Source organism: Lactuca serriola, chromosome 2, assembly GCF_051521515.1.
Source record: "Lactuca serriola cultivar US96UC23 chromosome 2, Lser_US96UC23_V15, whole genome shotgun sequence".
Classification (NCBI taxonomy): Eukaryota; Viridiplantae; Streptophyta; class Magnoliopsida; order Asterales; family Asteraceae; genus Lactuca; species Lactuca serriola.
In genome coordinates, this window is record NC_136409.1 from 132,849,476 (window position 1) to 132,921,564 (window position 72,089).

The window sequence follows — 72,089 nt, forward strand, 5'->3', positions numbered from 1 at the left end:
GGATGCTAAGGAACAAGTAGGGATGGGTGATCAAGTGTGAGTATGATCAAGCGAGTCTCTGATGATTTTTGTGTTGTGTTTCAGAGACATCATGGTGGGTACACGCCACAACCTTGGGAGTAGTGGGACTAGTGATTATGAGATTCGCAGGATGATTCATGAGGAGGGGGCCGCAGCCATTCGAGAGGCGATTCCTAAGATGTTTGGGTCTATTAAGACCATAGAGATTAAGATATTTGATGAGCGATATGCTGTTGTTACTAAGGCGGCTGCTGCTGCTGCCGCCACAGCTGTCCCTGCTGCCAGGGCAGAGGGAGCTGACTCGTTGTTGTGGGAGTTCAGAAACACGAAGCCACTATAGTTTGATGGGGCACAAGATCTGATTATTGCTATGAGATGGATCTTTGATATCGAGGGGTGTTTTTATACGTGTTCATGCCCTGATTATTTGAGGGTTCGGTTTGCGCTGAACCAGCTTCGTGCGGGGGCGAATGATTGGTGGAAGTTTGTAACTACGAGTATTACTCCTTCGGACCATGCTGCAGTGACATGGGAGAGGTTAACTCAGTTGTTCGTAGATAAGTATGTTCCCCCAGTGGAAAGGGAATGTTTGGCCCGTGAGTTTTTGTCACTCAATCAGAAGAAAGAGTGAGTGACTAAGATTACGAGGATGTTCCACGAGAGGGTGTTGTTCTGCCCTTAGCACGTGTCCACCGAGCAGACACATGCGAACCGATATATGAGCATACTGAGGAGGGATATACGAGAGTTAGTGGCGAACTCGTCATACCAAACACTAGCTGAGCTTCAGACCAATGGCAGGCGGATGGAGATTGAGCTAGAGTTACAGACCAAGGAGGAGGAGGAGTCTCGGGGTAGGGACCAGAGACCAGTGCAGTTGCAGCCGGCGACGAAGTGGGCTAAGCCAGCTGATATGAGGACAGGGGGCCAGAAGGGCCACATTTGTGGCAAGTGCATCAAGAGTCACGGGGGATAGTGCTGAGCGGGGATTTGCTACAAATGTGGCAAAGAGGGGCACATGGCGAAGGATTTCCCTATGGGGTGTGCAATTTGCATTCACTACAACCAAACCGGCCATCAGAAGGCCGAGTGCCCCCAGCTCCTTCAGGGATCAGCACAATGATCTACACCTACTACTTTACGTGCTATTGAGAGTCAGCTAGCAAACGTCGAGACACTGACGGTTCGTGGGAGAGTCTTTCAGCTGACAACGGAGGAGGTCCGCGCAGCACCTGACGTCGTTACTGGTACGTATTTCCTTATCTATGTCATTTTGAGATATGTTGTGCTTATATTGTGATGTGTATATGTACTTTTCTTGTGAGTTCTGTACCTGCTTTGGTGTTATTCGACTCGGGTGTGAGTCGATCCTTCGTGTTGTTAGCTTTTAGTCGTCACATTAGTATCCGACGTGAGGTGTTGAGACGATCTCTCTGGGTTTCTATAGCCGATAAGCATGTAGTTTTTGCTACTGATGTGATCCGGGTGTGTGTACTAGAGATTTTTGGTGTTGAGTTCCCGATAGACCTGGTACCGATCGTGATGGGTGATGTCTGTGTCATAGCGGGCATGGACTGGTTGACTCAGTTTGGAGCTGTGATTGACTGCGAAAGTCAGATGGTGACCATACGAGACCCTAGTTGGGGAGTGCTTACGTTGTATGGCAAGGGTACCCGATCTGGATCCGCCTTCTGCTCTGCTGCTAGAGCGAGACAGAGTCTACAACAGGGTTGTATGGGATTTTTGGCGTACGTGATGGATACGCGGGTCGCTACAGAGAGGCCGAGTTCTATCGCCGAGGTTCTGATAGTGTGCGAGTATCCGCATGTTTTTCATGAGTAGTTGCCAGGTGTGCCTCCCGAGAGGCAGGTGGAGTTCCGGATTGATTTGGTTCCGGGAGCGGTGCCTATTGCCAAGGCACCTTATCGCCTTGCACCACCAGAGATGCAGGAGTTATCCTCACAGATCCAAGAGCTGTCGGGGAAGGGTTTTATCAGACCGAGTAGCTCACCATGGGGAGCACCGATCCTTTTTGTCAAGAAAAAGGATGGTTCACATTGGATGTGTATTGATAACTGGGAGTTGAACAAGCTAATGGTCAAGAACCGTTATCCATTATCGAGGATTGACGATTTGTTCGATCAGTTGCAGTGGGCGTCTTAGTTTTCCAAGATTGATTTGAGATCTGGATATCGTCAGATGAGAGTCTGCGAGGAGGATATCTAGAAGACAACCTTTAGGACTCATTATGGGCACTATGAGTTTCATGGGCCTCATAAACCGGGTGTGCAGGCTTATGTTGGATCGATCGATGATCGTGTTCATCGACAATATTCTTGTGTATTCGAGATCTAGAGAGCAGCATGAGGAGCATCTTAGAGAGATTCTTGGAGTACTGAGGACGGAGAGGCTTTATGCAAAATTCTCCAAGTGTGATTTCTGGTTATGAGAGGTCCAGTTCCAGGGACACCTCGTTTATCAGAATAGGATATTGGTCGACTCGGCCAAGATTGAGGCAGTTATGAGGTGGGAGGTGCTTAGATCCCTGTCCGAGATCAGGAGTTTTCTGGGTTTGGCTGGATACTACGAAGGTTTATCATAGATTTCTCCAAGATTGTTGTCCCTCTCACCAGGTTAACCCGGAAGGGTGTTACTTTTGCTTGGGGGCCCGAGCAGCAGGCCTCATTTGAGACCCTTCACCATAGATTGTGTGAAGCACTGGTGTTAGCCCTTCCCAAGGGAGTGGAGGACTTTGTGGTTTATTGTGATGCTTCTATATACGGGATAGGTGTGGTGTTGATGTCGAGGGGGCATGTGATAGCAAATACATCGAGGCAGCTGAAACCTCATGAGATGAGGTATCCCACCCACGACCTGGAGCTGGGGGCATTGGTGTTCTCCCGCAAGATCTGGCACCACTACCTGTATGGAGTCTGGTGTACCATATATACGAACCACAAGAGCATGAAGTACCTTATGGATCAGTGAAACCTGAATATGAGGCAGATGAGGTGGTTAGATGTAGTGAAGGACTATGACTGTGAGATCTTATATCATATGGGCAAGGCTAATGTGGTAGCCGATGCCCTGAGCCATAGAGCAGCAAGTGCTCCGATCTGAGATGTATGCATGAGGATGAAAGTGATGACTCCAGTCTTAGATACCATTCGAGAGGCCCAGTTGGAGGTCGTGAGACTGGAGAACTATAAGAGGGAGCGAGTGATTGGGCAGGTTTCCGAGTTTGAAACGGACAATCGTGGGCTTATGAATTTCCGAGGGCAGATTTGGGTGCCCTATATAGGTGGATCTCATTGTGTATTGATGGATGAGGCACATAGATCGACATTATCGATCCACCTGGGGCCACTAAGATGTATTTTGATTTGAAGAGAGATTACTGGTGGCCCTGTATAAATAAGGACGTGGCATGGGTATTTGAGAGGTGCTTGACCTATCACTAGGTTAAGGTGGAGCACCAGCGTCCACATGGCCCGTTACAGCTCTAGAGATTCCCCAGTGGAAGTGGGAACAAATTTTGATGGATTTTATCACCAAGATACCGAGGACTGCGCGTGGGGTTGACGCGATATGGGTGATTGTAGACCGGTTGATGAAGAGTACTCAGTTCCTCGCCATCAGTGAGAGCTCTTTTGCAAAGAAACTGGCCGAGATTTATGTGAGAGAGGCGGAAGCACGACATAGGGTGCCGACCTCGATAGTGTCAGATCGAGATGTGCGTTTTACTTCCATGTTCTGGAATAAATTTCATGAGGAGTTGGGTACCCAGTTGCATTTCAGTACCGCATACCACCCGTAGACAGATGGGCAGAGTGAACAGATGATTCAGACGCTCGAGGACATGCTACGTGCATGTGTTATGGACTTCGGAGGAAGTTGGGACACCTATGTGCCCTTGGCTGAGTTTTCTTACAACAACAACCACAATTCCAGTATTGGCAAGCCTCCCTTCGAGCTCTTATATGGGAGGACGTATCGGACTCCCATCTATTGGGGAGAGGTAGGGCAACGAGTAAGGGGTGGCACTGAGATAGTGCTAAAGACGACCGATCAGATTCAGCAGGTCAGACAGAGATTATTGACAACCTAGAGTCGCCAGAAGAGTTACGTGGATCGGCGGCGATCAGAGCTAGAGTTCCAGGTTGGAGATTTTTTCCTCCTGAAGGTATTCCCATGGAAAGGGGTGATCCGATTTAGGAAATGGGGCAAGCTAGGGCTTGATAAATCGGTCCTTTCAGAGTGAACGCCAGAGTGGGTAAGGTAGCTTACCGGTTGGAGCTACCTGCAGAGTTGAGTCAGATTCATAACACCTTCCACGTGTCTCAGTTGAGGAAGTGTGTAGCCGATGAGACGGCGGTGGTACCATTAGAGGAAATTTAGGTGGATGCGAGGTTGAATTATATTGAGAGGCCAAAAGCGATCTTGGATCAGAAAGTGATGGTTCTGAGGAATAAAGAGGTGTCCCTAGTCCAGGTTCAATGGCAACATCGAAAGGGATCCGAGTGGACTTGGGAGCCGGAGTCCGAGATACGCGAGCAATATCCAGAGTTATTTCTAAAACATTATTTCGAGGGAGAAGTCTGATTCTAGTGGGGGAGAATTGTAACATCTCAACTCTTAGGTATTATATTTATATATTTATTTTTGGGGTTTAATGAATGACTCGACGAGTTATGTGTCTGACTCGTCGAGTAAAGTTGGATTGGTCATGTGGGTTTAATGACCAACTTGACGAGTCAGAGAGCCGACTCGTCGAGTTGACGCTGTGTGAGGAAACCCCAATCCCCAGGTTTGTGTCTTATTTAAAGGGCCTTAAGCCCTCATTTCCGCCTCCCCCATCACCATTGATCCCTGTGAAGAACCCTAATCAATTTTTAGCTTGTTGTGTGAGAAGGAGAGGTTATCTTGAGCATTTTGGTGCACTTGGAGATAAGACACTTGGATCTAGAGGTTCTGAGTGGATAGCTTCTGTTTGAGGTAAAAAGATGTTATCTTGATCATTTTTCTTATGAGATCTTAGTTTGGGGAATTCGAGGTCTTTTTTCAATCCTTTTTGTGTTATTGAGTCCCTTGAGTAGATTTTGAGGTTGAAACCTCTGATCTGGATTGTAGGAGGTCTTGGGATCCTAAAGACACAAGCTTTATGGAGCTAAAGGCAAGCCTATGAGTACCAAACCCTTGTTCGAGCTTGTATTGGCATTATGGAGCAAATATGACATGCATAAACATAAAGATCGAAGCTTTACGTGACTCTCGAGCCTTAGGAGACTAGATCTAGAGTTTGGAGTGGTGGATCTACCTTAAAACATCAGAATGAGAATATAGATTGAACGGAGTCGCCGAGTTAAGGAGCTGACTCGACGAGTAGGCTAGGGTTTTCCCCGATGAGTTTGTACATGGGTAACTCAGCGAGTTGATGAGACAACGCAACGAGTTTAGTTGGGTTTTCGCGATGTTCTGAAGGAATAAAGGGGACTCGGCGAGTCACATAGATGCACTCGGCGAGTCAGGTCAACTTGGAGAGTTGACTCGAGTGTTGACTTTAGGGTTTGGTTAAGGCAGGGATTATGGGGACCATGGAGGGGTAAAATGGTCTTGTACCCATTCCAAGAGTTTGAGAGAGAATAACTTAGTTTATTTAGAGTCATGATTTAAATGTTAATTAGAGATAACTATCTTATGTGTTAGGCGGAAGCTAGTTCGAGATTCGTGTACGAGATTATTTACTTGCTTGCTTACGAGCTGAGTCTTCTCACTATACTTACCTATAGTGGTAATCTTTGTGTGAGCAAAGGGTCTTATGTGCTTATATTTAGTATTGTGATATCCTACATTATGTCTTTTTGATTTATGTTGTGTGTTATTCTGAGCTTATTGAGTTAGGACCAGAGGGTCCACCCGAGTTGTGGGACTAGAGGATCCCACTGAGACACATCGACCAGAAGGACTTATTTGAGCGTAGCCATGAGCGGCTAAAGAGATATGTGTGGTATTTTGAGGAACTCACTAAGCTTCGTGCTTACCCTGTTATGTGTTATGTGTTTCAGGTACTTCTCAGGATCACGGGAAGGCACCGGCTTGATTGTACACACCGATACAAGACTATGAGGATGATTCTGGGATAGTGACATTATTATGTGGGTTTGTGTTGACACTTGAAACAGTTATGTTTTTTGAGAATTATATTATGAGTTTCTATGTGTTTTAAAAAATGAAAATTTTGTTTGAAAATTTACGGTGTTACAGTCACCGCCGTGAGGTGGTGGTTGCTACCTCACGCCGCCATTCTGCCGCCACCCCCACCACATTGGGTGGCAGTGTGCTTTGTTTGTGTGATTTTTATTTTGGGATGCTTGGAAATTTTCTATTCAAAAATCATAACCACCACCACGAGGTGGTGGCCGCCGCCATGAGCCTCCATTTACCACCACTACCCGAGGTGGACAGGTGGTAGTGGGTGGTGCCCGACTTGTTTAAACCTAATGGGCCTCACAAAACCCTGATTTTGGGAATTTGATCGGGACCCGCACTGGAATTATTTATTAGACTGAAAATTTTAATTAATAATCATTTTCAATTAACCTAAGTCAATATTGGACTTAATGGATTAATTCCTTAATGGGTTAAGTAGGAACACTTAACCCTAATCGTCATTTCATGTGAAAACCCTATTTTCACTTGGGCCTTGAGTTGGGCCTTTCTTTTGGGATTTTGTGATTGGTTTATTGATAGTCCATCCAAAAACAAGCATATGGATTAGAATATTTAGATGGGCTTTAGGGTAAGGCCCATTGGAAATGCTTGGGCCCAATTTGGAAAATTGGGCCATAGGTGGGCCATAACTGGTCCTTGATGATTATGTGATATTGGGCCATTGGAGTACCAAGAGTTTGGACTAGAATAAATGGATGGGCCTTAAGGAAAGACCATGTAGAGGTCCGGGCCCAATTTGGAAAATTGGGCCATATGTTGGGCTTTGGCCCATTACTTGAATTTCGGGCCTTTGGAGTGTGAGTTGGGCCTTGGACTTGAATCAAGCTAGGTTGGGGGTACAGTAGTCTTTTACCCCAAGCATGGACTTGTCGTTATGTATTGGAACCTAATTATTAATTGGTTGTTGTTTTGTACTGATAGTTTGAGAATCTATTATCCAGCAGCCGCAGTTTTATCCGCGAGACTTCAGTAGTGTGAGGTGAGTTATCCTCACTATACTAAGGGGTCGAAGGCACCAATGCCGGCCCATCGGATCTGATATCCTAGTAGTTGGTGTTATGTTGAGTATGAATTAGTTATGCATGCTAGTTGTTATGCCAGTTGATAGATCTATAGGGCTACCTGGGTTACTATCTAATTATCTGTATGTGCATTAGTTATGTTATATGGCGACATGTTATTTGGGATGGGTCGAGGTTGTACTGCTTCATGCGGTAGCCAACAAACCCTAGAGTATTCCAGATATGATCTGAGGGCAAGGAAAGGCATGTCGGACTCATACGGAGGACTTAGGTGCATTCTAGATACGAGTTGTGGGTCGGACAGGGCATGCCAGACTCGTACTGTGGGCTCAGGAGCATTCTAGATACGGACTGAGGGTCGACCAAGGCATACCAGACTCGTACTGTGGGCTCAGTGGCAAGTCAGATGCGAGTTGTGGGCCCAGAAGGCATGCCAGACTCACACGGTGGGCCTAGGGGTAATCCAGTCTATAAATTTGTGGACCCATTACATGTTGTTATTTGTATATGTGCTATTTGTTGTATATCGGTATTTTGGGGGGAACTCACTAAGCTTTGAGCTTACGATTTCAGTTTTGGTTTCAAGTACCTCAAATGATCGTGGGAAGGCAACGCATGATCGTACAACTCCTCACATTTTATGACTATGTTTCTGGGATACTATGATATAGAACTATTTTGAAAAAAAATTGTAATAACTGTTGGTTTCTAAATGTTTTTAAAAGTTTAAATTTGGTATGATTTTTAATAGATGTTACTGACCTGGACCGCAACAATCTTTGAATGCCTTGAGCCTCTCCTCCATGATCTCCATCATACCCTCCTTGACCGTCCCAAACATAACTGGGGTAGCGTCAATGATGCCCCTCGTAACCTCGACTGCGATGAGCTCTCGCAGCCTCTCGTCAATGGGCTCGGTACCATCACCCGACCTAGATCCAGATCCCCCAGCTCCGTGTTGTGTCACCACCATACTGTACTTCAATACCATAAAACATAATGATCAAGATGTCTATAGAGGGAATCCTCCCACACCGGTCCTCTTTAGAACTTCCAGGTCTAACATTGGTTCGGGTACAGGTCCTTTGCTTTCAGTAGTACGAGCCCAATACTACCTTCAACACCTACATGTACCTTCCCCATGTTCCTACGTGATAACTCTAATTAGTCCCAAAAAAAATTATATCTCATAAATATCGCATAGCTCGAAGCCTAGGCTAACCTAAGATTTCCTCCATCCATATCAAACCAGAACTCAATGATAACAGGTTGCCTTATGCATGTAAATTATACACGGAACAGGATCAAATATACTTTCGAATAATAGACTCTACCCTAGGACCATAACCAGACAAGGAACAGGAAATAAGGATAAATCCATCATTCTGAGGCTATAAGACCCAAACCGTATACAATTTTGAAAGCATACACAAAACAAGATTTATACGATTATCATAACTCACATATCAATATAACATGGCTAACATATTAGGGAACTACTTACTTGGCTCGGCCGATCACACACCTTGCACTCTCCTCTTTTCCAATTTAAGAAGTTTTTAACTTTTCTATAAACAATTTTACCATTTCCTTAGTTTGAGTCCTGATACACCTAAGAGTGAGCCTGAATCCCTCAAACCCAGGCTCTGATACCAATTTGTGATGACCCAAATTTTCACAAGAAATCTTTCATTTTTAAATAGTCAAACACTTTCCATAAACCATAAAATCCCAATACATTTGTTTTCGAATTCATAATAATAACAATATTATTCCGATCATCAGAGTGTCCCAAAAAATGCCTGAGAGAGAGAGAGAGAGTGCATACCGCGCCATTCAGCCTTGCCCTTGCACTTGGGCGTAGATGTACCTGAAACAAATCCACAAACTGTAAGCTAATGCTTAGTGAGTTCCCCAGAGCATACCCCAGACACAATCCACATAAACACATATCATATTAGCTATAACAGCTACATACACCATGCAAGCCATGCATACAAACATATAAGGAAGCCATGGAAACCCTCCAGGGTCTTACACCTAATGCTACTGGAACCCCCACGTGGTCTTAACTAACTGTCATGGGAACCCCTACATGGTCTTCCTGCCATGGCAACCCCCACATGGTCTTCCTGTCGTGGGAACCCCACATGGTCTTTACAATCAAGAGATGACATACAAACTACACAAGCAAATGTACTAGAATGTCATGGAAACCCTCCAAAGTCTTACATATAAGTGCCTCTAGAACCCCCCGAGGTCTTTCATACGTGTATCACACATAACTAGCATATCACATATCCCATAGCCAACTAATCATAACTCATAAAAAAATGGGTCGTCCTTGGTGCCTTAGACCTATTGGTATGGTGAGAAGAGACACCTCTTGTGAATGCTGAATTGAGAAGCTAATATCAGATAAATCCCACCTGCTGCTCCAACTCAACAACCTATAATCATCATGTGATTAACTTGTCATAATCCCGAATTACCATTAATATCCTCAAAGTCAACCCTGGTCAAAGTCAAGGTTAACATTCAAGGTCAACAGTCCGTGTTGACCTCAACTCGTCGAGTGCATCCAACAACTCGTCGAGTTACCCGACTAACTTTTCAACTCGCCGAGTTACCTATGTACTTCGTCAAGTTCCTCAATGTCCAGAAGATCAAAAACCCATGCAGACCAAAAACCCCAATCCTTCATAAAAATCACTCGAAGTCTCGAAAATGGGTAAACCTTACTCGACTCGTCGAGTTGGCTAAGGGAATCGACGAGTTCCTTCAGTCCTTTTTGTGTTCAGACGTTTTTAAGCTACTCCAAAGCTCCAGATTGCAGATCTAACCTCCTAAGGCATGGTTTCCATGTAAAGCTACAAATTTTATGTGCATGCAAGCTCTTAGTTGCCAACACCAAGCTAGAGGGGTTAGCCAAAGAGAAGGACCAAGCTTGATAAATTCAGCAACTTTATAACTCTAAGGACTTAGAGGAGTCCATATCTAAAGTTGCAACTATAAATCTTACTAAACACCCGAAATGCTTCACAAATGTACTAGAAATGGCCTACAACCAAGAAGAAGAAGATCTAATGCTAGAATGATCAAGGTAACAACTTGTTACCTTCAAATGTGTGTCTAAACGTTGTAGATGCTGGATCCACAGTTTCCTTCCTGCTCCAAGCTCCTCAATCTTCAAACTCCTTCAACTAAAGCATCAAACACTCTCTCTTAGCCTCTTAATCACAAGGAAACAGCAAGGAACGACTTAGCGTTTCTCCTTTGAGCAGTGAAGTGATAAGGGATTCCACAAGAGGCAGATTAAGTCCATTAAATAGGGTGCAAACCCTAAAAATTAGGGTTTGTCTTTACAGCGCCTACTCGTCGATTCAGGGCCTTTCGGCTCGTCGAGTAGGATCTAAATCTCGCATCCCCATAAATGATCTCTACTTGACGAGTTGGAGCTCCCCAACTCGCCAAGTCCAAGCACAAAACCCTAAAATTAGATAAATTAAATGATATATTCAATCATACAAATGATGCCCTTTTGGCTTTTAGAATTTTATTGCAACAAATTACATTGTGAAATCACTTGTAAAATGTTATAATTTAGACCTTGTTTGACTCAAAATTTTCCAATTGTCCCATTGATCAATGATCCTCAACCAAGATTCTTCTTCTTCTTCAAGATACACCAACATACACCAAAACACACACAAATATCAACTCTCTTTAGAAATAGGTTGGGGTTCAAGATAGTGCTCGAAAGAGGGAAAAAAGTTAATAAGGATAAAGCCTTGGGACATAAGGTGTTTAAATACGATGCAAACCCTAAAAATTAGGGTTGCCCCTAACTCATGTACGCCCATCGTACCAAGGGATTAACCTCGTGTCAAGCACTCTTCGAGGTATGCCCAACGTACCTTATGTACGCCCAATGTATGACGTCCTTAAGCCAAAATAAAAGAGATATAAATATCTAAAGAACTTTTGTGACATATCGGGTGTTAGAACGACCCATTCTTAGGGTCCTCTACTTTGTGGTGTGTGGTTGACATTTTGTTAATATAAACAGCATGTGTCACCACCTATTCTGATAATTGTTGCTACAAAGGGTTCCAAAAGAACTAACACCTAAGACATCTCTCATCTATCTTTTCCTTCTTGTACTAATAATTTGATTCTTTCTCCTGGGAGGTTGACATATGCCCATGCTACAACAACTGGCTGAATGGTCATATTCTAATGATCTCTAATTGTGTGTCGCAAAGGATTTATAATGAACTAGAATCTTATCTCTATGAGTCAAACACTTAAAATAAAAGACACCTTCTTTCGTGTTCTCATGTGGTATAACCACATCATTGTAGGTAGTAATTCTAGCTATTGGTCACTTAACTTCAGTGAAGACTGTAATTCTTTTGTCGATCATATTGATTACTTTCTTCTTAAATATTATGATTAAAGTCAACACTATGTCGAACAAGGTTCTCAGACCCAACTCTTTTACATAAATCTACTTTATTCGGAATCGATCTTTTAGAGTCACTCTTCTAGACATCATCATACGGCAGTCAATGATGGAAATGAAACGAATTCATAGTGTTAACCACACTATCTACTAAATACTAGTGACTTAGCAACTTTGTGACTCTTCCTGATCCAAGTGCGAGTCTTGTGCTTCAGGTAGTAGAGGCATCTACTACCTTTCACACCTACTCATACTTGTCCCAAAAATTATCTCATAGTTTCCAAGTCACTTCTGACACTACAAATGATAACCACTAACCATATATATGTATGTGTCCCATGAGCAAATACAAGTGGTTTTCCTATACTCCACTAGGACTTTGCATCCTTACCGATGCCCCACCTTATTAATATATGCCATATCAAGCATATATTAAACTTCCTAGACTATCCTTGTAGGATTCCTTTCCAATTATCTCTATTATTCGTTGAAGGAGAACTTCTACCCATTTTAACTAATTATTGGACGAATACAATTACATGCTTCTAAAATCAAACAGTCTAACGACTGAAAGATCCGACCTTACGACGGTTAGACTCAAACGAGAGTTGTGCAGTAGCACCAAATCAAGCAATCTAAAACTATTTAATTATGGGAGCATGTAACCTAACATACTTCTTAAATAACTAATTAATATCAATATTGGTTCTAAGCAACAATTAACAAGCAAATCTCTAAGCTATAAGGCATCTTAATTATCAGGCAATTTTATTTAGCAATTCCTAAAAAGATCCTTAGCCTACATACTAGCATGCATTTCTAATATTTCGCATATCAATATCATAACAATATGGATATTTTGGGAATCACTTTCCTTTTTGAGCTTTGGCTAACTGTACGCATCACATTCTCTCCTTTTTGTATTATTCTTTTTACAAAAATATTTATTAATTTTCAAATCCTTAGTTTGAGTCTGGAATCACATGAGTGTTCATCCAGTTCGCTCAAACAATGGCTCTGATACCAACTTGTAACGCCCCAAATTTTTAAGGAAAATTTTTCATTTTTATAATGTATCAAAGTATGATTACATTGTGTGGAAACATGTTGCGAATATGCATGTGTACAACCAAGTCTTGCCTTTTTTATGAAACATTTGAAGTTCTTGAAAAAAAAAATTATATTCAACTAGATAAGCACGAAGCATAGTGAGTTCCTCAAAAATACCATATCGCAAAATATATATACAATGCATACACATAATGACCTTCAACATAAAGTTGGTCTGCCTTTGGCCTTTGGCATGAAGCCGATCTGTCCTTTTTTCCTACAACATATAGTTCGTCCATACTTTGGCCTTTAGCATAATGCTAGTCCACCCGAGTCTATTGGCCTTTAGCACGAGACTAGTCCGCCCTCAACTTGGCACATAATATATTAACACATATATGGCATATCGACAGTTCAACATACACACAAACTAACTAAACTAGCCTAATTACATGCTACATGGAAATTATATCCAATCATATAGAGGATATATTATAGAGCACATAATATGGTGAGAAAACTCATTTTGACAATGACTCAGGAGATTAACAGTTTCCTGGAGATTCTGTTGACGATCCGACTGACGAATAGTGCGTCGGATAAGTATTCACCTATAATACTTTAACCTATTAATATTTATACCAATTTGGTAATGAAAACTAGAGCTTTCACTAATCACAGTGAATACTAAGAGTTCTATCATATAAGGATCAGGCAGGTCGAACAGTTGGGAGGAAGGACCATTTCGACATATAATATTTCTGAAATCCAACAACCTAACCAATGTGACCATTCTGGACGCGTCTCTTGTAAGTTGATCAATCAGTATAACGACTTGGAAGTACTGATAAATCTTATTTATAGGTTCATAATAATGACTTGTGACTATAAATATAACTTACACTAATAGCAAAAGTGTAGTTTAGCTTACAAATATTTTAGTGAAAATCGGGAAATTATACTAACAGAATTTCGAAACCGAAAACTTCTATTTTACGGACTCCTAAAGCTCCCAGGATTTTACTAAATATCCTAAAAGCTTAATAAAATTAAAATAATAAAGAATAATATCAGCTCTAAAGGTTTGCTTGAGAGGAAATGAAGGTTTGTAAGAAAATGAGGCCAATTTCGTAGCTATTTATAGGAATTCGGGAGGGGTTACGCCCTGCGTATCAAGGTGCTATACAAGTAGCAAGGATTCATCTGGTGCTAACACATGTTGAAAAAGTTGTGTTCTACGCCCTACCTTCTAGAAACCTACGCGTCGTGCCTTTTTGCGAGACGTGCACTCAGGAAACTTAAAAATATTGTTTTCTTCATACTAACTCTGTTTTTGATGTTCTTTATATCCACATGTAGCTATCGACGATATATAAGACTTTCGTTAAGACCCCCTAGGCTAACTCTCACTTCATTTATTTATTTATTATTTTTAGAAGGCTTAAACTGCTACCGAGATCTTTGACTCTCGTTTAGATCGTTTTAGCTAGAAATCAACCGATTTAAATTTCAATTTTCGTGTCCGCACTGCTGCGCTGAAACTTCAAAAAATCAAAACTTCCTCTCATGAAGTTAGATTTAGACGTTCTTTATATGCATGCTCTCAGTTTAACGACAACTACAACTTTAGTTTAGATTGATTAGGCTAATGGGCAGCTTATCTAAAATTCACTTTTTACGATACACGGGGTCGTGTCGGTTTAATCCTGAAACTTCGAAGAAGCATAACTTCTTCATACGAAGTCGGATTCAGACATTCTATATATCTATGAAAATCGTATTGATGGTTGCTACATTTTAATGACGATTACTTTGAATAAAAAACAATATATATATATATATATATATATATATATATATATATACACACACACACACACTTCAGTTTTTATAAATGATGGTTTATATTGCATTCTATTAGAAATGCGAAAATGGGGTGTTACAACCTTCTTGGTCCCATCCATCTTGCGCATAATCTATTAGGGTTTACGAATTTCTTCAAATAATTACAACAAACAAACTAGCATCATAGCACTAACTACTACTACATTCAAAATTTTCAAGAAAAAAAAAACGAAAATCCAAGTACTTATGCATAATAATTTATAGCTTCTAACTTCTAATACAGAATGTTGAAGACCTTCTTTAAGCATGTTTCTTTCCCGTAACAACCCTTGAATGATTTCCATGGATCTAGATCAAAGTCGTGGGTCAACCCATCTAATGAATGAGCAATTCGATCTAGATTTTAAACAGACCCGAAACCTTTGACCTGGGTTGTTGTAATGGGTTTTATAGGTTATAAAATCAATGTGCTTGCGGAATTTCACTTAACACCTAATGGCACATGCAACCTAAATGATCTATGTCGTAACACTTTGAAGGCAACATTCAACGAACAACAAAAACAAACATGGATCCTAATGTAATTGAAAACATAGAATTTGGATTACATACCTTTGATTTTTTGTAGTAAACAAATCACTTCAACCCCTTGTAATTATTGGTCTTGGAAAGCTTAGCATCGAAAGGATTATGCCTCTAATAACACACACCTAAACCCTAGAACTAGAAGACAAGTGAGGAGAGAAGAGGAGCAATGATAAATTGGACTTCTCTAGTTGAGGAAGATCACAAAAATAGCTGACCCAAGGGTCCTATCTATAGCTGTCATCAAATCCTAGAAACCCTAAATTTGAACATTTAATAATAATATTTCAAATCAGACAATTATTTAGCTTCATGATTATCATTTGCAGGCTTATAGAAACCCTAATAGGGTCCTCTAAATTGTTCTTATGATAGAGGTTTCTAGATCATCTCATTTGTTCAACAATTAAACAATTACAACTCAGTCCCTACACCTTTAATTAATTCCGATTAATCCTGAAATAATGTCAGGTTAATTTTGATTAATAATCAATCAATTCTAATTGATTTCACATTAATTTATTAATCATATAAATTAATAAATCAATTATTTAATAGTTAATCTCGCATTAATTTGTTAATCACATAATAAATTAACAAGTCAACTATCTATTTTCAATTAATATATTAATCATATAATATATTAACAAATCATTTATTAAGATTTATTAATCATATAATAAACAAAAAAATTATCATCTATTTACAAATATCATTTTAATCAAGTTCTAGTTATGAGGACAACTTAAAAAAACACTTTTCTTCTAATTACAAGAATATACACCTTAATCAAACATGTTGTTAGTCCACAATATAAAAATTATAATGCCCCGACCACATAAGCAAACATACGTTATCATCTTTTTGTGTTCTTGAAAAGGAGAATTTTTCAATACTGTTGGGGAAGAGAGATGAAAGAGAGAGTACGATATGGTATAGACCTTAAATAAGTGAAATGGAACCAACCTCATTAATAGACGATATTACCCTCACATGTTGTCAACGTGAGAGACTTTTAACAACAATTTATTGACGCCGTCTAACAAAGCGGCCTTTTATGTAATATCAACAAAACATAAGAACCGAGTCACTCGTTTTTCTTAAAGTTGGACTATATATGCCCATTTCGCCATACCACACTAAATAACCAAAATTAATTTTGCACCTTTGTCTAAACCCTATGATATTTTCTCTAAAAATCATCATACACAAAAGCTTATATAATGAATAATGGGTGAGTTTGACATACATATTTGAAAAAAGAAAAAAAAAAATCCTAGATTTGCCATAAAAAAACAACCTCATAAACTTGGATAGTTTATATATTGGTTTTAACGATCTTAAATAACAGTTTAAAGTATAAACACAAAGAGTTTTTCTAGAAAAAAGGACCTAGTCAAAGGAGATGGAAGTTTACAAGGAAGGTGATGTTAAAACAAACCTAAGTACGTAACTCAAAGTCTCAAACCAAATAGTCGCCGGTGACACTAGGCCGTGTTTTTACTCAACGCGTCATTAAAGAAACCCCATGCTATATAAATACCTTTTACTCCTTCCATTCTTCACAATCAACTCACTCTGCAACTCAATCATGTCCTCTGATTCTCACCTCAACGGAGCTTACTACGGCCCATCAATCCCACCTCCCTCCAAAAAATCCCGATCCTACAACCGCCATGGCCGCGGCGGCGGAAGCTGCAACCCCTTCTCATGGTGCTGCAGTTGTCTCTGCGGTTGCATCTTCAACCTCATCTTCCAAATCCTCATCACCATCCTCGTCCTCCTCGGGATCGCCGTCCTCGTCTTCTGGTTAATCTTCCGTCCCAACGCCCCGAAGTTCCATGTCAACGACGCTACTCTCACCCAGTTCACCCTTTCCTCCGATAACAACACTCTCTACTACAATCTCGCTGTGAATATGACGTTCCGGAACCCTAATAAACGGATTGGAATTTACTACGACAAAATCGAAGCCAACGCTGAGTATTATGATAAGAGGTTTGCTTCCAGGAATTTAGATGGGTTTTATTTGGGGCATAAAAGGGAGAATAACGTTAACACGGAGTTCGTCGGAGAACAAGTGGTGGTGCTCGGAAATGGTGATAGATCTAAATACGATAGGGAGAGAAACGATGGGGTGTACAACATCGATTTGAAGTTGAGGCTTCGGTTGAGGTTGAAAGTTGGGTGGGCGAAACCCAAATTCAAACCGAAGTTTGAATGCGAGTTGAAGATTCCGGTGACGTCCGGCGGCTTGGTTTCTTCTACGGGATTTCAAAGGACGAAGTGTGATTTCGATTGGTAGATATCATCATCATCATCATCCCCATTGATCTTTCTTCCATTGGGTGTTTGGTTCTTCTGATTCATCGAGTATATTCATCTTCTGCACTTTTTTTTGAATTTTTCGGGAATATTGTTGGGTATATGAGCCTTATTCTCTTATATTAGGGAGATTATTTCATTTGTTCACGTATGACATTTGTTTTGAGATTACTTCATTTTCTTTTTCACTTATGACCTTTTTTTTTCATGTGTCTATAACACTGTCTTTTCATTTATTTGTCTAACTAAAACATCTGACTTTCATTTCTACTTCTTAAGCTTCTTTTTCATTTTTTAAACATTATACTCTTGAATTCCAATCGATTAAGATAAAAAAAACATTAATTTTTATACAGCTACATGTATAAAATAAAAAAACATTAATAAAAACATCATGCATGCCAAAAGAGTTAATAAAAGCATCAGATATGACAACGTTCTGCTGGAAAATTGTTAATATCAAGCTTTAAATGGATGATAACTGTATCAAACAATTTTGAATACAAACTAAGTTTCCTTTATCCCATCATGTCACAAACAATATGTAAAAATAAATAACATGCTGTTATTTATCGCAGATAAAAATACGTAACATGTGTGATGTTGCATCAAATATTAAAAAAATAATATACAAGGAGAAGTATGCTTTTTGATAACTCAATATATACAAGGAGAAACGGTGGGTATAACACCAGTTTGATTGGTTTAGAGGCAAAATTTCACTGTTTTAATGCAAAAGTACGTATATGATCTCTTTGTTATTTTTTGCATCAAATGCATTAGAGTTTACTCGATGGAAGTTGACGGAGAATATTATAAAGAGTGCTCATAGTATTTGAATAGGCGATTGTGTTAGGTAACCCAACATTTTATACAACTCTATTTTCCTAAAAATCAAAATTCTTGTAGTTTGTCACTTTTTACATAGAAAACGACACCCCAAACAAATTGATGCAAAACGTTTTCATTCCCATCTTCATCAAGAACCAAATCTTGACTTCATAAAAGTTTAATCTTTATATATATAGAAAATTATAAAAATAGTCCTTGTAGTATGGTGTAATAGGCGTATAAAGTCCAACTTTAAGAATATAGACAGACTCGGTCCTTGTGTTTTGACGAAATTACAAAGATAGTCCCTATGCCATTAAATTTGACTATTGAGCCGCCGCTTATTCCAAAATAACAAGTCTCTCCTTGACCAAACCTGAAAAATATATTATAATCAAAGACAATTTCTGAAACTCTACCACAGCTACCAACCACCACCATCACTTTCAGCTCCACCCTACCACAACTGTCGACCACTACTACCACCTTCAACCACCGCTAGCACCATCGTCAGAGGCTAGGTTTCGTCAGAGCTTGGTAATGTTTCTTCATAAAATAACCACCCAACCCACCTCATCGTTCATCTCCCTGATCACCGACATCTTCAACAATCACTGCCATTATGTCCGGTATTCAACCATTTGCCACCATACCTAAAATCAGAAACCAACCTATTTGAAATGGCTATTACACCCAACATCAAAATCACCATTACATCTAAAATCAAAACCGGAATCATCAATTGTGTCCAGTCATCTAGAATCTGAAAATCAAAACATCAAAAAATCAAAAAACCTAACCCAGGTTGTTAATCTACAATCTGAAAAAATGAATAACTGCTAACAGTCGACGAATCACTACTACGAGTCCACGTTATTGTTGCTCAAAATCGTTGCTAAAAGTTGATGGTAACAAGGTTCATAAAAAATCTTAATCTCTAATTCTTTATAACCGATAATAGCAATAGCAATGCTTCTTTAAATTTCTGAATGTATAAAATCGTTGTGTAACATCCTGTTTCCTGTCATTTTTGGGTCGTGGACCGGAAGTCGATTGTGTAAGGCTTTGTGTAACATCCCCCTCTGGCACGTATCACAATATTGTCTGCTTTGGGCTCTCGACATGAAAACTTTCTAGGGGGTCAAAACTTCCTAGGGGGTCACCCATCCCTGGATTGCTCTCGCCCGGATATGCTTAACTGCAGAGTTCTTATGAGATCTACTGCCATCATGGCTTTCAAGCATGTTGTGATAGGGAAGGTATCCACACCCCTTATAAGGAATGTTTAGTTTTCCTTCCCAACAGATATAGGATCAGGTGTACCCACCTTCACCCCCCATTATAGGGTTCGACGTCCTCATCGAACACATCGACACGTGCCCTAGCTCTGATACCATTTGTAACACCACCTCTGGTACATACCACAATATTATCGGTTTTGGGCTCTCGACATGAAAACTTCCTAAAGGGTCACCCATCCTTGGATCGCTCTCGCCCAGACACACTTAACTGCAAAGCTCTTATGGGTTCTGTTGCCCTCATGACTTTAAAACACGTTGTGATAAGGAAGATATCCACGTCCCTAATAAAAAATGATTAATTCTCCTTCCTTGTCGATGTGGGATTAGGTGTACCCCAACTAATTGTAACACCTACAAATTCAGGCTAGTAAATTATAGATAAGAAGCGTTAAAAATAACTTTTTGATAGAAGATTATTCAGAATAAATAATCTTAACCAAAGTTATAGTATATGTTACAAGGATTTCGCACATATAAAGAACGTTGAAATCCGACTTGTAAAAAAAATTATGACTCATTGAAGTTTCACAAATAAACTGATAGGGCTTTACATATTGTAAAAAGTAAATTTTTGATAAATTAATCTTTAGCCTTATTAATCTAAACAAAACTCATAGTAGTCGTTAAACCGAGAGCGTGCATATAAAGAACATCAGAATCTGACTTCATTTGAGGAAGTTTTGATTTTTCTAAAATTCAGCGTAGCAATGTACAACTCATAAATCGAATTTTAGATAGATCGATTATTAGCCGACACAATCTAAACGATAATTGAAGACCTTGTTAATAGAAGCTCAACAATATAAAGACAGTCGAAAATGGATGCCGGATGACAAAGTTATGAATTTTTAACGGACTTTAACTGTCTAAACCTGTTAAAATATAACTTAAAAAATAAAATCAAAATTAGCTGACAGAATCTAAAGGGAATATGTAGATCTCATCGATAGCTACGCGTAGATATAACGAACATAAAAAATGGAGCTAGTATACAAAAGTTATGGATTTTACAAGATAATTAATTTTTGGATTAATCTCGTTGCGACATGTGTCGCGATCTGGTGCACCCCCTTCCTCGCCACGGCTTGCCACCATATGCTGACACGTGGCCCCTAGTACGCACAACGTAATTTGCGTATGCCATCGAACTGAGTACGCCCAACGTAATTTTAATACGCCCAGCGTACTGGGCCTCCTGGCGGACTATAAGTAGAACATGAATTTCACTCTTTTCTTCACACCTTTCCATTCTATTCTCTCACCCCCCCCCCCTCACCAAGGCCTTAATGCCTTTTAAGTTAATTATCGTTATTATGAACCTATAAACAAGATTTATTAGTGATTACAAGTCATTATACTTATTGATCTACTTATGGGGATGATGTCTAGGCTGGATTTAGTTAGGTGTTTAAAGTGGAATTTCCAAACAGTATACTTTGTATACCAAATGGACCCTACCTCCGATATGATCATACCTGGTTGTTCCTTACCAGCTATATATTAGTAGACTTTGAATTAATGATGTATCTAGACTAATAATTATTCATAATAAATATTAGACTAAGACTTAGTGATAATAATACTAGGTTACGTCAAATGAAAAGATCGTTGCTAGAAGCGAAGCGATGTCTGTGTTTTGAATCGTCACTTTAACAAGTGAATGTATAGTCCCTTTTATGAACATGATTTTAATACAATTATTAATTAAAGTATTAATTAACTCTTAAAAGATTTTATGCGTGAGATATTTTCTATTTCCTAGAATACGTGTTAAGAACATATCTGATAATATATGATGATTTAGGACTTACAAAATAGACCTAAATTAATTAAGATAACTATCAGGTAGTATCTCCTAAAGAGTATGGGTGAGATATACACAGAGGGTAGAACCCTAACATTTTTCTTTGATCCGAGAACATGGATTAGACATAGTCATCTGTCCCTAGTCCGGGAGTATGGTTTGGGCAATAGTCATTTGTCATTGATCTAAGAGCATGGATTAGACATAGTAGTCTATACCTGATCCGGGAGCATGGATTAGGTAAAGCCATTCGTGTTAGATCCAAAAGCATGGAGTGTGTCATTGTGAGGATCGACGGGGTGGGTTAAGTTGCTTATATGAGGTGAAATTGTATATTATGAGTTCTAAAATATATATGTTGTAACATTGTGGGATTGAAATCCCTGTGTACTCACCAGGTTTCCCATCCTGGCCCACTTAGTTTATTGTATCATAGGTAGTGATATTAAAGATACATTCTGTTGAGAGATTCAAGGAGTATTAGGTCACTAGTTTAATTACTGTAAGGCTAGTAATATTTCGTTATGATTATGTTTCTGTATTGACGATGACATCCCAACATTTTAATATAAATAACATACATTTCTTCGGAAATGCTTTGATAATGTCATTATCGTGTTTTTGGGAACAAATTCCGCAATACTATTCTTCAAAAAGGATACTCTGATTTTTAAATAAGCATAAACAAATCGGTCTTTTCTGGACGTGAAATTAGGGATGTCACAGTTGGTATTAGAACATTAGTTTAAGAAATTAGGAATTTGTAGGATTTCTAGACTTAAGGTTAGAATGGTAAGCGGTGATTGTGATATGAGTGTCTGCTATATTTAGGAAGTATGTCTGAGTAGACACGAGCACTAACTTATTTAGGGAAGATGCCTAAAGTGCTTTTATGTGCTAAATGATTTATTTTATAGATATAAAAATGCCTTTTATTCCTTATGATGATATTATTTGATCGGACCTATGGTCTATTGCCGACTGGACCTAAAAATTTTATGTCTTCAGATTTCTAAACGTTTAATTACGGTATTAGAACTGACATGTAACTTTTCAAAGTGATAAGGAGATTTATACGTCTATCATAAATGAAGCTTTCCTATCTTAATTCTTGTCACTGTACACCGAACGTCTGCTTTGGCGTATATATCGGCATGGTGAGAACTCAAAGCGAATTAGGAAACGGTTATCAGCAGCCTGAGCCACTAGAGATTGAGCGTGCACCAGAGGTAGCAGCTTCACCTGAACCTATCACATTAGCAATGATATAGAAAATGTAGGTTCATCAGATAGAAGAGACAAGGCGTCTACTTCAACAGAATAGAGATGAACCTATTGTACCTATTGTGCAGCCCGAACTGAATGAAGCACTGTCGGAGGAGGTAAATTATAGTCATACTGTGAGTCATGTTAAACCTCGAGTGGTAAGGAGGAATGACCTGGACAGAGGGATTGACAAGGATATGTGTATGTATAAGAACTTCTTGGGTGTCAATCCACCAAGTCTTTCTGGAAGCCCAAAGCCAGTGGATATTATGTGTCGGATCTATGAGATGGAGATGATATTGAAAGTTGTAACTGCAACAATAAGCAGAAAACCATCCTTGTAGTCAGAAAACTGAAGACCGGGATTTTAAGTTGGTGGAAGTTGTTGGCAGATACAATGCCATAGGGAGAATCCGCAAGGATGTCTTGGGAAGCACTCCTGGAGCAGTTGAAAATGCAGTATTGCTCGGAGGTAGATCTGATAGACCTAGACTATGAGTTTCAAAACCTGAAGAAATGGAAGATGAATGTTGATGTGTATGTCACCGCATTCACCGAGAAGATGAAGTTATTCCCCTAGTTGGTTCCTACTGAACTCTACAAGGTAGTGACGTTTGCTAATGGATTGCCACTAGACTTTGGTCTAATGGTAAAAATGGCAACTACTTTGAACACGGTCATTAGAGCAGCCAAGAATATGGAGACCCAACTTAGGGAGAAGGGTCTGGAAAGAGCTGAGGTATGAGAAACAACTTAGAAATCGAATTTTAAACCGATCGATTATTAGCCGAAACAATCTAAACAAGAATTGATGATCTAGTTAATAGGAGCTCAACGATATAAACACAATCGAAAAAGGACGTCAGATGACAAAGTTATGAATTTTAGTTGGACCTGTCTATGCCTGTTAAAACATAACTTTAAAAATAAAGTCTAAATTATCTGACGGAGTCTAAGCGAAAGTTTTAGACCTCGTTGATAGCTACACGTAGATATAAAGAACGTCAAAAACCGAGATCTCATGTGAAAGTTGTGAATTTTACAAGATAATTATTTTTTGGATTAACCTCGGTGCGACACGTGTCATGATCTGGTGGACCCCTTCAAGGAGTTTTTAGTCTAAGATATTTAGATAATATTGTGGGTCTCGTTAACAACTTTTTGTGGATATAAATATCGTCGAAAACGGATTTGAAACGAAGAAGTTATAGCAGTTTGAATTTGGTGTTGGAGGTGGTAGTATGTTGGGCGTACTCAATGTACGTTGGGCGTACTCACTGATCAAGAAGTGTATTCAAGAGTGTATGTTAAGCATACCATTTGGTACCCTGTACGTACAGGACCAGAAGCCACAACCCTAATTTGAGGGTTTTGAGTCGTATTTAACCTACTTAACTCCCCAAACCCTTTCGATTCTTAGCCTCCACCCCTTCAATGTCCTCCCTCGAAACCCGAACCCTAGTTTGAGCATTTTCAACAAAAAGAAGGTGTTTTAAGTGCTTTGGAGTGTTGTTGGTGCATCTTGGAGAAGACTGAGCTCATTGGAAAAGTGTTGGTTGCATTGGAACTTCTAGATCCAGACCTTGTTCACCTTGATCTTTCTTCTAGAGGTATACAGTTTGAATCGTGATGAGGCATTTGTTTTTAGCTAGTATTTGGGTGTTCTAAGATTTTGGTCACTTTAAGTGCATAAATTTTAGATCTTGAAAGTTTGTAACCTTGTCATGGATAAATTTGGAAACTTTATCCATCTAAAAATCATATTGATTCAGATCTGGAGGTTGGAGACTTGAACTTAATGGAATAAGTTGAAAAGATGCACTTTTGGTCCCTTGGAGACGTAAATACTATATCTTGGTTGTTTGGACCATCCTAATGGATAAATTTGGAAATTTTATCCATTATGGAGTTATTAGGAATCATAAAAATATGATCTTGGCCCTTCTATCCCTTCCATGCAAGAGTTAGGATGTCTTAATGGGTTAATAAGATAGGGCTTTGGCTTTTGGACCTTTTCTAGCCATGGAATGTCATAAATGTGGAAACTTTATAAAGGAAGTCAATGTTTTGAGTCTAGATCTGAGCTCTGGACAAAAGATCTTAAGTGATAAAGTACTTAATGGAGAAGTAAGGACAGGCCACATACGCTGGGCATACTTAGTTGTCTTAGACTTGACTTTTGTTGACTTCTACTGACCGTTGAATTTTTGAGCAAGTTTGACTTTGATCAAACTTGATGATTTTGGACTTATGATTAAGATTGTATCTGGTTCTGGTGTTAGTGGATTCGCGGGAGCAAGCAATGCAAAAAGGAGTGTATCTCAGTGTTTCAAGGTTCTTCAATTCAGGTGATTTTTCCTCACAGTACTTGTAGGTCAAAGGCACCAATGTCGACCCACTAGGTTATGTAACCCGGTATATAGGATGTTGGTTAGCTATAGTGAGTTGTTAGATTTGTGTCCTGGTATATAGGATGTTGTTATGTTGTAGTGATTTGTTAGATCTTTATCCTGGTATATAGGATGTTGTTAGCTATGCGGTAATGATTTGTAGATCTTCATGTTTGTCTGTTGAATGGTTATGTGTTTATATGTTATGTAGATGTCGACATGTTATCGTTCTGGGTTGGGGCTCTAATCCTATATGCGCGAGCCAATAGACCGGGGGTATTCCATTCTGATAACTGAGTAGACCCGAGGGTATTCCAATCCGGTGATTGAATGGACTTTTTGCATATAGGATCCAGTGTTATGTATTATTAGTATGCACTAGTGGATACATGGTTGGTGGAATTTCATGATAGAATTGACTGATGTATGATGCCTGATAGCCTAGGAGGATTTATTATATTTAAGATGAAATTGACATAACTATTGTAGTTACTTAGTGTGTGCATCATAGTTGTACATAACTAAGATTTTATAGCCTTTGAATGTTTGATTTAGCCTTATTTCCTGTTCTTGTCTGATGAAGGGCTTAGGGAAGAGTCAAATATTCAATTTTCTATAGGATCCAACGTTATGTATGATTAGTAAGCACTAGTGGCTACATGGTTGGCATTCCAGTCCGATGACTGATTGAGCCGGGGGTAATACAACCCAATGGTTGTGGACTCATAGGTATTCCAGTCTGATGACTGAATGGACCCATCATGTTTGTTTGTATATGTTATGTTGTATGGTGGTATTTTGGGAAAACTCACTAAGCTTCATGCTTACGGTTTGGTTTCATGTTTTCAGGCACTTTAGTTGATTGGGGCAAGGCGAACACATGATCGTACAAATCCTTCGAAGATATACTTTGGGACATTTTATGATGTTCTGATCTTGGGATTCATTTGTATTTAACAATTGGTTTGATATGGTTTGGTATTCAAAGCAATTGTTTCTTTTAAATTAAAAAGCAAAAATCTTACCATGATTTTTGAGATGTTACAAGTTGGTAGCAGAGCCCTGGTTTGAGTGAATTAGATGAGCATTTGTGTGAATCCAGTCTCAAGCTAAGGATTTGCAAAAGTTTCCAAAAATTGTTTCAAAATTATTTTCAGAATTGCTTTCTGAATTATTTTCAGAAGTAACCAAGGAAGGATGAGATGTGTAGGATCAGCCGGAGCAAGCAAGTTTACCCCAAGTTACCCATATTGTTATTTTTTATTAATAAGTATGATAGAACTGCATATTAGTGGTAGGCTAGGAATCTTCAGGAATTGAATGATAGAATTGCCTGATATATGATGCATGATAGCCTAGGAGGATTTATTATATTTAAGATGACATTTACATAACTACTGTAGTTGCTTAGTGTGTGCATCATAGTTGTACATAACTAAGATTTTATAGCCTGAGAATGTTTGATTTTGATTTATTTCATGTTCTTGTCTAATGAAGGGCTTAGGGAAGAGTCAAATATTCGATTGTCTATAGGATCCAGCATTATGTATGATTAGTATGCACTAGTGGCTACATGGTTGGTGGAAGTTTCATGAGTAAGTATAGGTATAGTCGGCCAGACAAGAAATGATTAGCCTCTCTTGAGAGAGTAGTTATAGGATGTATGTGTATCCTAGAGGCTTGGGATTAGTGGTCAGGAATTGTTTGGAAGAATCTGCCTGATTTTATGGTGTCATAGTGCCAGTTGGTTTCACTACTCGAATATTGCTTGCTTTGTGCATTATGGTACCTATGTTGATATGAGTTAACTATTAAATGGATATGTTAAGTTACATGCTGTAAAGGTTAAATAATTTTAGAATGATTGATTCGGCCCTATTGTGTAGCTCTTGTCCGAGTCTAATCGGTGTAGGGTGGGGTCTTTTAGTTGAAGAGTTATTTAAGTTTTGTCGCGTGTAATTGTATTCATGAAGTAGTTAGTTGACATCGATAGGGGTTTTTCAGCAACTGATGGCATGGTAAGGTAGGGATCCAAGGAGAGCCTAGGAAGTTCTTTAGTGTGGGTGAAACGCTTTTTAGCAGGTACTGGAAGTATTATTACGAGTAAATGACTTAGAGGACTCGAGATGATTCTTGAGGAAAGTATGGATAGGTGTGGAAGGTAGTATTGGGCTTATACTACAAGAAGCACATGATCTATAATCAAATCGAGGAAAATTTCGGGGATTCTAAGGAGCTGGTCAAGGAAGGTAGCATGGTTTGATACCATGATTCATGGAAATGCTTCTATATTTTTCGATCTTTTGGTTATGGTTGTCGGGCATGAGGATGGATCTGGTGATTTTTGGGCCTTAGTGGCCATGCCATTTTGGGTTTAAATGGTGCGGACTTAGGCGATTTAGTTGATTTTCAGGTCCCGAAAGCCTTGGTCAAAGTAGTGCCAGTTCAGTCGCGGAACTGAAGAAGGAAGTAGTTGTCGTGATCGATCGAGGATTTTGGCCGAAGGATGAGTGATTGGCGGATGGATTGGAATGTCACTATCTGTGAAGAGGGTTATGTCCTACCACTTTTCCAAGTTCAGAGGAAGGAGCGAGCAAGCATGTGACTTTCAGAGTTGGGATGTAAACCCAACATGAGTCTAGTTGGTTGTGGCTTTTGTCAGTAGTATGGCAGTGTGGGAATGTGTTGGATTAGGTGTCTAAGCCCATAACTATAATTGGTATGTACTTGAATTGATTGCAACATAGTCCTTTTGGGTTGCCCTCAAACCTAGCAGCCAGACAAGGAAATTATGAAATGAGAGATATTGATTTATTATAGATTAATAAATTAATATAAATGATTTATTAATATGTTAAAAGATTAATATATTAATTAGAAATCATAATTTTTAATTAATAGTTAGCCAGAAATAAATTAGAATTAATTTTGGGGCTAACTGTATTAATTATAAAGTGTAGGGACTAGTTTGCAATTATCTAATAGTTGAGTGGAAGGTTCCAGAACCTCCTTGGAAGGGGGTGGACGCAATTTATAGGGGAAACCCTAATGATTTCGTCCAAGGGGCTTGGATAAAGCTTTTGGATGAGCTTAGGCCCCAAGCAAAGGAGCATTAGGGTTTTCCCTAAACCCTAGATCCCTCGGCTATATAAGGAGCCTCCTGGCTCTCAAAATTGGTCACTCCTTCTTTGAAGAAGCCCTAGGGCCGATTTTTGCATACCCTAACCTCTTTCCTTCAAGTTTCCTTCTTGCTAGTTTTTGGGTGTGACTGTTGGGAAATACATGCATCGAATACACTCTATAACTAGGCAGCGGAAGAATCAAAACAACAAAACGATTTACCTAAGTGTACATGCACCCTATGGATCTATGGCTTCATACTATTACTTCTACCTTATGAAATCCGAAAATAAAAGGAAGAATACTAACCACTTTAGCAACCAATGATCTTCGAGCTTGACTCCTTGTGCGTGCCACCTTGTTTGGATGATGAGGATCCAAACTAGAATCCCTCTCTTGATTCACACCCAATGAACTCAAAAGATTAGAAGAAAATATTAAACTAGGGGGGTGAACTAAAAGAAATTTCTTCCACAATGAGGGAGAAAGAAGGTGGCGAATACTCAAGCTGGAATGAGCAAGGAGGAATGAATCCCTAAGGCCCTATTTATAGCCTTGGATACCTCCTAGGGTTTTATCCTTCCACTCATGTGGGATGGGATAGGCTATGAACGAAATTCCCTTTATCCAAAGGGAATTTTCGTCCAACCCCCTTCCTTCTAGGGTTCTGGAATGTTCCCTGATTAACCAACTATTGATTAATTCACATTCAACCCTTCTATTAATTAATTCCCAATTTGTTTTCTAATTAATTATTAAACCATAATAATTAATAAACTAATTACTCCTATTATTTATTCTACTCAATTTTGAGTCTTGAGGGCAACCCAAGAGGACCCTGCTATTATTAGAAATATCACCAATTAGTTCATGACCTTTGACACACTTCCAACAGTCTCCCACTTGGACAAGTCATCAACTATATATGTACTTATATCCATCTAATAATCAGCAGAGAGAATGCCATCCAATGCATCTGCCGAACTCTGATCTAATCAGCTTCAGCCCTCAGATATGTGATCAATTATTCCTTCATCCTCATGATATCTGTATGAATTCAAGACATGGATAATGGTCAATCTCGGAATTCAATATTATGTTTCCTGATATAGATTTTTGACGACTACATTTGACTACTGAATCGAACAAATCAATTCTCGTCAGCACTCGGCCAGGCTTTTAAGATGTCTGCACCAAATCATTGAGGGGACAATAGATATCGCTTCTCCTATTAAGGCAAAAGGGATGAATAAACTTTGACTACATAGTATTTGTCTATTTCATCATGTCACACATGAATACACCCGTTATAGCCACCAGTTACGGATAGCGTTGGAGTATACCAATGCATAACAATATCTTAGAGCAAAGCCCCACATGTATCTCGGTTTGAAGAACATAAGACATTATCATCTTAGAATTACTCGTGACTCAATCCATGAAGTAGTCTCTAAGTGCGGGTTGATCCAATAATTAAATCACTATTAAGTACTCATAAGTGTTGACACAATCACTATGTCATGCTCAATCAAAAATGGTCAATCCACTAACACTCATGATAGTTTTGAATCACTACTTACTTCCAAGAGTATGACCGACTGTGGAGGTTTGAGTAAACTAATACTCGGGAAGTGGGTTCTAAACATGCAAAAGTGAAACACAATATTAAATTAATAGAAATGATAGCAACACCAGCACTTTATTAAGTCTCCACAAAATAAACACCAATTCAATTACAAATTCATACTGCTAAATGTTTTAGTATTTTATCAAACAAAACAACTAAACAATTACACCATATCTTCAGCAAATCTAATGCCTATAGATCTAGTATGACTATCATGCTTGATCCTTGATAATGGTTTAGTGAACGGATCGGCTGGATTCTCCTCCGACGATACTCTGCTCAAGACAATATCCCCATCCTCGACTCGATATCTCACATAGTGGAACTTTCTAAGTATATGTCTTGAGTTACCATGCTCTTTGGGTTCTTTAGTCAAAGTGAATGCACCCTCATTGTCACAGAAGCTTTCCAAGGGATCCTTGATGCTCGGAACGACACCAAGATCATCAATGAAATTCTTCAGCCATGTAGCTTCTTTCGCAGCTTCACTAGCCGCTATATACTCTGACTCGCACATAGAGTCTACCATTGTCGACTGCTTGGAACTTTTCCAAGTGACCGCTCCTCCATTGATCAAGAATAGCCATCCCAACTGCGAACATGAGTTGTCCCTATCAGTCTAGAAACTGGCATCTGTATAACCTGTGACTCTCAACTCATCCTTACCCCCATATAACAAGACATATCCTTTGTTCTTCTTAGGTATTTCGAAATGTTCTTTACTGCCGTCCAGTGACTTTCTCCTGGGTTGTCCTGAAAACGACTCACCATGCTCAGAGCAAATGAGACGTTGGGACGAGTACATGTCGTGGCATACATGATTGATCCTATAGCAGAAGCAAACGGGACTCGACTCATTCTTTCTCATTCATCACTAGAACTAGGACATTGAGTCTTACTCAATTTCGTGCCATGTTTCATAGGTAGATAACCTTTCTTGGAGTCCCGCATCTTGAATTTCTTCAAGATCTTATCCAAGTATGCACTTTGGCTCAGTCCTATTAGACGTTTTGATCTATATCTATAGATCCTTATACCAAGTATGTATGCAACTTCTCCTAGAACTTTCCTAGCGAAACAACTCCCAAGCCACGTCTTAACACCTTGCAACGTCGGGATATCATTTCCTATAAGGAGTATGTCATCCACATACATCACTAGGAAGACTACATTACACCCACTAGATTTGATATATACGCAGGACTCTCCTTCACTTCTTGAAAAACCAAACTCCTTGATCTTTTCATGAAAGCAAAGGTTCCAGCTGTGAGATGCTTGTTTTAGTCCATATATGGACCTTTCAAGCTTACATACTCTATTTGGATATTTTGGATCTATGAAACCCTCAGGTTGTGCCATGTACACTTCCTCTGTGAGTTTTCCATTAAGGAAAGCGGTCTTCACATCCATTTGCCATACTTCATAATCATGAAAAGCTGCTATGGTAAGTAATATCCTAATAGACTTGATCTTGGCTACTGGTGAAAAGGTTTCCTCATAATCAATTCCTGGAGTCTGATTGTAACCCTTTGCTACCAACCTAGCCTTGAACGTGTGCACATTCCCATCCATGTATGTCTTCTTCTTGAAGATCCACTTGCACCCAACAATTTTAGTACCAGGTGCAGGATTAACCAAATTCCAAACTTGGTTGTCACGCATAAACTGAATCTCGCTCTCCATGCTTTCCTTCCACTTGGCACCCTCAGTGCCTGCCATCGCTTCCTTATAGTTGGATGGTTCATCCATATCAACTAGTGTACGGTCACTGATCAATACGTCTCCTTCAGTGCTCACATGGAAACCATAGAACTCGGGAGGATAACGAACTCTATTGGATATGTGAAGGGGTGGTGGAGATATATCAATTTGCTCAACAAGTTGCTCAGCCCCGGTTTTAGGTTCCTCAACGGGTTGTTGCACCTCAGGTTGAGTGCTAGTGTCTACTAAAGGTTCTTCTTCATTTGTCTCTTGAATCTCTTCAAGGCCTATGCGGCTCTCACTGTCCTCTTTGGAAATGAGATCCCTCTCAAGGAAGAATCCCCTTCGAGCAACAAACACTTTGTTTTCCGAAGGCTTGTAGAACAAGTATCCAAACGAATTTTGTGGATAACCAATGAAGTAACACTTCTCTGACCGGGGTTCGAGCTTGTCATTCGCCTCGTGAAGAACAAAATCTTCGCATCCCCAAACCTTTATATGTGCTAGATAAGGACTTGTCGCACTCCACATTTCAGAGGGTGTTTTAGCAACCTGCGTAGTAGATACGAGATTTAGGATATGGGCAGTTGTCTCTAAGGCATACCCCCAAAAATATATCGGAAGTGTAGCTCGACTCGTCATATATCGAACCATGTCTAACAAGGTTCGATTTCTCCTTTCAGCCACACCATTCAACTGCGGTGTTCTGGGAGCAGATAATTGTGAAACTATTCCACAATTCTTTAGATGATCGTAGAATTCAAGACTTAAATATTCTCCACCCCTATCGGATCAGAGCATCTTGATCTTTCTGCCCAATTGGTTCTCTACTTCATTTTGAAACTCTTTGAACACCTCAAACGTTTCTGACTTATGTTTGATTAGATAGATATATCCATATCTACTAAAATCATCAGTAAAAGTCACGAAGTATCTTTCTCCATGTCTTGTGGCAGATTTGAAGAGTCCACAAATAGCTGTGTGGATGAGGTCCAACAAATCTTTGCCTCTTTCACAGTGGCCTGTGAATGGCACTTTTGTTATCTTTCCAAGTAAGCAAGATTCACATACATCATCTGATTTGAGGTCGAATGATTCCAAGATTCCATCAGATTGGAGCTTGGCAATGCGTTTCTTGTTTATAGGCTAATTCGACAATGCCACAAACATGATTTATCTAATTCACTATTAGACGAACCAACATTCATTATTAGTTCATCAATATCACCATTACAAACAATACTTTCATACACACCTTTACAAGGACTAGCTTTAAAAATAAAACAATCATTCTTATAAACCAAAATGTCGCCATTATCATTATCAAAAGAAAAACGACAACCATCCTTATAAAGTGCATGAAAGGAAATAACGTTTCGTGCCATATCAGGAGAGTAGCAACAATTTAATAAACTAAGATAAACACCACCACTAAGCATGAGCTCATAATTCCTAATCCTTGTAACAGCTGACTTGTGCCTATTTCCCATGATTAGGTTGAGCTCACCATGCTTCAACTTCTTACTTTGTCTTAGTCCCTGCATATCAGAGCAAATGTGAGTACCACACCCTATATCAAGAATCCAAGAACTAGAAATAGATGTGCTATGGAGTTCTATCATGAACATACCTGAGGTGCTAGCCACCTTGACTTTGCCTTTCTTAAGGTCCTCGATGTATTTAGGGCAGCTATGCTTCCAGTGTCCCTTTTCTTGGCAGTAAAAACAAATGGCTTCACTTGGATTGGCAGAAGGAGCTATTTCAGCTTGAGCCCTTTTCTTGGGAGCAGGTTCAGACTGTCCGACCTTACCCTTACGCTTTCCTTTAGGTTGAGGCGCCCTTTTCCTTTGAGCAGAACCACGATCAATAGCTAGTACGGGAGTAGTAGGGTTAGAGTTGTTGGGCTTCTTCATGCTCGCTTTAGTAGTTTTGAGCATGCCATGCAACTCCATCAAGGTCTTGTCAAGGCCATTCATATTGAAGTTCATGATGAATTGCGAATATGAACTAGTAAGCGAGTTCAAAACCATGTCTATGTCCAACTCCTTAGGCAGCTCGACACCTAGATTCCCAAGTCTGTCTATGTATGACTTCATCTTTTGGACATGCGCACACATAGAAGCTCCCTCTCGTAGTTTACATGCCATGGGGTACTTGACGATCTCGAATCGTTCTTGCCTAGCTTGCTCTTGGAACATCTCCTCGAGTTGCTGGTTTATGTCAAACGCACCCCATGTTTCAAAGTTCATTTGGAGACCAGAAGCCATGGTCGCTAACATAAGGCAAGCCACTTTGGTTGATTCATTGTAATGCTTGTTGTAGGCAGTAACTTCTTCTGGGGCATGATTCTCTCCAAGTATGGGAACATCTTCGTCAAGAACATACTCTTTGTTCTCATATCTTAACGTGATCCTCAAGGTCCTGATCCAATCAAGATAGTTGCATCCATCCTCCTTGAGTTTCTCCCTATTAAGAACCGGCATTAGAGAGAAGTTTAAGTTTTGAGTTAGAGGAGGAGGAGGAGGAAGATTGTTGTTGTTGTTTGCTTGGTTCGACATCTACAAAAGATAAGATTCCAATTAGTTTGATACAAATCCTTAATTAGCAATTACCCTAAAACAAATTACTAGAATAAGGCTAGGATCCATATTTGGCTTCATGATGTGTAAAGGGATGTCGTAAACACACCATGAAGTTATTTACGTAGACAAAGCTCTTTGTCAATTCAATCACTATGAAATTCCTAGATCTTTGAGATTCGTTGACTATCAACAACATGTTAATCTCGGATTATGTTCATCTCAAATTCAATGATGGGTATGTCACGGATCATTGAATAGATGGTGAGTCACCCATACAAAATTGCGTGGTCCCCGGCTCAAGTTATGCTTGAGATTCGCGAGTCCCACATCATTCTTTACCTATACTCTCAAATTGACGTGCTGGTTAACCACACCAGCTCCATCAGCAAGTTATAAAGAGAATGTGCAATTTTTATGGATAACATAAGATTCACTTTTATTCAAATAAAACGGGATTTTGTTTTATACTTGCATTTAGAATACTTTTAGATTGACCATCATCACTATCAAACCTTTTCGGTAACTTCATTCTCAAAATGCAATAGGAATCATAGAGACCTCCTTAAACCCCTACATTAAAACGGGTGCGCCTAGTTGAGGTAAGACCGACAATGTCAATATTTAAAATATGCGAGGACGCATATTGTAATTCTCTTATACATACAATATATGAATCTTACATATATATATATATATATATATATATATATATATATATATATATATATATATATATATATATATATATATAAGGGGTACATTTAAAACACTTTAAATTTAGTTGTCTATTATTAATTAAAATTAATTACAAGGATGCAATATAATAACTAATAAAACATGAGGGGTTGATATTCAAATTTATAAAACTCTTATTATAAATAATATTTAAATCCATTAAATAATAATAAATATTCAAATTTAGATTATGATTAAATAATATTTATCCATAAATATTCAAATTTAAATAAAAAAAACATTTAGATAATATTTAATTTTCCAAATCTAATCCAATTAGGTATTTATCCGTGCAAGATAAAGCTTGAATTCAAAAAATAAGCAAGATTAAAAATGATAATTCTGATATGCCTATGTTCACGTCGTGAACTACTCCTTCACGTCATGAATTAGGGTTTTTAACAAGTTACCAATTTTTCAATCAAACTTTCATCATTCAGTTCCAAAACAATATTTTCAGAAGACATGATGTAGGGTGAAGGACACCATGAACCAATGGCTCTGATACCACTGTTGGGAAATACATGCATCAAATACACTCTATAACTAGGCAGCGGAAGAATCGAAACAACAAAACGATTTACCTAAGTGTATATGCACCCTATGGATCTATGGCTTTATACTATTACTTCTAACCTATGAAATCCGAAAATAAAAGGAAGAATACTAACCTCTTTAGCAACCAATGATCTTCGAGCTTGACTCCTTGTGCGTGCCACCTTGTTTGGATGATGAGGATCCTAACTAGAATCCCTTTCTTGGTTCACACCCAATGAACTCAAAAGAGTATAAGCAAATATTAAACTAGGAGAGATGAACTAAAAGAAAGTTCTTCCACAATGAGGGAGAAAGAAGGTGGCGAATACTCAAGCCAGAATGAGCAAGGAGGAATGAATCCCTAAGGCCCTATTTATAGCCTTGGATACCTCCTAGGGTTTTATCCTTCCACCCATGTGGGATGGGATAGGCTATGAACGAAATTCCCTTTATCCAAAGGGAATTTTCGTCCAACCCCCTTCCTTCTAGGGTTCTGGAATGTTCCCTGATTAACCAACTATTGATTAATTCACATTCAACCCTTCTATCAATTAAACTATTAATTAATTCTCAAATTGTTTTCTAATTAGTTTCTAATTAATTATTAAACCATAATAATTAATAAACTAATTACTCCTATTATTTATTCTACTCAATTTTGAGTCTTGAGGGCAACCCAAGAGGACCCTGCTATTATTAGAAATATCACCAATTAGTTAATGACCATGGACACACTTCCAACAATGACTCCATTAGAGGCATTAGATTTGTGGTGCTAAGCTTCCAAGAAGATCACGATCAAAAGGAATATCAATTGTTTGCTATAACAATTGAAAGGTGTGTAACTCTTAAACCTTAATTGGTTAATTTCAAAAATATCCTCTCTCCTTAGGGTTCATGTTTTGAAATTCAAAGTTATATGTTCAATAGTTAAAACATAAATCCAAAGTAGGTTGCATATGAACTTAGGAATTGTTTTTTTAGTTTATTTGTTTTACCTAAAACCCAACAGTGGTATCAAAGCGATTGGTTTTGTTTTAAATTGAATAGTTATAATAGTTTAATTGTAAATTAGGGTTTATAACTATTAAACCCTAAAAGGCCAATTTTTGTTTTTAGGTTTTTTTGGTTCAAAAGGCTTTTCGAAAAAACCCTAGCCTCCATGAACCCTAATCGAAATTAGGGTTCGGGTTTTGAAAACCCTAGCCTCCTCCCTTGAATTTTGAAATTTACATGGTATTTTTAGGGTTTCTTATTTTTTGGATAATTGTTACCTAATTGGATAATTGAGAAAAACATGGGAATTATCCTATATCCTATATTTCGAAATCTAGAGGGATATGGATTAGGATTAAATTAAATGTTTAATTTGATTAGATAATCCTTACGAGATTTAATAAATTAATTAAAGGTTAATTAATAGATAATTATTAAAACTAGTTAGTTGGTTTATTTTAAATTTAAATTAAAAGTTTAATTTTCGAAAATTTTAAGATAAACCCCAAAGTTTTAAAAGGTTTAAAACACACCTTATATATGTATTATAATTAAAAGTTAAATATTATATATGTATAAGAATATGTTCAGTCAAATCGCTAGTATGCCTCATTCACAAAGCTAATCTATAAGGGAGGTATAAGGAAACTGCCTATAAAATGGTAGTTGAATGGGTGTCCACTCTCACCCACCGCTTACTTGATTAGTGGAGGGTCGTTAGCATAACGGATTTTATAGGACAACTAAATCTCATTAAAAGTATAATATTATTAAAGAAAGTACTAGAACATTATTTTACAAAAATCCCAACTCTAGTTACTTTAGGAAAAACGTGAAAGGTATGCTAATCCATGAAATTGCACATTATGCTTTATTGGTCGTTAGTGGAGCGTGTGTGTTTTACCAACACACTAATAGACACTAATAAAGATTAGTAATGGGTATCTCATAATTATCATTTTGGTGGAGCGTGTGTGGTATACCAATACATTAATAGTTAATGATAAAGCAAACGAGGTTACCAAACACATTTGCATGGTTATTCACATCCTGTTTGTGATCCTCGGTATCCCAGTCATAAATAGAAGAGCATAATCCGAGATTAAAACATGCCACTGAATAGTTTCAGTGTATCTCAAAAGGAATTAGTAATTTCACTTCGCTTATTTTGTCTAATGGTGGAATAGGTGAATCGTCATTCACCTACCTTTATGAAATTTACACTTGGATCTCGGCATCCCATTTCTAAGTTGTAAATCTTCATAGTTGGATCCTAACCTTGATATGATATCTTTGGGTTATTATATTGAGGCGTCTTGAAATCTAACTAAAACTATCTTTCTTTTCAGATGTCTACTCCTGGAAACACTTCTGCTTCATCATCCTCCAACCACAACTTCTCTTTACTCAACATTTGCTCTAAAGTCGTTATGGATGGCTCTAACTATAACGATTGGATGTGTAACATCAAGATGGCGCTTCGATTTGAGGACAAAGAATATGTCCTTGAAAATGAGCTCAAAGAGCTTGATGAATCTAAAGCCACCCCTAAAGAATATGTTGCCTACAAGAAGCACTATGATGATGCTACCAAAGTGGCATGCATCATGGTCGCAACCATGTCCCCGGAACTGCAGAGGTACTATGAGGACTACTGGCCTCTTGAGATGAACAAGGACCTTATGGAAAAGCACCATAAGCGAACTCGTCAAGAAAAGTTTGAAGTAGTCAAGTCACTCATGGCTTGCAAGTTGAAAGAAGAGGAGTCGGTTGTATCTCATGTGCAAAGAATGCAACGCTACATAGAGCGTTTGGTCAAGCTCAACATTCACTTTGATGAGGAATTGGCCATTGACATGGTTTTGAACTCATTACCCGATTGTTATGGTCAGCTTATCCTAACTTACCATTTGAACAACACTGAGCAGACACTGGCCCAATTGCACAACTTGTTGCAAGCATATGAGGCAGGGATGATGGGTAAAAGTATAGCCTTTACTCCTACAAGTGCTCATGTCTTAGCTATTGGACAGGGAGAGGGGAAAAAGAGGAAAGGTCCTCCTAAGCAAAACTGGAAGGGAAAGGTCCAAGTTGGGTCATCTAGCAGTGGCCCAAAGGCTAACCCAGTGCTACCATTCCCCATGTTTCTGATCCAAAGGATGCTATTTGCTTTTATTGCAATGAAAAATGGCATTGGAAGGTAACCTGCCCAAAATATCTGCAAGATATCAAAGATGGCAAAGTGAAGCCATCTTTGGCAGGTATTTACACTATTTCTTCTAATAACTCATTATCTTCTCGTTCATGGGTCCTTGATACAGGATGTGGTTTTCATATCTATTTTGACTTGTAGGGGCTAAAGGAAAGTGAGGAGATAGAGCGAGGAAGGATAAACTTAATCATGGGAAACAAGAAGTCTTCACCAGTGACCAAGATCGGAGTTTATCAACTTTTGCTTAGTAATGATGTTAGATTAGATTTAATGAATTGTTGCTATTCGTCTGAGATGACAAGAAACATTATTTCATTTCATGCATTGTTCTGACAAGCTTTTAAATATTCTTTTAATGATTTGAATGGTTCAATTTCTGTTTATAAGAATGGTGTTTTCATGTTTGAAGCTTTGCCTTGTGATGGTGTGTATGAAACAGTGACTTGTGTTGATAGCTTAGGAAATAGTATGTTTAATATTGAGTTGTCTAATAGTGTAGATAATGCATGCTTGTGGCATTGTCATCTTGGACACATTAACAAGAAACACGTAGCCCAACTTCAGAAAGATGGAGTGTTGGAATCATTTGACCTAAAATCAGATGATAGGTGTGAGTCTTGTCTTTTGGGAAAGATGACAAAATCACCATTCACAGGGTCTTGTGAAAGAGGTGAAGATTTGTTGGACCTCATACATAAAGACGTGTGTGGACCCTTCAGATCTACCACAAGAGATGTTAATCAATTTTATGTGACTTTCACTGATGATTATAGTAGATATGGATATATATACATAATCAAACATAAGTCAGAAACCTTTGAAAAGTTCAAAGAGTTTAAACATGAAGTCGAAAATCAATTGGCCAGAAAAATAAAGATACTTAGATCTGATAGAGGCGGAGAGTATCTTAGTATTGAGTTCAACGACTATCTAAAAGAATGTGGGATAGTCTCACAATTGACTCCTCCTAGGACACCACAGTTAAATGGTGTGGTTGAGAGGCATAATCGAACCTTGTTAGACATGGTTCATTCTATGATGAGTCGTGCTTCACTTCCAATTCATTTCTGGGGCTATGCCTTAGAGACAGCCGCCCACATCCTCAATCTTGTCCCGACAAAGAAGGTTGCCAAAACACCTCACGAGATGTGGACAGGGAAAGTTCCCTCATTATCACATATTAACGTCTGGGGTTGTGAAGCTTTCGTAAGACGAGAGACTTACGAAAAGCTAGCAACAAAAAGTGAGAAATGTGTTTTCATTGGTTACCCAAAACAGTCTTTTGGATATTTGTTCTACAGACCTAGTGAGAACGTGGTTTTTGTAGCATGAAGAGGAGTCTTTCTAGAAAGAGAGCTCATATTCAAAGAGGACAGCGGGAGTACCATTGACCTTAAAGAGATTCAAGAGTCAACTACTGAAGGAACCTTAGATGACACTAGCACTCAACCAGAGGAAACAATTCATGTTGAACCAGTTGATAAATCATTACCTCTTCGAATATCCACTAGGGTGAGTGTGCCACCTGAGTTGTATGGTTTTCGTATTACTTCAGATGGTGAAATTTACATGAACCAGTCTCTTATAAGGAAGCAATGGCAGGCCTAGAGGCTTCCAAGTGGAAAGATGCAATGGAAAGCGAGATAAAGTCCATGTATGAAAACCAAGTTTGGAATTTGGTTGATAATGCACCAGGTTGTAAGACAGTTGGGTGCAAATGGATCTTCAAGACGAAGATAGACATGGATAGGAATGTACACACATTCAAGGCTAGACTGGTTGCGAAAGGTTTCACCAAACCCCAGGGGTTCACTATGATGAAACCTTCTCGCTAGTAGCCAAGATTAAATCTATCAGGATATTGCTCGCTATAGCTGCCTTTCATGACTATCAAATCTGGCAGATGGATGTCAAGACTTCTTTCTTAACGGGAAGTTGGTTGAGGATGTTTACATGAATCAGCCAGGGGGTTTTGTTGATGCAAAGTTTCCCAATAGAGTGTGTAAGCTTGAGAAATCCATTTATGGATTGAAACAAGCATCTCGCAGATGGAATCTTTGCTTCCATGAGAAATTCAAAGAGTTTGGCTTCTCTAGTAGTGAAGATGAGTTTTGTGTGTATATCAAGGCTAGTGGGAGTATATTGACTTTCCTGGTGTTATATGTCGATGACATATTACTCATTGGTAACAACATTCCAACCTTGGATGAAGTTAAGTCTTGGCTTGGAAAGTGTTTTTCCATGAAAGACGTTGCAGAAGCTGCCTATATTCTTGGGATTAGAATATTGATAGATAGAAAGAAGAGACTAATTGGACTTAGTCAGAGAACATACTTGGATAAGGTACTAAAGAGGTTTAGTATAGAAAATTCCAAGAAGGGAGAGCTACCTATCCAGAGAAACACAAAATTGATTAAGACTCAGTTCCCTAGTACAGATGAGGAACTAGCTGACATGAGTCGTGTACCTTATGCTTCCGCTGTCGGATCGATCATGTACGCTATGACATGTACTCGCCCTGATGTAGCCTTTGCTTTGAGCATGGTCAGTCGCTATCAAGGAAACCCGGGTAGAGCTCATTAGATAGCAGTAAAGAATATACTCAAGTATTTGCGAAGAACGAATGATTGGGTCCTTGTACTTGGTAGCAATGATACTTTGAGAGTAGATGGTTACAGTGATGCCAGCTTTCAAACGGATAAAGATAACTTTCGTCCTCAATCTGGCTGGGTATTTCTACTGAATGGAGGATCAGTTACATGGAAAAGTCCCAAGCAAGATACGGTGGCTGATTCTACTTGTGAATGAGAGTACATAGTAGCGAGTGAAGCGTATAAAGAAGCATTTTGGTTAAGGAACTTCATCGGGGATCTCGGAGTTGTTCCAACCATCCAGGACCCTATGGAAATGTTATGCGATAATGAGGGAGCGGTTGCCTTAACTAAGGAACCCATAGATCATGGTAAAACCAGACATATCGACAGAAAGTACCATTTCATTAGACATAGAGTAGAAGAAAGCCATCTTGTTGTAAAGAGGGTGTCATCTGAAGATAACCCAACAGACCCCCTCACAAAGGGTCTAAGTAGGGCTAAGCATATTCAGCATGCTCGGAGCATAGGGATGAAAGATGATATTAGTTTTAGTAGTTAGATTAGTCTGGTTCAGAAACTTGTTACAAAGTAAATGTAATTGACTTTTAGCGATTAAATAATAAAGTATTATTTATGAGTTAGTTTACTGCCTTTTGTCAATTGTTTATTATTGTGTTTCATATTTTGCATGTTTTACTTCCCGAATAATATGATTGTTCAAACTCCACAGTCGCTCGTACTTTTGGGAGTAAGTAGTGAATGAAGACTGTCATGAATTGGATTGCAGATTGTCTAAGGATAGACATAGCAATAGAATTGATGCAATGTTTATGAGTATTCAGAAAGTGAGATTTGAGTATTGGATAAACCCACGCTCAGAGTATTACTTCATGGAATTCATCACAAGTAATACTAAGACGATAATATCTATTATCTTGAAATAGAGATATATGAGTTGTAATTTTCATGTCGGATATACATTGGTGATACGAAAACGCATCAGTAACTTGGTGTTATAAAACGTATTGTCATGTAATGTTTGATGAGTGAAAGATACAAGCATATGAGTCAATATTTATTCGTTCCTTTTGCCCTAACGGGAAAAGCGATATCTATGGGCCCCTCGATGATTTGGTGTTGACTTTTGTGCTGGGCCCAACCAGGACTAAATTGATGTGTTCGATTAGAAGTCTTATATCATCTCAAATCAGAAATCAGGAAACATAGATTCTGGACAAAGAGATTGATTATATTCCATGTCTTATGTCTAGGGATATCTAGTATAACGAAGGGTCATGTGATCACTTATCTTAGGACACGTAACTGACTAGGTCAGAGTTTGGCAGCAGCTTTTGGAAGCTACAATTTGCTGGTCAAATTTAGAAGTCATACTAGCAATTATAGTTATAGACTTATCCAAGTAGGAGACTGTTGGATTAGGTGTCTAAGCCCGTAACTATAATTGGTATTTACTTCAATTGATAGCAACACAGTCCTTTTGGGTTGCCCTCAAACCTAACAACCGGACAAGGAAATTATGAAAGGAGAGATATTGATTTATTATAAGATTAATAAATTAATATAAATGATTTATTAATATGTTAAAAGATTAATATATTAATTAGAAATTATAATGTTTAATTAATAGTTAGCCAGAAATTAATTAGAATTAATTTTAGGGTTAAGTGTATTAACTATAAAGTTCAGGGACTAGTTTGCAATTATCTAATAGTTGAGTGGAAGGTTCCAGAACCTCCTTGGAAGGGGGTGGAAGAAATCTATAGGGGAAACCCTAATGATTTCATCCAAGGGGCTTGGATAAGGCCTTTGGATAAGCTTAGGCCCCAAGCAAAGGAACATTAGGGTTTTCCCTAAACCCTAGATCCTCAGCTATATAAGGAGCCTCCCGGCTCTCAAAATTGGTCACTCCTTCTTTGAAGAAACCCTAAGGCTGATTTTTGTATACCCTAACCTCTCTCCTTCAAGTTTCCTTCTTGCTAGTTTTTGGGAGTGACTCCATTAGAGGCATTACATTTGTGGTGCTAAGTTTCCAAGAATATCAAGATCAAAAGGAATATCAATTGTGTGATATAACAATTGGAAGGTAAGTAACTCTTAAACCCTAATTGGTTAATTTCAAAAATAGCCTCTCTCCTTAGGGTTCTTGTTTTGCAATTCAAAGTTATATGCTCAATAGTTAAAACATAGATCCAGACTAGGTTGCATGTGAGGTTAGGAATTATTTTTATAGTTTATTTGTTTTACCTAAAACCCAAAAGAATGCACTAGAGGATTTTTGTGGTATAGATGCCTTGAGATGAGACGAAGGGTATGCTTCTTTGGATATAGGCAGGTGAGGTGCTAGCCGATGGTTTTAGGTGAATTGGGAGCGACAACTTTTGTTATATCTAATGTATACCGACTATGAGGATAATTCCTTTTGTATGTGTGAATGATTTTTGCGGTGAACTAACGGTTGGGTATTTGTAGACAAGGAGTATGGTAGTCGGTTTGTTCTAGAGAGGGAATTGTTGTTATGAATGAGCTGTCAGAATTATTGCTTGAGCAGTTGCATGGGACTCTTGATATTAGATGCGGTTGTGGTTGCAGAAGTTCCCGAGGTCATATCTGAGATTCAGAATCTCTTGGGGTTTGCTTGGTTTTTATCTGGAAGATCATCTGGTGTTTTGTTGTATATTCAAAGGGTCTAAATTCTATGTACCTGGTTGGGTCGGTCTGAGATATGGTTTGTTTACAATGCTAGTTGGTGGTAGTATAAACTCTAAGTAAGGGAGAACTAGGCATTTTTCTCAAAGGAACATCGATTTGTTCAGTTTAAGGTATCGGAAGAATGGTTTGTAGGGATCTACGGTTCGGGTATGTGGGAATTTGGTTCAAGGTTTAGTCAAGACGGGGGTGCAGAGCAAGTTACAATCAAATATATGTGTTTAGGAATGCAAGAGTCGTCTTCGTGGAAAGAAGCTATCGACCAAGGAACTCGATGTAGCCTGTGGTTCCTTTTTGAAACGTTGAGGAATAGGTCAAGAGGCGTTTTGGTTGCTCAAGTTGGGTATCAATTGCTCAGGGATTTTCTCAGCTTGTTGTCTAAATTGATATCAATAGCCTAGTATGGGCAGTTGCTGATCGGTCAATTAGTTTTAGAGTTTGTATGTTTAGTCCCTCATGGGGTTTGTATTGTAGTGTATTGGATCAATGGATAGGATGTCAATGCATCCTCGATCGTTGGTCATTTCGTTCATCATCAATAGTGGAAATTCTTTGGAATTTTCGGGTTATATCAGTTGAAGTTTAATGGATGTGTCAACCTATCCTCAAGTTCGGCTCGAGTTTAGAAGATGTCCTTGGTTATTGGGAATCTAGAATTTGTGACAATGTTGTTCGGTTTTACAGACGAGACATTAGATTTGCGGAGAATCTAATTTTTGGCATGTTGTGCTAGCAGGGTTGATAATTGGATGGATCCGACCATGGTTTTAGCAACATTTCTAGTTAACTTTAAAAATTTTATCGAGCTAGTTATGTATTGATGGAATCTGTTTCAGTCGTTTATGAGGATGTTTTTGTTAATGATTGAGGGTCATCATTTCATTAGATCTACTAGTACTTCACCCTTTGAATAAAGTTGTGAGGATAACGGGACGACATCAAGATCGATGTAGTATCTTGAGTTTATCGTTTTACTGGTTGTAAGGTGTCACAATTTATTGTGAATGAGTGCCTATATGATTCTTGTGGGTGAGACCCGGTAGTCGCTTGGTTGAGACTCTTAGGTCTCAGATCGTTAGTCTTCTTGGCATGGTTGGATGTTAGTGCGTTGTTTTGGGTAGTCAGGAGTCTCGGTGAAAAGCTGGTTCGGATGATGTGGCCAGAAAAGGTTATTTCAGTTGATATATTATTTATGCACCGGATGTCGCTTAATAAATGTTTGCTATATGGATCTCGTCTTCTCTTGGTCTGTCTATTAGGAGTTTGGTTTCCAGTGTGTGGTGATGGTTTTGAAATCTAGAGTAACGAAGTCGTTGTAGATTTCTCAAGTGATTTGTCAGGTGGATGTACACCTGAGTTGATGAGGGGTTTTGATGCAACATTCGAATTCTTGGACGGACCATCATTATGCTCGTGGGAGCAAAGGGTTGATTTATGTTTCAAAGTTTAGTTGTAATCTTGGATGATTAATTGAATGGAATTATCTTATTTAGCTTTGTTCTAATTGATTTTCATTATGAGTGGATTAATTATCTTTCCTCTCAGATGCATGCATGATGGAGTTTGTGAATGTTGTGTGAATTGAGAGCCTCTTGGTATCTGGTTATCAATGGATTGGGGGTAAGCCTGGGTTCTGTTGTCGATTAGTGGATCAGCGTTAAGCCTGAGTGTTATCAGTAGATAGTTAAGCAGGGCTGACAGAGTCGAGTAGAAGCGTGGTCTAGTTTGGTATGTGATCAGTTGGTTCTCGTTATTATGGTGCACTTATGTGCAGGATTAGCACGAAAGCGATTGGGCAAGGATGTTTATAGTCGATCAATCGGCCGGTTTTCGATTAGTTGGTTGATTTGAGGGGTTGCATAATGAAGTGGAAGTGAGAGTTGATTTCGAGGACAAGATCTAATTTAAGTGGGAGAGAATTGTAACATCATGTTTCCTGCCATTTCTAGGCTGTGGGCCGGAAGTTGATTGTGTAAGGCTTTGGGCCTTAAGGAGGCAAAGTTTAGTCTTTGTAGAAGGATTTAATGATAGTTAAGAGATTTAACCTTTGAATTGTGTTTTGGGCCGAAGGGTCGAAAGGGAAAAGTCATAGGCTGGTTCTTGCATGAAATATGGATTTTTGTTCGAGGAGATTTTACTCCAAGATATTTAGATGATAGCGTGGGACTTTTCAAAACCTTTAGGTGGATCTAAAGATCGTCAAAAACGGAGTTCAAATGAAGAGGCTATAGCAGTTTGAATCTGGTGATGGAGATGGTAGTACGTTGGGCATACTAGCTGATCAAGAGGCGTTATTCAAGAGCGTACGCTGGGTGTACCAATTGGTACGGTGGGCATACGCGATCAGATGCCAAACCATTAATCTGAGGGTTTTGTGCCCTATTTAAGCTCCTTAACTCCCGCAAACCCTTTCTATTCTCAGCCCCCCCCCCCCCTTTCAACGTCATCCCTTGTAACCCTAACCCTAGTTTGAGCCTTGTGAGAAAAAAGAAGGTGTTTTTAAGTTCTTTGGAGTGTTCTTGGTGCATCTTGGAAAAGAAGGAGCCCATTAGAGAAGTGTTGGTTGCATTTAGGGGTGTTGATCAGGTAAAATTTTCGGGTTTCGTGTAGAACAGGTCGGGTAGTTCGGGTATTTCCTTAAAATAATAATACCCGATACCCAACCTATATTGTTATTCGGGTTCTTGGGTTTCGGGTATTCGGGTTTTAGGTCGGGTCAGGTATTTTCGGGTATACCAGAAAATTAAGTAAGTGTCACATATTGATTTTTTTTAATTTTTTTTTGCATTTCGGTTGCTTAATAAAAAAATTGGGTAACAAAATATTTCACACAATTAACAAGTACATATAAGATAACAATACATGTCATTATAATATGTTACGTGATTTTTGTATTCCATTTCAAATTTTGATAAAAAAACAGTTTATGGAGTACATAATCAGTGTTTGATCAAATTTGGATTAGCCAAACATGTTACATGATTTAATGCAAAAGGTGAGTTCATAAAAGTTACAAATAAAAAATTTAGCATGTTATCTAAATTGAAGGGAACAATTATATAGCTATATTTCAATTCACAAAGAAGAAATGACAAAAAAAGAAACATGTGCATAGTTGAAAAAAAACAGATCTGTAGTGCATAAAGAAAGTGAAGGGGAATCTAACATCTCGTTCATTTTCATTATATTTGTTGTAACACTAGGTGTAAACCCGTGTAATACACGGGATGAATAAAACAATTTAAATATCAAAATATAAACATTAAACATTTTTTTAAATAAAATTTGAAATAAGGAATAAAGAATTTTCGTATTTGTTACATTTGATACTTTACATATATAACTATATAAGTATTATATGGTTTTTAAATTTTAAAAATCGAATAAATCCAAAATTGACATGTGGATATTACTTATTTCAAAAATAGTATAAAATGACAAGTGTCAAAACTCATGAGAGATTGACATGTGGCAAAATGGATCTTCATTTATTATAGTTGATTCTGTTCAAAACTTCATCTCATTTTCAATAATTTCTTTTGTATTTACTATATACCGTTCAAATAATGAAGTCATATAACATTTGGTTTAAAATATAAGGAACAATAATTATATAAAATAATGATACAACTTTAATAGTTATTATAACTAGTGTATTAATTAGTTTTTTTTAAAATCGGGTATTCGGGTATATCCAAATTTTTTTAAACCTACCCAATACCCGACCTATTTAAATATTGAGTTACCCGATTACCCGAATGTTCATACCCGAAACCTGATTTACCCGACCCGATCTACCTGAATTCAAAACGGGTCGGGTCGGGTAATCGGGTATTGGGTATTTTCATCAGGCCTAGTTGCATTGGAGCTTGTAGATCCAAACCTTGTTCAACTTCATCTTTCCTCTAGAGGTATAAACTTTGAATCTTGATGTGGCATTTGTTAGATTTAGTTAGTTTTGGGTGTTCTGAGCTTTTGGTCACTGTAAGTGCATAAAGTTTAGATCTTGAAAGTTTTTAACCTTGTCATGGATAAAGTTGAAAACTTTATCCATCTAAACATCATATTGATTCAGATATGAAAGTTGGAGACTTGGACTTAATGGAATAAGTTGAAAAAGATGCATGTTTGGTCCCTTGGAGACGTAAAGACTAGATCTTGGTTGTTTGGACCATCCTAGTGGATAAAGTTGGAAACTTTATCCATTATGGAGTTATTAGGAATCATAAAAATATGATCTTGCCTCTTCTATCCCTCCCATGTAAGAGTTATGATCTCTTACTGGGTTAATAAGTTAGGGCTTTGGATTTTGGACCTTTTCTAGCCATGAAAAGTCATAAAGGTGGAAACTTTATAAATTAAGTCGACGTTTTGATTCTAGATCTGAGCTTTGGACAAAAGGTCTTAAGTGATAAAGTACTTAATGGAGAAGTAAGAACAAGCTGCGTACGCTGGGCGTACTCAGCTGTCCTGGACTTTGACTTTTGTTGACTTCCAGTGACGTTGACTTTTTAACCAAATTTGACTTTGGGTCAAACTTGAGGATTTTGGACCATTGATTAAGATTTTATATGGTTCTAGTGTTAGTGGATTCGCAGGAGCAAGCAGTGCAGAACGGAGCGTATCGCAATGTTTCAAGGTTCTTAGATTTAGGTGAGTTTTACTCATTGTACTTGTCGGTCGAAGGCACCAATGTCGGCCCACTAGGTTATTTATTCTAGTATATAGGATGTTTTATGCTATAGTGAGTTGTTAGATCTGTGTCCTAGTATATAGGATGTTGTTATGCTGTAATGATCTGTATCCTGATATATAAGATGTTGCTATACAGTAGTGATCGGTAGATCTGTTTGCAGTAGATCTGTTTGCTTTTCTGTTGACTGGTTATATATATATATATATATATATATATATATATATATATATATGTATATGTATATGTCGACACGTTATTGTTTCGGGTTGAGGCTCTATAGCTATGTGCGTGAGCCAATAGACTGGGGGTATTCCAGTCTGATAACTGAATATATATATATATATATATATATATATATATATATATATATATATATATATATATATATATATATGTCGACACGTTATGGTTTTGGGTTGAGGCTCTATAGCTATGTGCGTGAGCCAATAGACTGGGGGTATTCCAGTCTGATGACTGAGTGAACCCGAGGGTATTCCAGTCCAATGATTGAGTGGACCCGTTGTATATTGGCATTCCAATCCGATGATTGATTGGGTTGGGGATAACGTACCCGATAGTTGTGAACCCGCGGGTATTCGAGTCCAATGAATGAATGGAGAAAACATGTTTTTTTTGTATATGTATGTTGTGTGGTGGTATTTTGGGTAAACTCACTAAGCTTAATGCTTATGGTTTGGTTTCGTGTATTTAGATACTTTAGCTGATCGAGGCTAGACGAAGGCGTGATCGTACACATGCTTCGAAGAAATATTTTGGGAGATTTTATGATGTTACGATCTTGGGGAATATTTTTTTGACACTTGATTTGATATGGTTTGGTACTGAAAACAATGGTTTTTTTTTTTTAAATTAAAAACCAAAAATTTTATCGTGATTTTTTTGGATGTTACACGTTGCTCATAAAACATCTCAGAAACATGAAAAGAAAATATTTTATTAATCCAGAAATCAATAACATGACCCTGTTTCGGATCATCAGACATTGAAACCAAGTCGTGGAATATGATTCAAACCTTCTTCTGTTAAAAAATATAGGAACATAAGTAGTTAGTTCCACGAATCATACCCTTGATTGCAATTATAGGTTTTCAAATCGCAATTCCTCATACATAAACAACTAGTCTAATCAAGCAGAAGACAACAAAGATGAGAATCTTGATGATTAACCCTTTATTTCGAAGACATTTATCTTGAGATGAAGATGGAAAGTTAATATATGTGACCCGAATGATATGTGGGAATGTAAATAAAATTAGTCACACAAATGTAAAACAAAAAATTACATTGAAACATAGACAAACTCGAATATAATACGTTTTTTAAAATTAACAAACGAAAGTTATTATATGTGACTCGTCTCATACGTAAGAAACGTACATAAAGTTAAACACAAAAACGTAAAAAAATATAAAAAATATATAAAAAAAAATCTACGTCGAAACATAGACAAAACGAATTTAAACTAACAAGTTTATAAAAAAAAACCACGTAATTTTTTTAAAAAAAATCATGAATAGTAACAGCGTCGGCAAAAAGGGTCATTCGCGCAAGTTTTGAAAACTACAGAGACCATGTTCGTTAAAAAAAATTAACAGGTTAGTTAGTTTGTGACTTTTAGTAAACCACATGGTCCATTTTTTTGTAGTTTTGTCAATTTTTTATGATTGTGCTCATTTTGTACAGAATTAAATGTTAAGAACTTTGGTTTTTGGGCCAAAAAAAACAAAGTGGTTAAAAAAAACTCAACCAATAAGAGGCTAACACTTGCATTGATAATTAGGTAGAGTGGGCTAACACTTGGGTTGAAAATCCATATATTTTTTTTCCATTTTAACCTCCAAACATTTAACCATAGACAAAAATTGTCAAAATCTTACACATAATTACCAAAACGTCATATCATTTCACGAGATTTTGACAATAAATAAATTTAAATCTTTATTTTTTATATTTTTTAAATTTTACAACAAAGAATTATCCTCTAATAAATAAAATAACTTGTGATACATGTCATTTTTCTAGAGCATTCAAAAATTATCATTCATTTTCATGACACGTGACAACCTCATATAGCCAATGAATGATCACTTCGATCCAGATTTCAAACATGCCCAAAGCATTCGACTTGGGTTGTTGTCCGTCCACGATGTTAAAATTATAGTGTCTCGACCACAGAAGCAACCGACCATCGTCGTCTTTTTGTGTTCTTGGAAAGAAAATTTTTCTTAACAGACAGAGAAGAAAGAGAGAGTATGATAGGGTATATACTTTAGATAAGCGAAATGAAACCAAAATCATTAATGGACGATTTTACCCTTGCATGTTCTGCACGTGAGGGGGTTTTAACGACAATTTATCGACACAGTCTGACAGAGAGGCATTTTATGTAATATTGATAAAACACAAGGACCGATTTACTTCATTTTCTTGAAGTTGAACTATATGTGCCTATTTTGCCATACTAAAGGGACCATTTATGTAATTTTTCAAAACTAAACAACAAAACAGCAAAATCAATTTTGCAGCTTAGTACAAATTATTATTTGCTCTAACAATCATCATACACAAACACTTATACATTGAGTAAGGGGTGATCGACGATCCTAGATTTGCCTTAAAAAACAACCTCATAAACTTTTGTAGTTTATATATTGGTTTTAAGAAATTATTTAAAAAAAAAAAAAAAGACACAGTCAAAGGAAATGGAAGTTTTCAAGGAAGGTGATGTTAAAACAAACCTAATTACGTAACTCAAACCAAATAGTCGCCGGTGACACTAGGCCGTGTTTTTACTCAACGCGTCATTAAAGAAACCCCATGCTATATAAATACCTTTTACTCCTTCCATTCTTCACAATCAACTCACTCTGCAACTCAATCATGTCCTCTGATTCTCACCTCAACGGAGCTTACTACGGCCCATCAATCCCACCTCCCTCCAAAAAATCCCGATCCTACAACCGCCATGGCCGCGGCGGCGGAAGCTGCAACCCCTTCTCATGGTGCTGCAGTTGTCTCTGCGGTTGCATCTTCAACCTCATCTTCCAAATCCTCATCACCATCCTCGTCCTCCTCGGGATCGCCGTCCTCGTCTTCTGGTTAATCTTCCGTCCCAACGCCCCGAAGTTCCATGTCAACGACGCTACTCTCACCCAGTTCACCCTTTCCTCCGATAACAACACTCTCTACTACAATCTCGCTGTGAATATGACGTTCCGGAACCCTAATAAACGGATTGGAATTTACTACGACAAAATCGAAGCCAACGCTGAGTATTATGATAAGAGGTTTGCTTCCAGGAATTTAGATGGGTTTTATTTGGGGCATAAAAGGGAGAATAACGTTAACACGGAGTTCGTCGGAGAACAAGTGGTGGTGCTCGGAAATGGTGATAGATCTAAATACGATAGGGAGAGAAACGATGGGGTGTACAACATCGATTTGAAGTTGAGGCTTCGGTTGAGGTTGAAAGTTGGGTGGGCGAAACCCAAATTCAAACCGAAGTTCGAGTGCGAGTTGAAGATTCCGATGACCTCCGGCGGCGTGGTTTCTTCTACGGGATTTCAAAGGACGAAGTGTGATTTCGATTGGTAGATCATCATCATCATCATCATCATCTTCCCCATTGATGTTTCTTCGATTGGGTGTTTTGTTCTTCTGATTCATCGAGTATACTCTGATTATGCATTTTTTTTGAATTTTTCGGGATTATTGGTTCATTTTAGATCCTACAGTTCATGATTATGGATTATTATTATTGTTATTTATATTTTATGTATATTCATTAGCTCTTATTGTTTATAAATAAAGAGATTTTTATTTATTGTGAAATTTGATATATATTTATTATTAAGGTTGTTGCGTTGTCTTAAATTGGAATACCTACTTCGATTATTAAATAACCAACTGTAGAACATTATAGATATTTTATGTAAACAAATATTTTTTTTGTTATTTTAGTGATAAAGAAGCTAAGAGTTGATATTTTAAAATATTTGGAGTTTGATTAAAGTTATATAACTTTTGACTTATTGTTTATTACAATAAGGTATTATGTACACTTGATGAGCTTCCAACGGTTGAAAATTTCAAATTCGAATTATTCAAAGTGGTTGACTCCAAATATATATTTACGAATAAATTTATATTAACTTTACATATATTTTATATGGAAAATAATGACTTTTTCCTGTAGGTATTTATTTATTTTTCTTTGACCTTTGAAATGATCTTGAAGTTTTATATTTAATTAATAATTTGAAATATATTTCATATTTCTTCCTAAGTTAAAATAATTGATTTAAACCAATTCTAATGATACTTTTGTATAAAAATCTATAGATTCTATTAATAAATGTCTAATAAGTTATAGGGATGAAATGGTGTAAATATGATATTTGAATAAATTAATAATTTCGGAATTAAAACTATTGAAATTTGAAAATGACTTTTATAGGGAAAAAAGATCCTTCAAAGTTCAAATTTAAACGAAACGCTACATTTTTCCACTGAAAAATTTCAAATATGAAAAATGATTAAAGTTGAAATGGATACTCCAAATTTGGAAAAAGTAATGCCTTAGAAAAACAACCTGAGATTATCTTATGTTGTTTTTGAATAAAAGAGTTGAACAAATGAGTTGTCCTTTCCCCATTGAAAGTGCGGCTCCTTTGGGAGTTTTGCTTGCCGGCATTTTCAAACTTTCCTTTTTATATCTTCAAATTAATTGACATCTGTTTTGACATGTAATCCATTAAAATATATCAAATTTATGGACAAAACTTAGTGATTCCTTCATTTGGATCTAAGCATACAACAAATGTAGTCTCTTGCAAATCAAAATCCTTGTTAAGAAATTATATATAGGGCATATCTGTTGATTTTTAAAGTTCCTGTATACAAAATAAAAATGAGCCCTTAGATATATATATATATATATATATATATATATATATATATATATATATATATATATATATATATATATATATATATATATATATAAGCAAAATTTATTAATCAAAATTAAAGTGGGTGAGGGTGAGATAAAAAAAAAAGGAAAAAAAAATGGAAATTAGTTAATTTTTTTTTTAAAAAAAAATTGAACTTAGGATTGCCAAGAATTGAACCTTGATCTCTTACAAGAAAAAGGAGTAAGGCCAACGTTATTGGCCGTTATAGGGATGAAAGTGTGTCTAAAATCGGGTCGGTTTATCAGGATTCGGAAATTGACGGATTATAAGAATCGAAAACCGGACCGGTATACAATAACCGGTTCCGGTTCGGTTGTGGGTATCAACCCGAGTATAGTGGGTATGTAATCGTTTGGAACCGGAAATTAATAATTGGAACCGCATTCGTGTGTTAGTTCCAGAGACTCGTAAGTGACTCGATACACATGAAAATAAGGTGTTTCTGGAGTTTATAATTATTGCCAAACTGTATATTACAATTAAAAAAAAACAGCCCGAACAGAATTATAACGAAGTTGATATAACAGTTTAAAGCTAACTAAAAATTCAACAACAATGTTGTAACAAAAAAAACAGAACTGATATCTCATTTTTAGAGGAATATAAGTGACTCAATACACATACAAATAAGGTGTTTCTAAAATCTATAACTATTGCCTAATAACAATTAAAAAAAATCAACATGAACGGACTCATAATGAAGCAGATATGACAGCTTAAAGCTACGTAAACACTCAGTAACAATGTAGAAAATAAAGAAAAAAATAAAAAGAAATTATGGAATAAAATAAGAAAATTTTTAGAACTGAATCAGTATGCGTATTTTTTGATAACCCTTCAATTTTCGGTTCCTTGACCCACTAAACCGGTCCCGATTCATTAAACCCGATTCCGATTGTTTTACAAATTCAGTTCTATAACTCGGGAATACCCAGACCCGTTGGACCAGACTGAACTACAAGTTATATATATATATATATATATATATATATATATATATATATATATATATATATATATATATTACAACTTATATAACATATTAAATATATTATATATTAACATATTAAATATATAATTGGACTAAAAGCAGGGGAGGATCTACGTTGTTGCACGGGGTAGCCCATGTGACCCCTCAAATTTCATCTAGAAGTACATATTTTTCGTTAAAAAAATTATATTACGGTGCTACCCGGTAAAAAATAAGGGCTACCTTATATTATAAATCTAAAATATTTAAAAGTCCAAATTTAATAGTCAATTCTTTTAAAATAGCCTAAAATATATAAGCCCAATCATTTAATGATAAAAAATAACCCAATCCAAATCTTGTACCCATTTATTTAAAAAAAAATTGACATGCAAAACAAAACATAAGTCTTGATCGAGCCTTCTGCTGCTTCTCCTTACTGCCCAGCCATTATCGTCATTCTCAATCGTTGCAATAGTAGTGTCTATCGGCAAACAATGAAGCAAGTAAGCATATTTACTTTATCAATTGTCCATGTTTCTTGTTAATTAATTAATTCAATTTGGCATTTTGGCTTTACTATATCAATTATTGTATTTTATTGTTTATCTTTAATTATGATAGGACTCGTTCATAGGTCATAGGCTCATAGCCACATAGGAATTAAGTCATCAAGACACAGGACAACTAATACATATACATTACGATATCACATATATATAATGTTTTTATATTGTGTCTTACAAACCTTTTTTTGGAGGTGAATCAAACTAAAAAGAAAAGAACTAAAATATACCAAATTTCTTATATTTTTGTTCTTTATTAGTCATCATACTTATCAGAGATTTTGGCATTATATTGATTGTTGAAACTTGAAAAAATAAAAATTAATGAATAGCGATTATGTTTGTTTAATTAGGGATTTAGGGTTAATACTTGACAGTTAGTGCTTATTTGCGTTTGAAACTTGAAATCAACATTATAGTTGAAATATTTTGATTGTAGGGTTCTATTAATAATTTTTTCAAAAGACAATTATATGACAATGGTGAAGGAACTTCTAAAAGAAATAAGCATAATGAAAGTTCACAAGTTCCACAACCTTATGAACCTAGTCAAAAACCAAAGGTTCGACAAGAACCACAACCTAATGAACCTACTCAAAGACCACGAGCTCCACAAGGACCACAACCTAATGAACCTAGTCAAATACCACAAGTTCCAAAAACTTTTGATTTGAATGATCTTCCTTCGGACCCGGGGGATAGGCCAAAAATTACATCTTATCATCCTAATCAAAGAGATGAAATAAAGAGGACATATTTGACTAAAGGACCTTGTCAACCAAAGGGGCATACTTTTGAATCAAAGTTAGTTGGTAAGAAGCTAAGACGTTTTGTTGTTGAATGGTTTGTTGAATTTCCATGGTTAGAGTATAGCATTAAGAAGTACAAGGCATATTGTTTGTGTTGCTACTTGTTTGGAGACATGGTAGGGAACAAGGTGGAAAAGATGCATTTACAACCGATAACTTTGACACTTGGAGTAAAAAACATCATTCCGGAAACATATTGGTAATATTCAAAGTTATCACCAAAAGGCACAAGAAAAGTGTGATTTGCTATTGAGAAAAAACCAATCTATTAGTGAAGCCCTTCATAAGAAAACGGAAATTAAGAAAAGTAATTATGAAATTCGATTACGTGCTACAATCCGTACTTGTAGATTTTTATTGAAAAATACATTGCCATTTCGTGGTCATGATGAGTCGGAACATTCTAAAAATAGAGGACTTTTCATTGAAATCTTATCTTTGATTTGAGAAGATAATGAGAGGAGTTTTAATGTCACTTTAGAAAATGCTCCAAAAAATGAAAAGTTGACTTCTCCGACGATTCAAAAAGATATTGTTAATTGCTTTTCAAAAGAGATAATCAAGTCTATTATTGTTGTTGTTATTATTATTATTATTATTATTATTATTATTATTATTATTATATGTTTTATGTCTTATATCTTTTATTAATTGTTTGAAATAAATAAGTGAGGGGGCAAGGTTATGACGGAGCAAGTAATATGAGTGGTGCATTCAATGGTTTGAAATCATTGATATTAAAAGAAAATAATTATGCACATTATATACATTGTTTTGTGGCGGTAGCAAAGAAACACGATGATGTTGAAGAATTCTTTGAACAATTAGCTTTGGTGGTTACTGTGGTTTGTGGTTCTTGTAAGAGAAAAGATATGATACTGGAGATGCAAAAAGAAAAAGTTGAAGCCGAAATTTCTATTGGTGAAATTGAAACTGGAAGAGGATTGAATCAAGAGATTTCTCTTGCTTGAGCTGGAGATACCAGATGGGGTTCACATTATCGAACAATTGTAAGCTTGATGAATTTGTTTGCTGAAGTTGTTGAGGTACTTAATTATGTCAAAGATGAGGGGTCTAGTTTATCTAACCGTAATCAAGCAAAGGGTATTTGGTCATATTTCAAGACACTTGATTTCGTGTTTCTTTTACACTTGATGTTGGAAATTCTAGGCCTCACAGATACCTTGTCAAAGCATCTTCAAAAAAAAGATCATGATATTTTGGAAGCGGCTTCATTAGTAAAAGGGACAACAAAAGCACTGATAGTTTTTAGAAAAGATGGGTTTCCGCAAATTTGGAAGAAGGTATGTGCTTTTCGTGAAAAACATAGTATTGGAATTGTGGACATGTCGGAATATTATGGTACCCCACGAAAGCATAGGACCAATACGACTAATCAACATCATTTTGAAGTTGTGACTTTTAACACGGTTTTAGATATGCAAATTCAAGAATTTGGGGATCGATTTAGTGAAGTTAGCACGAAGCTGATAGAGAACATGGCGACTTTGAGTCCTTGTGACTCATTTTATAGTTTTGATAAATCAAAGTTGTTGAAGCTAAGCGAGATATACAAAAATGATTTTGACGATTCAGAAAGAGTGCATCTTAATGGACAACTTGATATCTATTATCACTCTTTGCTCCATGATGAGAAATTTGTCAACTTGAAGGGAATTGCAGAACTCTCTCGTTTATTAGTGGAAACAGGGAAACACTTATCTTTTCCTTTGGTTTATAGATTATTAAAACTAACTTTGGTTTTTCCTGTCGCAACCGCAACCGTTGAACGATGTTTTTCTGCAATGAAGTTGTTGAAGACTAATTTGCGTAATAAAACAGGTGATGATTTTATGAATGGTGCTTTGATTTGTAGTGTAGAAAAGAAAGCACTTGAGAATAGCCCTGTCAAAAATATCCGTTACCCGAATTACCCACTCGATTTTTTCGGGTAACGGGTAAATCGGGTATCGAGTTAATTTTTTCTGGTAAGTGGTTAACCCGAATTTTTTTCGGGTCGGGTAACGGGTAAGTTGTTTGGGTTTCCGGTATACCCGATTACCCAAAATATATATAAGAAATAATGTCCCTTTATGAGTTTATCTAACCCTTCCAATTCCCAAATCCCAATTTCCCTCGTTGAGGCTCGTTCTACTTTCCGCACGTCAAAAAACCCTCGTACCTCGTCCGCTCTTCGTTGGTATTCGTCACCAATGGATGACTATATTGAAGTAGAAGATGAGACGATTGAAGTTGACAACCCAACCAATGATCAAGTTCCACAAGAACAATAGAAAAAAAAAATAAAGAATTCAACCCAAGATCGAAAGTTTGGAAAGCATACTTGATATCTCAAATATTATTGAGTAAAAATCTCAATGTTCAAAGTTTAAAATGACATACTTATTTCATTACATTTATTTTTAGGTGCCATTAAAAAATTAAAAAAAAAATTTAAAAATCGGGTAATACCCGAATTACCCATACCCGAATTACCCGAATTTAATTTGGGTAAGGTAACGGGTAAATTTTTTTATATGAAAAACCCAAATTACCCGAAACCCGAAAATTTTACCCGATCAACACCCCTACTTGAGAATGTAAAAACTGGAAATATAATTACTCGTTTTCGGAAAATGAAAGAGCGAAGAGGTGAACTTTAAAATGTAACTTTGACACTTTTTTATGTCTAATGAAATGAAAGTTTTTTTTTTTTTTCTTATTGTATATTACGCAAATTTTTTTGGTGCTACCCCTTTAGTTTGATATTGGCTCCGCCGCTGACTAAAAGGGTTTTAGCTTTTAAAAGAAATGTACATTTCTTATATAAAGAGTGTAAATATTTTATAAATCTTCTTTCTTTTTATAAGTAAAATTGTGGGTTTGAAAGGAGGGACAAGACTTATCATTTTATAAAGCTAGTAGTGCTTTTATCTTTAGCATGACTATAAAAGTTATAAGACTCAAAGGATATTGTGATAAAGAGATTACGGTCTTTCACTCTTGTTCTTTTTTTTCCTTAATCAAAACCGCCAATACTCTTCGTTCCTACCCTTTTTCTCTCTTAAATGGTTCGAACAAAGTAGAAGATTTGATACTTTCAACTCTCTTTTAAGACAAAAGTTGCTTTTTTAAGGCTTGTGAGATTTATGTTGCAAGTTATGGACTAGCATCAAGTTATGGACTAGCATCCAAGGTGTTGCACCTTGTTGGTTGACTTCGAGGAATTTTTTTTCTTTTGTTTTTTTCCATCTCCGTCAACTTCCATCATCTCAAGAGTAATTAAAGTTTATTGTTTTTTAATACTTCTATGGCTGTGTTTAATCTTTCATGTTGATGCAAAATGGCCATTGGTGGGAATAAAATAGTTTTATGTTATTCAAACTTTATAATGTTTATATGTCAATTTTGTCATTTTAGAAACCGAATTCGTAAACAAAACCCAACAAGTAGTATCATAGTCATATTTGCATGCATGTTTAGATCATAAGATTATCTGGATAATCCTTATTTTTAGAAAACATAGATGATTTTATTTTGTAAAAAAAATATATAATCATATATATTTTTTATGGTAACTTTAAAAAGTTTATAATTGTTATTTTATAACTAAAGTTTACATGTATTTTTTGAGTCATAAAAGTTGCCTTAGAAAAGCTAAAGGTTGTTTTTTTATATAAATGTATGTTTGTTGTGCATAAACAAGTCAAAGAACCCATTGTGATATTGTGTAGTTATTTGTAATATTTTGGTTATTCATACGGTATGTGACAGTAAAAATAGATATTTTGCAATTTGGTAATTTTGTAAGTAAAAGATTATTATTAGACTAGTTTGTTTTTTTTATAAAATGTAACAATATTAGAAGTGTAAAGTCCTAATTTTCAAAAACTAAATTTTCTTTTTCGAAATAAGGTATAAAGTCAACTTGTCTTCAAAGGTAATGTAAAAACTCTTTTGTTCAACATTGTAAAGATATAGTTTCCAAAACTTAGTAATAATGTATAATCAGCGAAAGTCTATAACAAAAACAGGCAAGCTGAGCCTTCTATCTGACAACAAAACAACCTAAAATACACTTAATTCACAATTATATGCACAAAGCTTAGTGAGTTCCCAAAAATATTACAAACATCATAATATAACTATGCATAACAATATTCAGCCTCTTTAGCTCACGGCCAGTTCCAATATTGCTATCATCCCAACCAGGTATTGTTTGACTCACAGCCAGTTCTATTCTTATCACTAGCCCAACAATCATATAAGCATACAAGCAAAACACAAACAAGCAAGACCCTACTAGTCTAGCTAAGAATACCATCATGTCATAGTATTCCACTTGCATCCAACAGATAGAGGAACCAATCATGACAAAAGTAATATAGTGAGAAAACTCACATGAATCTAGCAACAAAATCACAACAACAACAACTGCAACAACACAATTGTCACAAATACCTAATACCAATCCAGGACCAATCTGTAGCCAATTACTCAAATCCATCAAAAGCAAAAAGTAACGGTTAACAGTCAAATGGTCAAAAGTTGATGGTCAATGGTCAATGCGCTGCAGCCTTCCCTTGGTCACATCTCTACTGCTAGGAGAAAAATAGTCATGATATCCTCTATCTATGCGCCACGACCATCCAAAAGGTCGCATCATGAACTAACATCTGAATCATCTTTCATTTTGAGTCTCAATCCCGTAAGTCTAGACACCCAATGGTTCATATCTAAAACTCCTTAAAGGCTTAATGGATAAAGTTCCTGACTTTATCCATTTAGACCACACAAACAAACAAGATTCCAACTATAGTATGGCATACTTTTAAAATGAATGTCTAGAAAAGATGCAAGATACCTCATGAACTTCACTAAGAACTATAATCATTGTAATAATATTTCATATGATAAAACATAAATAAGAAACTTTTGAAATGTTCAGAATTGTTTCAATATGAAGTTAAGAAACTACTCAATAGGAATCGAACCTTATTAGCTATAGTTTAATTTGTGATGAGTAGATTACTCTTCCTTTATCATTTTAGAGTTATGCCTTACTAACTATCACCCATATTTTAAATATAACACTAACCAATAAAGTAGATAAAAACACCTTATGAGATTTAATATGGAAAGTTTCCAATTTTATCTTAAAGGTGTTGGGGATGAGAAGCTTATGTAAGACCAAAAAATTCTAGCAAACATTGACCCGATATTTACTAAGTGCATATTTTTAGGATATCCTAAAGATTTTTAAGGCTATTACTCTACAATACCACCGATAATAAGATCTTTATTTCATGGAAATGTGAGTTATTAGAAAGCAAGTTTTTAATGGACAAAAAAAAGTGGGAGACATATGGAACTTGAAGAAGATCAAGAACCACAACCTGATGTAGCAAATGTTGGCATTAGTACCCAACAAGAAATTAATGAACCTAAAAAACAATTATTCACGAATCTAATTAAACACATAGTGTTTGTAGATCCGATAGAAATCGTAAAGAACATGAGAAATGTGGATTTCTCATTGACGAATGTTTCTTGATGGATTCTGATGACCTCATCAACTGCTAAAATGTTATGTCAGATTCTAAATCCGACAAATGGCTTAAAGCCATGAAATTTGAGAGGAATCCATGTGTGATAATCAAGTATGTAACTTGATTGACCTTCCTTTCCATAGTAATACAATATTAAGTAAGTGAGTTTTCAAGAAGATAATAGACATCGATGTAAATCTACACACATTTATAGCAAGACTTGTTGCAAAAGGTTTTCACTTAAACTCATGGTATCAATTATGACAAAACCCTTTTCTCCAGTTTTTATGATTAGATCAATTAGGATACTATTTTCAACAGCTGCATATTATGATTATAGAATATAACAAATGAATGTCAAAACTGCTTTCCTTAATAGACACTTACTTGAAAATGTCTATATAAATTAGCCTGAAGGTTTTATCGATAAAAAATATCCTAATAAAGCATGTAAGCTTTAGAGATCCATTTATGGATTTAATGGAAGCATCTCAAAATTGGAATATTCGTTTTCATGAGGAAATCATAAAGTATGATTTCACCAAAAATGAAGATGAATCTCGTGTTTACAAGAAAAACTAATGTGATCACAATGATATTTTTAATCTTGTATATAGATGCATGCTAGTCGTGGGAAAGAACATTTCGAGTTTGCAAACATCAAGTCTTTTTAGGAAGTGTTTTTAAATGAAAGATTTAGTAAAGTCGACATATATTCTTGGAATAAAGATCTATAGATACATACGATGTCGATTGATAGGGATAAGTCAAGGTTTATATATTGACAAGATCTTGAAAGGGTTTAATATGCGAGACTCCAAAAGAGGATTCTTGCCAATGCCACATGACACGATCTTCAGCTCATCTCACAGCCCTAGCACAAAAGTTGAGCTAGATAAGATCATTGATTTTCTATTTGCTTTAACAATTGAATCCATCATGTATGCCGTGTTATGCATATGACTAGATGTACGAAGATGCATTAAGTGTGATAATAAGATACCAATAGAATAAAAGGGAAGATCAGTGGATGAGTATAAAGAATATTCTAAAAGTACTTATGAAGAACTGAAGAAAAGTTCCTAAGATTGAAAGAAGATCATAGTAAAATGTGTTATATTGATGATAGCTTCCTACTAGTAAATGTTTTCAAAATTTAAGGGAAATAAAAGCCATTTTCATAAAATCAAGCATCACCAAAATATTTGTTTCACAACATAAATCCAAAATCAGAGTATCATATCAAAACATCTCTCAAAAACCATGAAGACAGCTGGAGAATGTGTATAATCACACATTTGCTTTTCCCTGATCTTCAGAAGTACCTGAAACATTTAAATCCACAACTGTAAGCTAAAGCTTATTGAGTTTCCCAAATATTACATACAACACATCACAACTACAAAAATATAACAACTATGGGTTATTAGCAACCCTGGGTTATCAGCAACTCAAATACAACATATGTGGGTTATCAGCAACCCCGAGCCGTTAGCGACTCAAACACAACATATTCGTGTTATCACCAACCCCGAGCAATCATCGAATCACATACATCATATTCGGGTTATCAACAACCCCGAGCCATCTATGAAATACATACAACACATGATATAAGTAATAAAGTGAGAATACTCACCTCACAAACAAAGCAGAAAATCCATACAGATCGTAAACTTGATGGCGGGTACAACAACCACCTAAACATGTAATAGAACGTCAAACTCAACCTATGACCTAAAACCCTAATGTTTGACCAAAGTTAAACTTAGTAAACAATTCAACAAACTCACTTTCTGGCAGAAAAGCATGCCATGCCCTTTGCAGGGCGCCCAACGCTGACAATATGACAAATACAATTGAGATTTCATGGCAAAACCAAGCACGAACCAGAAAACCCTGAAAAACATGTCATGCTCAGGCATGTTCCAAAGGGTAAAGTGACTTAATCCATTAATTCAATCCCTCAAAATTGTAGATTTGGCACTTTACTATATCCTAATGGATAAAATTTTCAACTTTATCCATTAAGATACTCCAAACAAACAAGATCTAAACTTTTAACCTCTAAATGACTTAAAAATCCCACACAAGTTGCATGATTAAATGAATCAAGGAACAAATACCAAATTTTCGGGTCCACATAGTCCAAAGAACAATTACATTGCTCAAAAGGAGTCTGAGTCATCACAACTCCAAACTCATCACTAAAATGGGACCAAAAAGCATAATATTGGACAATAATTAAGATCTACTAAACTAGAAGTAAAGGTTGGTGTTTTTTACTCACAAAGGTCCAGAAAAGAAGTGAACTTAATGGATCTACTATTGTTCTTCACTTCTATGCTCCAAAGGAAAACTTGGTCTTCAAGCTTCAAGTACCAAACAATGAAAGATAAGGTCTTCCAGGTGGATTCAAGCTCAAAATGAGAGAGAAAGGGTTAAGATTTCTCTAGGATTTGTTGAAGGCAGAAGGAGGCTGTAAGATGATCAAAACCTAGGGCTTAAGTGCCTTTAAGTAGAAAATAAACCCTAAAATCCTACAAGCCTATGGGTCACAGGCGTGTCACGCCCTATATGGGCACTCCACGCTTTTTGGGCCAAAACAAGCCCAATGCTCAAAATCATGTCCCCAGTCATCCAAGGCCCAAATCAATTAAATCAAATGCATAGATAGAATCCATACCTAGAGTAGGATGTTACATGTTAATAAAAATGACAAGGTGATAAAAAACCATTTTTATATGGTTTATAGTTTTAGAAACACAAAGCGAAGACCAAAGCTAAAAACAATCCTCCTTTAGAGTTTTTAAACCATGCAAGTTGCACGATAACGATCTCGGACTAGTCTCTAAACAATCCGATCTTTTAGGGTCGGTCTCAGAATGATTTGTTTTTTTTCGGACTGCTGGCGGAGATCTCGCCTGGTGTTTTTTCGGCCTGGCCTTTTTTGGAATCAGTCTCGGTCTTTTTCGGTCCAGTCTTGCTGTTTTCTGTACGGTTTTTTCAATTGGATTTTTGGATTTTTTTGGTTCGATTTTGGTATTTTTTTTGTTTCGATTTCGAGTTTTTCCGTTAACAAATATGTGATTAAAATATATTATAAATGATACACCTATGTTTAATAAAAAAAGTAGTTACATAATGTGTGATTAAAATTTATGTAATAAATACAAAAATGATATGTTAATAAACTTTGGCTACATGACTTTTTAATATCGATCTCAGGTCAATCTCGGACCGGTCTTGTATAGATTTCAGAACGGTTCGTTTTTTTTTTTTGATCTACCTTGATATGGTCCAGGTTTTTTTTGGACCAGTCCCAAACGATTTCGAACCAGTCATTTTTTAGACCGGTTCGGTCCAGTCTTTCTCCGGGCCCAGTCATTTTTTAGACCGGTTCGGTCTCAGTCTTTCTCCGAGCTAATTCGAGAGCGGTTATTTTGTGTAGCTCTATAAAAGACTTCTAGTTAGCCCGTTGGGTTGAGAGGTGCATCCAGCTTGGAGGCCTTGGAGGCTTAGCTTGGTTGTCTCTATAAGTTTAGTCCTTAACTAAATAAAAAATGTCAAATTGCAATGGAAGCCGTTATAATTGTCTTGTCGAAACTCGAAAGGATTAATATTATAAAATATTTTATATTTTCAGATTTTTTCCACTTAATATAAATCTTTTTTATTTTCTTAAAAAACTCATGTTCTCTCCATTGTTTCGTCTTAGGCCGTTTATGAGGTTAACACTAACGTTTCTTATATCTTTTTGTTTTTCTTCTATTATAAAACATCAAGTTTTTCTTTTTGGTTCATAATTTTGTATTTTTTCTTATTATAAAATATAAAATTTTTCCTTTCGGTTTATAATTCTAGAATTTTTCTTGTTATTTTTTATGGTGTTTTTGATGGAAGTTCGATTGTATATATGGTTTCATGTTGCTAATTTAGAGACTAAATATTATACGTTAGTTGATTTGGATGGAATCATATCAAGAATATTTTGCGTTGACTAATTTGGACTAAAGGATGTTCTATGTTTTCTTACCGAAGAATTTGAATTTACTAATTTAAAATGAATTACAATGTATTGTAGAATTATAGACTTGTGCTGCCTTTGATGCGCTTTAGATTCTTCGACCCCTGATTCCCAAATGGGTGTCACGACAAGGACGAAACAAACCTCAAGAGCACAAGTAAACATTAAACATTCACCGAGAATTCTTCCCGGGAGAATGCTCCGATGCTTAAGATAGAAGCGGTATAGAGAACGATTCGATATGAACAGTGAATCAGATCGAATTTATGTACCTTTCTCATTAGTTTTGGATTGGGCAAAGTGACGTGCATCGAGAATAAGCCCGTTGCCCCTGTGCTTCGGGGACAGTAGTGCACACTTCTTGAACGTCTCCATTGGAAATGCCTAACTGGCCCTTCCAAATCTTGCTATGTGACTGGCTTGCTTTCTCCTTCAGATATCGACTATGTGCTAGAATTTGAATCGAGCATTGATTCCTAGGCATATGGGTGAGCATAATAACCGTAAAACCGAACCAAAACCAAATTAACCGATAAACCGAACAATATTAACCGAACCATTTTTAAAACCGATGGTTCGGTTTGTACTTTTTCCTAACCGATAACTAACGATTCGGTTATGGTTTTATAGATTAGCCGAACCATTATTAACTGAACCGATAACTTTATATATATATATATATATATATATATATATATATATATATATATATATATATATATATATATATATATATAATAACATAGTTCAAACGTATTCAAGTGCAATTAAAATTTTTTAAACAAAAATCATTAATGCTCACTTATAAGTAGACATGATTGAGGATAAACCATCTACGGTTGTTGCACACACACTGACACAACAATCACGCATTGTGCTAAGACAATTGATTAATTTGGTAATTATTAATTCTATAATTTGTAAACGTTTAGCAGAGTTGATTGGAGGTCGCATTAAAATAGAAAAGTTATATGTTTTATTGTATTGCTATAAAATTTCATAAGCTTACAAAAACTGTTGGTCCAATATTTTTTTTATTCTTTTTTCATTTTTTATGCCAGTATAGTTTCATTTTGTATCATTTTTTAACATTATGGTTAACCAATATTAACCATTAACCGAAAAAAATCATTAACCATAACCTATGGATACCAAAACGCATTAACCAATAGTAATAGTTATGATTCAATTTTGTTCAATAATCGAACCAAACCTCCCCATACACACCCCTACCTAGGCGAATATCAACATTATTAATTCTCATATGGTCTATTCTACCTAGGGATACAAACGAGCCAAGCTACTCGTGAGCTACTCGGGATTGGATCGCTAAAAGCTCGACTCGATACCGATTTTAAACGAGCCCGAGCCGAGCTCGTTTATTAAACGAGCTCGAGCTCGAGCCTATGTCACTAAGCTCGATTAGGCCCGCGAGCCTAAACGAGCCTTTATATAATATAATTTCTTATTTTTTTATATATTAAAATATTTGTGGATTAGGAATTTAGGGTATTAGTAAACGAGGCTCTTAACGAGCTCGAGCCGAGCTTAAGCTTATTTCGGCTAGTCAGACAAAAAACGAGCCGAGCCCGAGCCCGAGTCGAGCTTGTGTAATTATTTACGAGCTCGAGCCGAGCTCAGTACAAGAAGCTCGAATCGAGCCGAGCTCGAGCTCGAGCCTCTTAGAACTTAAACGAGCCCGAGCCGAGCCTGGCCAGGCTCGGGCTCGGCTCGGCTCATTTTCACCCCTAATTCTACCCCTTCAATTAAAGAAAAAGAAAAAACTTGATAATCCTTGTGGTAAGCATCTCGTTTCTTCTTCCAAATTTATTATCAAGCCCAAAATCTCCCATAAGTGGAATCTGAGCGATGTTTCTAAATAAAAGGCCGAAGTTGATGCTTAGGGTAGGAAGAGTGTGGTATTGGAAACTCTATTAAGTTAACCGGACAACTCGGCCAACACCGCTTCTCCTAAACGCCGACTTGTTCTCCTAAACCTAAGGGCCCGCTTAATGTCGAGAAGGCGGTTGACGAGCCCATCGTGGAGCATTCTTTTGTAAACATTACCCTTAATTCAAAGGAAACTCTTCTTGACCCCAACAAGCTTCATGAGTGCTCTCCTCAATCTCACCACACATTAATTGTTTCGACCGAAGTTATCTCTATTCCTCCTTTTACCGTCCCTACTACTTCCACTGTTGATTTTCCCATTCAGACCGACGCTCTCCTTGTTGCTTCTTTTTCACTTCCTTCCCAAGGTGTTCTAGATTTACCTCTCCTTAAAATAGATGCAACCATACGCGCCTTTCGTCAGAACCTATTTGGTTCAAGTATCAAAGTTCATCCACCTGCTTCGGTTAGTCCTGACTCCTAAGCTCTTCCTATATCTCAAGTTCCCATTGTGGCTTCCTGAGACCTCGTCAATATGGAGTCTCTGATCACCCCTATGGAAAAGGCGGCAACCAAGGCATCGCCAACAGATGCTTTCATAACTGGTTTGGCTCCGAGCAACTCTGCCCTCGAAATTCGGTATGTATGAACACACATTTTCCCTAATTTTCACATGTTCCTTTCAACTTATATAGATCCTGACATGAATTCGATAATGCATATTACATTTCGTTCCCGAACCAAGCCCCCCTCACTCGGGTGTATATCGCCTCATCCCTTCCTTCGTTTCTGCATCCTTTCACTACTACCAAGTTTCTTGATAAGCTGGCCTTTGTAAGAGGACGAATGAAGAAAGCATGGATAAGGCTTGTTCCCATATCTTAGAGGGTTTTCATTAGATGAATGAGGTTTCTCTTTGTTGTCTAGCCCATGCTACGTCTATTGCCGCCAAAGATTTTGAGTTCAATAAACTATCCGAAGCTATGGATGGCCTTCATTCAAGCTATCAAGCTTTAGAGAGGGAGAAGACAGAACCGATGCATGAGAACGTAGATTTTAACTTTTGGTAACAAATAGTTATTTCTCGACTTGATTAAAATTTCTCGTGTACAGGAGGAGTTGCACCAACTAAACTTAGATCTTTAAATGAAGCTGGATGAAGCGAACGACCATCGGGCCACATTGAAAATGATATCGCTTATTCTGGAATGACGTCTGTCACACCCCAAAACCAACGGCGGAAACGTTCTGGGGCGGAGGACGTCATGTACAGTATCACAACACAGTATAATAGTAAACAAGTAAACAACATCATCCATTGCATTAAATAGATAATTTTAATACAAGTGTGTTCTGTAGTATATAAGACACCAAAATATGAATCAAAATAAAGATGACTCTTGTATGCGCTACATCTTCTCAAAAGCTGGCATCGGTACTTGTCTACTGATGACCTGAGAATACAAGTTATTTTGAAAGAGTTTATCAGCATTAAAGTTGGTGAGTTTATAAGTATTTAGTGTCTATGTTTGTATCAAAATGATTGAAACGGTGTTTGATGTACGAATTTGTAACATTTGTAGTAAAAGTATGTGAATGTTTGTAAGTGTTTGCAAATTTTTGTAACTCCTATAAAATCATATATTTTCTACTAAAAGTAGCCTTCTACCAAGACACAACTGTTTTGTATGTTTGTTTCTTGTAAAAGTGTGTAATTTTCCCAAGTGTAACTATCATTATCAAAATATAGTTTGTACATTAATGTTTAAGTGAAGTAATCACCAAATATATGTAAAGGGTAAATTAATGTAGTACGGTAGTACTAACTACCTTAAACCGGATTTATATCAAGGTATTATGTGATTAATTGTATCGTACTATCGACTGAGAAACACGACAATATAAGTCGTCAAAAGGTATGGCATTTGGCACCCGAAGACCTGCAGGTCCCGCTGTAGCTAGCAGCAAGGTGTAGGATAGTCAATCTAGTATAGATCTATACACAAACTCACGCTTTCCCTCCAGGAGATTCTAGCTACAACTCGGGCCATGACAATGAAGGCATGCTCCGATACAGTGGATCACATTTATGTTAAAGTATACTTGTATATATAATGTATTGTTTCTCATCATAGTATCGTTGTATATGTCCTCATCATAGTATCGTTGTATATGTTCTCATCATAGTATAGCTGTATACATTCTCATCCTAGTATAGTTGTATATGTTCTCATAGTAATAAGTAATGACTCATGAATAAATTGACTCTTGTATGCTTCATTGAACTAGAAGTAGTAACTAGTATAACCCTAAACTATACCTATTATAGTTTATTAGTAGACTTGTTTGTATGACTGAATGTACTGAACTAAGATAAAAGTCTTTATATCTATACATATATACATAATATATAACTAAGGATTCAACGACACTCGGACAAACAACCGGGTACTTTAAGACCACAACCAAACAAGTACAGGAAGTAAAGTGGGTTATCTCTCCTAAGTCCTTCAAACCTTATTTATATAACTATATATGTAGTAGACATGGTTTTAACAATATATAAGTTTAAAAACTATAAAAGAAAGGTTTAGTAATCAAAAGTGAATTTGATAAAGAGTTTGACATGTAAAATAGTTTGATAAACAGTTTGAAGTCATTTCTTTGGTAAAACAGTTTAAAGTATGATAAATCCATTTGTATGCTAGTTATTAATCAGATGAGATTGATCTAATAACTAACATGATTCAACTTGTATCCCCCCATAAAGCATTTAAAATCATTTAAAAGGTTGATTAAGGGGTATGAACTCACCTGTTGTGAGTGGTTTGGATGAACGGATGGTATATGATGCTAAGTGTCAAGTGAAGACTTAAGCACACACACACACGGATCCTATTTATCATATAATAACACATATATGTATCGAATTAGTCATTTAACAATTAATTAACCCAGTTAAAATACCATAGGACATGGAAAAACACTTTGATTCAAGTGCTAAAAGTACCAAGGGTTGCATCTAAGGTTTGTATAGCCACTTAAGGGAGTTTTCGGTCCAAGTGATATGTTTCTTGTGGTTTTCGGTCCATATGGTTTTCGGTCCAAGAGGTTTTCGGTCCAAATGGTTGGCCAAAAATTCTTGATCGTTGATGCATAAGGTGATTTCCAAGGGATTTCAACAAGAAAAGAAGTGTTCTAAACTCAATACTAAGCATTAGGAAGGGCTTAAGGTCTTTAAGACAGCTTTCTTTAGGGTTTTCGGTTTAAGGAGATGCACTAACCGAAAACCCATTTTGTTCTTGGAAAAACGACGATTTCAAGGCTCTAAATTAAGTATCCTTACTAGAGAACAAGTATAGGAGATAGATACTTACAATATGGAAGCAAAGAAGGTGTTTTCGGCCCAAAACACTAGTGCGTGTTCTTGGTGTAACTAAGAACACTTGAAGATCTACATAAATGGAATGATTTCATGGATGAAATCATGTAAAAACACTTGAATATGGGAGGAATCAACTAGATAGGATAAAGAAAAGTGACAAATGTAGCTAAGTGTCATATATATACTCATGGGGGTTTTCGGTCCAAACACTATTTGGGCCAAAAACTCTTAACTCTTGGAGTTTCTGCGAAAATGATGCACAATGAACCTAGGGCATCTTCTCTCCTGTTATTCCTTGAAGTACTAAGCTTTAAAACACTTAAACTGACTCCAAAATGCTTAACAGATAGCAAGAACAATTTTGATTTCTATGGAAGTGAATGATTGTTCAGAATAGAAATTTCAGGTTGTCACAACGTCTGTATCAAAATCATTAAGGACGAAGTGGCTACTTATCATGCAGCCATGAAGGAGAAAGACCTACATATTCAGGATTGGGAAGTTGGGAACACCGTTGCTAGGCAAGACATTTTATTTTGTCAACAGATAGTTGAACAACATCCTGTTGACCTGCACTGGCTCTTGAAGGAAGGCATAGCCTTTGCTCGGTCGTTGCTAAATTCGGAAGATTTTTGTACCACCAATAGCTTGATTCAGGCAGCTGCCATCCAAATTGGTCAACATCAAGATTATGTCGAAATGATAGCTAAGTATTAATAGGCATTGTCTGGGGCTGAACCATTGTATTCCTTCCCCAATGCTACCGAACTAGTGTTGAAGAGCTTTTTTAAGCTTACCAACTTTGATTATTCCCTTTTCAAGGTGTTGGGAGTCGAAAGTATGCATGTCGGTTCTTTGAAAAAACATTTAGAGGAGATGGATTCTCATGATGTTGGGATGAGTGGGTGACCGGAGTGACTCGTTAGGGCTTCATTACCAATTTGATTATTTATGCTGTTTTTTTCTTCTTTTGGATATGAATCGTAATTTCGTATGGTTGTTGTAGGTTGTATTGTGTACTCTCTTTTTAATGACAATGTGTTGTAGACTCCTTTTGTAGTGGCTATGTTTGTATTGAATTCCATTTGTTTTTAATATACTTAACCATATTTACCGAGCCACTCCTTACCTTACATTCATCCCTATTAATTATTGAGAATCCTTCCACCGCGAGTTGCTAGCCTTGTTTATCCGAATCTTTGTTGGATTTTCTGTAAAGAACTTAGTTGGGCTGCA

General features: G+C 36.9%; 3 protein-coding genes and 1 pseudogene across 3 annotated transcripts; 3 read left to right on the forward strand and 1 right to left on the reverse strand.

Annotated features, from left to right (window-relative positions):
* The first annotated feature begins 16,810 nt into the window (after window positions 1–16,810).
* Window positions 16,811–17,780, forward strand: LOC145086811 (NDR1/HIN1-like protein 3 pseudogene; annotated as a pseudogene).
* A 1,199-nt stretch (window positions 17,781–18,979) lies between these two features.
* On the reverse strand, window positions 18,980–34,067 carry LOC145089584 (uncharacterized). Its single transcript, XM_079028006.1, has 6 exons — window positions 33,215–34,067; window positions 32,958–33,154; window positions 32,840–32,854; window positions 32,512–32,730; window positions 31,519–32,136; window positions 18,980–19,138 (listed from the first exon to the last, which is right to left on the reverse strand). The coding sequence occupies exons 1-6, from the start codon at window positions 34,065–34,067 to the stop codon at window positions 18,980–18,982; spliced, it is 2,061 nt and encodes a 686-aa protein (XP_078884132.1).
* Window positions 34,068–51,523: 17,456 nt separating this feature from the next.
* LOC145086812 (NDR1/HIN1-like protein 3) lies at window positions 51,524–52,515 on the forward strand. The gene has a single exon (XM_079024647.1). The coding sequence runs from the start codon at window positions 51,565–51,567 to the stop codon at window positions 52,276–52,278; it is 714 nt and encodes a 237-aa protein (XP_078880773.1). The 5' UTR covers window positions 51,524–51,564; the 3' UTR covers window positions 52,279–52,515.
* Window positions 52,516–57,021: 4,506 nt separating this feature from the next.
* LOC145089585 (uncharacterized) lies at window positions 57,022–57,957 on the forward strand. The gene has a single exon (XM_079028007.1). It carries the CDS (start codon window positions 57,022–57,024, stop codon window positions 57,955–57,957), a length of 936 nt encoding a protein of 311 aa, XP_078884133.1.
* The last annotated feature ends 14,132 nt before the right edge of the window (window positions 57,958–72,089 follow it).

Excerpts from the sequence above, each read along its gene's own strand:
- LOC145089584 (XM_079028006.1), bottom strand. The coding sequence starts at position 34,067 with ATGCCGGTTCTTAATAGGGAGAAACTCAAGGAGGATGGATGCAACTAT. Across the intron at positions 33,155-33,214 it reads CAAGGTGGCTAGCACCTCAG|GGTGTGGTACTCACATTTGC; the intron begins GTATGTTCATGA and ends TTCTTGATATAG. Across the intron at positions 19,139-31,518 it reads ACAACCAAGTTTGGAATTTG|ATTCTAGATGACTGGACACA; the intron begins GTTAATCCTGCA and ends TTTGATTTTCAG.
- LOC145089585 (XM_079028007.1), top strand. The coding sequence starts at position 57,022 with ATGAATTTGTTTGCTGAAGTTGTTGAGGTACTTAATTATGTCAAAGAT.
- LOC145086812 (XM_079024647.1), top strand. The coding sequence starts at position 51,565 with ATGTCCTCTGATTCTCACCTCAACGGAGCTTACTACGGCCCATCAATC.